General features: G+C 46.5%; 1 long non-coding RNA gene and 1 pseudogene across 1 annotated transcript; one reads left to right on the top strand and one right to left on the bottom strand.

Annotated features, from left to right (window-relative positions):
* Positions 1 to 9,242: 9,242 nt before the first annotated feature.
* Positions 9,243 to 14,660, top strand: LOC103690884 (uncharacterized; annotated as a pseudogene).
* A 22,658-nt stretch (positions 14,661 to 37,318) lies between these two features.
* LOC120095873 (uncharacterized) lies at positions 37,319 to 44,098 on the bottom strand. The gene is made up of 2 exons (XR_005491764.2): positions 39,080 to 44,098; positions 37,319 to 38,812 (listed from the first exon to the last, which is right to left on the bottom strand). It is a non-coding gene; the product is annotated as an uncharacterized LOC120095873 (long non-coding RNA).
* Positions 44,099 to 52,605: the final 8,507 nt, after the last annotated feature.

Here is a 52,605-nt window from a genome sequence, read left to right as displayed (position 1 = left end):
TCTGCTCACTTTCCGTTTCATAGACAAAGCTTGTGCTTATTTGTACAATGGCCTTTTCATTCCAAGAAAGGCCTCCTGGTTTAGCTGTGTGACTAAATGCTGTTTGCCCTCTTCAGTAGACCTCTATTCTCAAGATTCTCTTGTTTTCTCACCATCCCATTTGAGATGCTTGTTAGTAACTGTTACAGGTCTTCTTTACCACCGATGAAAGACGGAATCCTACTGGAGACCAGAAAAACATGTTCCAGACACGGATAGAAGGCCCTCACTTCTGCCTGCTCTCTTCAGATGCCTGAAGGTAGGGAGTGCTCCAGGTCTGCCGCCAGGCTCCAAGGGTGGGTCTCTGAGGGGCTGGAAAATGCCCCACCAATCTGGCTAAGATAAGGAAAGGGTATGAAGAGAAAGTTACAGAAATTTGAAGGGTTAAGCTAAGTTGCTGAGAGTTAGTATAAGTTACAGAGAAAGTAAGGTTAAAAGAGAAAGAGAAAAGAAGGTAAAAAGAGCAGAAAGCTAGGGAAGAAAAGAGACAAAAAGAAGAGGAAGCTAGAGAGCTAAAGAGAGATAAAAGACAAGAGAGGAACATGAAAAGCTCTCAGGGAGAACTTTCCCTCGGGATGGAGATCCTCCAACTCCAAAGACCAGACCGAGACACCACAGGATGCAATCAGCAAGAGGATTTGGTTTATTGTCGGGATACACAGGCACAGGCACCTGCGGGCGCTTCAGTCACTCGGGGGACTGGCGCGCCCCACGGAACCAAGGATGGGCTTTTATAGGATTTTGGGGAGCAGAAGCAAGCATACAGAAGCAGATGCATGGTTACAGGGATATAATTGGTGGATTCTAATATGGCAAGGGTTTAGCCCGGGGGCAAGTTTCCTAGCTACCTTCCTGAAACATAACGGCTGACTCGGCCCCCCAAGGGTTCAGCCCGGGGGCAAGTTTCTTAGCTACCTTTCTGGAACATAATGGCTGACTCGGCCCCCCACCAGGGTGTGGGACCTCTCCCGGGGCTTTTCTCATTGTCAGGTGCTCAACGGCAGTCCTCCTGTTGCCAGGCCTTCAACCAAACACATCTTGTTTGGCAGCCGCTGTGTACTCAGTGTTCTAACCTTTCCCTGAACCAGTCATCTTAAGTACAGCCTTGCAAAATGGCGTTACTGCTGCTAAGCTGGGGTCTTTCAAACATATACTGGCCACAGTAGTTAGGGAACCTAGGAAGACAGTACCTGGCAACAGAAGAGAATTCCTGGCTAAAGATCAGTGTGCCTAATGCAAAGAAAAAGGACACTGGGTCAGGGACTGCCCAAGAAAGAACAAGAGGGGCCACTGGAGAGCTTCTTGGTCCTAGAGTGCTGGCTATGTGCAGAGATAGGAGGGAAGCCTGCCCAGTTGTTTTATGGATACAGGGACCCAATGCTCTGTGCTCCTATGCTCCAGTGGGCCAGTATCCAAAGACCTTGGGTACAGGGGCCTACTGGCAAAAAACAATACTTATGGACTGCCCGAAGAACAGTGGACCTTGGCGTGGGCCGGGTAACCCACTAGTTCATAGTCATCCCTGACTGCCCCCATCCCTTGCTCATGAGAAAATTGCTCCCCAAAATGGCTTGCGTGGGCTGAAATGGCTGGGTGAGGCCATGTGTATGCATATCTACAGACTGTGTATGCAGAGCTTAAGACCTGTCTCAGTGCACCAGTACCTGATGCTGGGAGATGAATGGCTTAGCGCTGTTCTATTTGGAACATATCACTCCTGCCAGCCGGGCACTAACAATTATCACCCAATCCAGGACTTAAACTGTGATAGAGTGGCTGATGTTTGCCTTTGAATAGAGTGTCCCAAAAGATGGGACCAGCTGCCATGGACTAGATTCTCCACCTGTTGGGGGCAATCTGGTCACCTTGCTGCCCAATCCTGACCTGGAGCCACCACAGCACGAGTGTCAAGCACTGGCAGAAGCCCATGGGTGGAGGAAAGACCTCTGCGACTGGCTGATTGACCCCTGCTGAAAGCCGAGGCTACCTTGTCCACAGACGGGAACATTTCTCTTCATGAAGGTCAGAAACAAGTGGCTGCTGCCATGGTGGACAACACAATGTCATCTGTGATGGCTCAACCCCCCAGTACATCAGCGCTGCAGATGCCTTTGCCATCTCTTGGATGCCCTGATGAAGCCAACAACTGTGAGTACTATTCATTGCTCAGGATATCAGGAGGGAAGAGATTCAGTGACATGGGGCAATAACGAAGCAGCTCAAGTGGCTCGAAAAATGGCTATGCAGGAGCCCATCCTGGTTGCAGGCCTGCAAGAGACAGCCACTGAGAACTAGGATCGGACTAAGGGATGGCCTCACTTAGAAAAGGCCCAAATTGCTTAAAAGATAAAGGACAATGGCACACTTGAGGGGAAAGCTATACTCCCCAGAGAACAAAGAAAAGACTCACTTTGACAAATACAGAAATGGACTCATTTAGGAGATAAGAAGTTTGTCCAAGTAGTTAAGGTGTATGTAACAGACTTTAAGATTTTAGCCAGAGAGACAGTAGAAAGTATAAGGTATGTCAATAAGTGAATGCTTAGCAAGCAAACAGGGCAAAGAGACCTAGAGAGTTTAGTGAAAAGTCGAAGTGAACTTCACTGAGATAAAACCAGAAAAATATAATCACAAGTATCTCCTAGTGCTTGTAGATACTTTTTTAGGAATAGATAGAAGCTTTCCTCACCAAATGAGAGACGGCCTCTGCAATCAAGAAGATACTGGAAGAAATCTTCCCCCGATTTGGAATGCCCAAGGTAATCTGGTCAGACAAAGGCCCTACTTTCGTTGCCAAAGTAAGCCAAGGTGTGGCCAAGTATTTAGAGGTCAATTGGAAATTACATTGTATCTACAGACCTCAAAGTTCAGGACAGGTAGAGTAAATAAATAAAATTTTAAAAGAGACCCTGACCAAATTAAATTAACCATGGAGACTGGTGCAGACTGGGTGACACTCCTTCCCTCTTGCTCTCTTCAGAGCAAGAAATACCCCTTACAGATTCAGCCTTACCCCCTTTGAGATCTTATATGGGGCCTCAGCTCCCCTGACTGTATTAGATGATGTTACTGAACCAACATGTCATAGTGCCATAGTAATAATGATTTGTGTGCCAGGCTAAAAGACCTACAGGTGATACAGAAAGAAATCTGCTCACAGCTGAAAGCAGCCTATGCCCCGGAGACCCCTGAGACATCCCATCAGTTCCAGGTTGCAGCTACACTGAGCCCAGACACTCGAGCCTCGCTGGAAAGGACCGTACCTGGTGCTGCTGACCACCCTGACAGCTGTCAATTCTCAGCCCTCACCAGCCATGTACTAGCTGTTGGGGCTGAGAGCTGGGACCTAGAGGGAAATTCAGTCATGTTTGTCCTGGGTTCTATCAAGATAGGTGTGGGATAGGCTTGACATCCATTACAAATGATGTAACATTGCATATGTTAGTACTCTTAACACTTCTTGGGACTGTGCCTCAGGGATCACAGTCTGTATAAGCTTAGAAGTTCTAAAAGCTAGTCATGACCTTGGTGGATAGGCTTGGATAGTGTCCAGGTTAGAATCCTCATGTTAAGACAACAATACCAAGCTGTTATGCTAGATGAAGCTGAGTTCTCCATGAAGTTCTAGGATTAGAACTATTAACAAAAAAAAAGAAGTGGGGAATGTAGAACTAGAGTTTCATAAAGGTTACTCATTGTCAGAGCCCGAATGTGCAGAACTAGAGTTTCATAAAGGTTGCTCATTGTCAGAGTCCAGATGTGCAGGGCCGGACGTGCCTGAGGGAGAGCCAGAGATAGGACTTGCCAAACCAGCTATCAGCCCCAAGGACACTGACCATCCGTAGCTACCCCTTCCCCTTCCTTCACCCCCCTGAGTGAGATGAGCCACCCTACCTGCCTGCCGAGCTGCTGGAGAGCACGTACTCCTTGCTGATGTAATTTCGCGCCGAAAGTAACTGTGCACCATTTGAATTGACCAATCATGTGCAACCTCGTGAATGCCCCTTACCTCCTCTATATAAACCCCCGAGTCTGGAGGCTCGGGGTCGATTCCTCTGTCTCCTGTGTGAGATATGTGTCGACCCGGGATCCCGCTAAGACCTGGGATCTCGTTAATAAAGCTACCTCTTGCTGTTACATCAAGAATGGCTCCTTGTGATTCCTGGGGGGCACCCCACCCCGCAATCGGAGCGAAAGACGCGGCTCCTCATTTAGGGGTACGCTCTTTCAGGAACTATCTCTGACCCTTCTTGCCTTGTGCTTGGGACCTTTTTCTTCCTGCTGAGTTACCATGTCTGCCTTTGATATGAGGATTTGCAACTAGCCTTAATGTATCTTTTTAGGCCTTGTTCAATGGATAATCCCTGTGAGGCCAGTTTCTATTCCTCTTTTTGAAGGGAAACAAAGGAGGAAGAGGGGAGGAGGGAAAGGGGCTGGGAGGAAAGGAAGGAGAGGAAACTGCAGTTGGGATGTAATATATGAGAGAAAAATAAAAGAAAAGAAATTATAGATCACAGAAAAAGAAAGAAGGACAGAAGAAAGAAAGAAACGAAGGAAGGAAGGAAGGAAGACAGACTGAAGAGTTAAATTTCAAAAAGTTAGTCATAAAAAAGGTCCGGACTACCTGAGGGAGACTATAGGGCTTGCTGGACCATTTGGAGCCACCCCCTCCCCTTCCTTCACTCCCGAGAGGTGAGTCATCCCCCTGCTGAGTGTGATGGATCATCCCACCCCACATTGCTCAGTGGCTAGGTAGCAAGTACTCTTTGCTGATGTAACTCCGCGCCAAAAGTAACTGTCAGTCCTTTGAATTAGCCAATCCTGTGTAACCGCGCGAAATTCCCTGGCTTCCCATATATAAACCCCCACCTCCTTTAGAGGCTCGGGGGTCGTCAGCTCCTCCAACTCCTGCGTGGGATGCATGGCGTGTCGGCCCGAGACCTCGGTGTCGGCCTGAGATCTCGTTAATAAAGCTGCCTCTTGTTATTACACCATGAATGGCTTCTCGAGCTTCCTGGGGCATGCCGCCATCCCGAGACTGGAGCGAGAGTCCCAATTTGGGGTTCTTTCAAGACAGACAGACAGACAGACAGACAGAAAGAAAGAACAAAAGAAAGAAAGAAAGAAAGAAAGAAAGAAAGAAAGAAAGAAAGAAAGAAAGAAAGAAAGAAAGAGAAAGAATGAAAAAGAAAGTGGGATTCCTCACTGAAGCTTGAGCACACCAGTTACCAAGCCCCAGAGAGCCTCAGGTCTCCTCCCCTGCACTGGGTCCCAGCTTCCTTAAGCATTTTACCAGCCGAGCTATCTCCCAGCCAGGTTTCTGTTTTGTTTTGTTTTTGTTTGATTCCTTTTTATTTTCAAGAGTTTTTTTTTATTGGATAGTTATGTATTTACGATTCAAATGTTGCTGGAGAGATGGCTCAGTGGTTAAGCACACTGACTGTTCTTCCAGAGGTCTTGAGTTCAAATCCCAGCAACCACATGGTGGCTCACAACCATCTGTAATGAGATCTGATGTCCTGGTGTGTCTGAAGAGAGCTGCAGTGTACTTACATATAATAAATAAATAAATCTTTAAAAAGGTGTTATCACCTTTCCTGGTTTCCCCCTCACCTCTCCCCCTCCCCTTGCTTCTATTAGGATGCTCCTTCTCCCACCTCAACACCCTGGTATTCCCTATACTGGGGTAATGAGCCTTCGCAGGACCAAGGGTTTCTCCTGTTATTGATGCCAGACAATGCCATCCTCTGCTACATATGCGGCTGGAAACATGGGTCCCCCCATGTGTACTCTTTGCTTGGTGGTTTAGTCCCTGGGAGCTCTGTGTGTGGCAGGGGAGGGGGGGTCTGTTTGGTTGATATTGTTGTTCTTCCTATGGGGTTGCAAACCCCTTCAGCTTTTTCAGTCCTTTTTCTAACTCCTCCGTTGGGGTCCCCGTCCTCAGTCTGATGGTTAGCTGCAAGCATCTTAATGTGTATCAATAAGGCTCTGGCAGAGCCTCTCAGGAGACATCCATATCAGGATCCTGTCAGCAAGCACTTCTCGGCATCAGCAATAGTGACTGGGTTTGGTGACTGCATATGGGTTGGATCCTCAGGTGGGGCAGTCTCTGGATGGCCCTTCCTTCAGTCTCTGCTCCACTGTTTGTCCCTGTATTTCTTCCTGTGAGTATTTTGTTCTCCTTTCTAAGAAGGACTGAAGCATCCACACTTTGGTCTTCCTGCTTCTTGAACTTCATGTGGTCTGTGAATTGTTTCTTGGGTATTCTGAGCCTTTGGGATACTATCCACTTATCAATGAGTGCATACCGCGTGTGTTCTTTTGTGACTGGGATATCTCACTCAGGATGATATTTTCTAGTTCCATCCACTTACCTATGAATTTCATGAAGTCATTGTTTTTAATAGCTGAGTAGTATTCCATTGTGTAGATGTACCACATTTTCTGTATCCATTCCTCTGTTGAGGGACATCAGGGTTCTTCCCAGCTTCTGGCTATTATAAATAAGGCTGTTATGAACATAGTGGACCATGTGTACTTGTTATATGTTGAAGCATCTTTTGGATATATGCCAAAGAGTGGTATAGCTGGGTCCTCAGGTAGTTCAATATCCAATTTTCTCAGGAACCTCCAGACTGATTTTCAGAGTGGTTGTAACCAGCTGGCAATCCTACCAACAATGAAGGAGTGTTCCCCTTTCTCCACATCCTTGCCAGCATCTGCTGTCCCCTGAGATCTTAGCCATTCTGACTGCTGTGAGGTAGAATCTCAAGGTTGTTTGAATTTGCATTTCACTCATCACTAAGGATGTTGACCATCTCCTTAGGTACTGCTCAGCCATTTGATCTTCCTCAGCTGAGAATTCTGTGTTTAGGTCTGTACCCCATTTTGTTTGAGCCCTTATTAAGCTCCTTCCTCTTTACCTTGCCTGACTCAGCAGCAGCTCTAAACTTAGGTGACTCTGTGGGCTCAGTACTGTCTCCCTGCCGCCCTCCCTCTCCTTCATCGTTTGCCATGGATAGACCCTTGATAAGGTGATTATACTGCTAGAGGCTACATATCTAAATCTATTCACTTAGGGATCAGGAAGCATCTTTATTTTCCAAGTTCTAGGAGTCTCATTCTGTCTGAGTCTTGTGTGTACACCAGACAAGCACCGCTGAACTGCATCCCAGCCCCTGGGGTTTTGTTTTTAATACATTCTTAATATATAGCTCAGGCTGAATACCCACCACTGCTGCCTCTATTCCACGAGGAATTGTTTTAATCATTCTCCTTTGAAAGCTGAACTGCTTTTCCAGACATTTAAAAAACTGTGTCAAAAGAGCCTCTGCTCTTATTCTGCTGCAGGCAGCTGCAGATGTTGAAGAAAAAGAATTAAGGAATCCAAACACACCCCTTTACAAGTTCAAGTGCCACGGAGGGCATGTTTGATCTCCTTCTCTTTTCTGTTTTCATTGTGAGTTTAAAGGGATAGTTCAAGTTTCTCTCTGTGCTTAGAGGTGTGGACACTGTCGATGGAAGGAGTCCCATCCTGTGAATGTACCGTAACCTTCTCAGGCTTGAATCAGAGTGCGTGGGTGCTTCCTGCTCCAACATAGCATGTGTTTGGAGAGTTGTCTCACAGAAACCTGGTGCTCTGCAGTGGACTGGGGTAGAGAAGGGAAGTGGCTGGTGCCTGTGTTTATATAATTTTGAATTTTTGTCAGGCTTGCTCTATAATCCCTGAGCTTTTCCTTGAATAGTTAAATGGTTTGTCTTGGCACTTGTAAATATTTAATAATTGATTCTTCAAAGAAAAGAGTATTGATTTATAACATTTACTGCATTTTGTAGTACAGTCAGTTCTTAGTATCTATGAATTCCACTTTCCCATATTTTACCAATTACAGAAAAAATCTGAAGAAAATGACTGAACTGAAGGTGTACAGAGACATTTTATTGTCATTATCTGTTCCATGTATTCCTTGAGTGAATCATATGATATATTTTAATCACACACATCTCTTTTCCCAACTCCTTGTGAGGAATTAAAATTTCAAGAAGTTAGTCATAAACAAGGTCCGGACATGCCTGAGAGGGTGTTAGAGATAGGACCTGCCAGACCAGCCATCAGCCCCAAGGACATTGACCACCTGTAGCCACCCCCTTCCCTTCCTCCACTCCCCAGAAGTGTGTCATCCTCCTGAGTGAGATAAGCCACCCTACCCACACTGCCGAGCTGCTGGAGAGCACGTACTCCTTGCTGATGTCATTTCGCGCCGAAAGTAACCGTGCACCTTTTGAATTGACCAATCATGTGTAACCGCGCGAATGCCCCTTACCTCCCCTACATAAACCCCTGAGTTTGGGAGCTCGGGGTCGATTCCTCTGTCTCTTGTGTGGGATACGTATCGACCCGGGATCCCGCAAATAAAGCTACCTCTTGCTGTTACATCAAGATGGCTATTCGTGATTCCTGGGGACACCCCACCCCGCGATCGGAGCGAGAGACGCGGCTCCCCGTTTAGGGGTACGCTCTTTCATTTGGGGGCTCGTCCGGGATCGGAGCGTGACCCCCCCGGAACCCCGAAAGCCACTTGGAGGTACGTTAGTGTGAGTGCTGGAAAGCGGCCGCTGTGCGTGTGTGAGTGTGTGCGTAAGTCTTGTAGTTTGTATTTTTCGGAACCGGTTTAAGGTCTTGGTGCACTGTCTGGGCAGAAGAAGGTTTCCTGCTGCTGTGCATGGGTGGAAGAAGGTTCCCCACCCCGTAGAAAGCTAGCTTGAGAGTGCACTGTCTGGGCAGAAGGAGGATTCCTGCCCTGTGCATGAGTGGAAGAAGGTTCCCCACCCCGAATAGGCGCCTGTGAGTAGATGAAGGATTCCTACTCCGAATAGTCTTTTTCTTTCTTTTTTTTCCTTTTTAGAAAGCGCACCGGGGGACGCCCCAATCGCGCAGGCTCTGGGACGCGTGAGAGACGTTCCGTGAGCCAGCCCTTGTCGGGAGGACCCGGCAACTGGCAGTCGAAGAGATCCGACTGTGACTTTTCATAATCAAGGAGACGGAGAGCTTCTCCTACTCGGACAGTGGATTCAAGATCCAACGCTGTCCGAGATCGCATTTGGCTGGATATTCAAGTCCAAGCGCAGGCGCGTGTGCATACACGCACTGTTCTCCCTTTTTGTAATTTCGTTTTTGGTTTGGTTCTTTTTTCTTCTTTACCATGGGACAGCCCATGTCCACTCCATTGAGTCAAACGTTGAATCACTGGTCAGAGGTTAAGACAAGAGCCCAGAATTTGTCTTTGACAGTGAAGAAGGGACGGTGGCAAACTTACTGCTCCTCTGAGTGGCCGACATTCGGAGTGGGCTGGCCGCCAGAGGGCACCCTAGACCAGGAAATTATTTCATCTGTTAGAAGAATTGTTTTTCAGCCGGGGCCCAGATCTCATCCAGACCAGGTCTCTTATATCGTAATATGGGAGAATCTGGCCTCCAATCCTCCCTCGTGGCTGAGGTCCTGGTCCCGGCCACCCCCTTCTTCATCCTCCCACATACTGGTAGCACAGGAGTCCCGGACGGAGAAGAAGATGGTCCCTAGAATTTACCCTGACATCGAGAGTCCCCTTGAAGAGGATGAGCCCACACCGTCGGCGCCCAATGCACCACCCCCTTATCGACATGACATTGATAGATCGGAGGGCCCTGCCGCCGGAACCAGAAGCCGCCGAGGGGCCAGCTCAGAGGGACCCCCCCTTGTCCCCACCTTCCCGCTCCGAGCTTATGGCCCCCCTGTTGATCCCCCTGACCTACAACCCTTGCAGTATTGGCCTTTTTCTTCTGCAGATCTTTATAACTGGAAAACTAACCATGATTCCTTCTCTGAGAATCCTTCTAGTTTAACTAACCTCATAGAGTCTCTGATGTTCTCCCATCAGCCCACATGGGACGACTGTCAACAGAGTTTACAGGTTCTTTTCACCACTGAGGAGAAGGAGCGGATCCTCCTTGAAGCTCGGAAACATGTCCCAGGGCCAGATGGGACCCCTACCCAGATGCCCAACCTCATTGATGCTGCTTTTCCCCTCGACCGCCCCCCTTGGGACTACAACACAGCTGAAGGTAGGGAGCGGCTGTCCACATACCGCCGGGCTCTGGTGGCAGGTCTCAAGGGGGCAGCTCGTCGCCCCACCAATTTGGCCAAGGTAAGAGAGGTGCTCCAGGGACCCACGGAGGCCCCCTCTTTGTTTTTAGAGAGACTTCTAGAGGCGTACCGGAGATACACCCCCTTTGACCTACGTCAGAGGGACAACAGGCAGCAGTAGCTATGTCCTTTATAGGTCAGTCCTACCCAGACATCAAGCGTAAGTTGCAGAGATTGGAAGGCTTACAAGACTTTACAGTAAGAGACTTAGTTAAGGAGGCAGAGAAAGTGTACCATAAGAGAGAGACGGAGGAAGAGAGGAGAGAGAGAGAGAAGAAAGAAAGGGAAGAGAGAGAAGATGAGAGAGATAGACGTAGAGACCAGAACTTGACTCGTATACTGGCCGCAGTAGTACCTGAAGGGAACAGAAGTGTAGGAAGGAAGACAGGGAACCTGGGCAACCCACGCCATCGAAATGACTGGAGCACACCGGACTGGAAAAGAACGGGCAGAGACCAATGTCGCCTCTGCAGGAGGAAAGGACATTGGGCCAGGGACTGCCCAAACCAGAAGGAAAAGATGCGGGGTCCTAAGACCCTGGCCCTAAGGAATGAAGATGACTAGGGCAGTCGGGGCTCGTATTCCCTCCCCGAGCCTAGGGTAACTTTAGATGTGGAGGGAACCCCCGTGGATTTTCTGGTTGATACAGGGGCACAGTTCTCAGTTCTACAACATCCTATGGGGAAACTCACAAACAAGACTAGTATAGTAGTGGGGGCAACCGGCACGAAAATACACAAATGGACAACAGCCCGCCGCGTTAACCTAGGGGCCGGTCGAGTATCACATTCTTTTCTAGTAATTCCTGAATGCCCCACCCCCTTGCTCGGAAGAGATCTGTTGACCAAGATGAATGCCGAAATCCAGTTCTCTCCAAGCGGACCGCAAGTGAAGTGGCACCCCCCCAGGCCGGTATGGACTTTAACCTTTAAACTAGCTGACGAATATCGCATACATGAGAAAGGTAACAAAATGGACAACCCACAATGGTGGCTTTCAAGGTTCCCTGAAGCCTGGGCAGAGACAGGGGGGGTTGGGATGGCCTCCCAAGTACCTCCCATAGTAATCATAGTCAAGTCGGGTGCCACCCCTATCAGCGTACGCCAGTATCCTATGAGTAAGGAGGCAAGAGAGGGCATCCGGCCCCACATAAAGAAGTTTTTACAGCTGGGCATCTTAACCCCATGCCGGTCCCCCTGGAACACCCCACTACTCCCGGTAAAAAAGCCGGGAACACAAGATTACCGACCCGTCCAGGACCTGAGGGAAGTTAATAAACAGGTAGAAGATGTACACCCCATAGTGCCTAATCCTTACACCCTCCTCAGCAGTCTACCACCAGAAAGGATATGGTATACTGTCTTGGATCTCAAAGATGCTTTCTTTAGCCTGAGATTACATCCCAACAGCCAACACCTGTTTGCCTTCGAATGGAAGGATCCGGAGACGGGACATTCTGGACAACTGACCTGGACCAGACTGCCACAGGGATTCAAGAATTCACTTACCCTCTTCGATGAGGCCCTACATCGGGACCTGACGATATTCAGGACCAATAACCCACATCTGACTCTCCTTCAATACGTTGATGATCTACTTCTGAGTGCTGAAACCCAAGGTGAGTGCCAAAAAGGAACTGAACAATTACTAGCTGAATTAGGCCGTTTGGGATACCGGGCGTCAGCAAAGAAGGCACAGTTGTGTCGTACCGAAGTGACCTACCTGGGCTACATCCTCCGAGATGGAAAGCGGTGGCTCACCGAGGCCCGGAAGAAGACTGTGCTCCAGATACCAACACCTCAAACGCCTCGACAGGTGAGAGAATTCCTAGGCACTGCCGGGTTCTGCCGACTATGGATTCCTGGGTTCGCTGCACTGGCTGCCCCACTCCACTCTTTGACCAGGTCAGAGACTGAGTTCCAATGGAAGCCTGAGCACCAAGCGGCTTTTGATGCTATCAAACAGGCCTTATTGACCGCACCCGCTCTGGTCCTACCGGACTTAACCAAACCCTTTACGTTGTTTGTGGACGAGAAGGCGGGGGTGGCGAAGGGAGTGTTGACCCAGACCTTGGGCCCCTGGAAGCGGCCCGTGGCATACCTCTCTAAGAAACTGGACCCAGTGGCTAGTGGCTGGCCGTCCTGCCTTAAGATCATCGAGGCAGTAGCCACGTTGGTGAAAGACTCTGATAAACTAACATTAGGCCAGCCAGTGACGATCATAGCCCCACACGCCTTAGAGAGCGTCATCAGACAGCCCCCTGACAGGTGGATAACCAATGCCCGCCTGACTCACTACCAGAGCCTCCTATTAAATGATAGGGTCTTGTTTGGGGCCCCCGTCATTCTGAACCCAGCCACATTGCTTCCTGAGGCAACAGAGCAGAAACCAATACACGTGTGTGCTGACATCCTGGCTGAGGCCTCTGGTGTCAGGGAGGATTTGACTGATGTTCCCCTGCCAGGCTGCCCATCCTGGTACACAGATGGCAGCAGTTTTCTGGTGGAAGGAAAGAGAAGGGCCGGAGCAGCAGTGGTAGATGGGAAAAGGACTATTTGGTCCAGTGGACTACCGGAAGGCACCTCAGCCCAGAAGGCAGAGTTAATAGCCCTCACTCAGGCATTGAGACTGGCTGAAGGAAAAAATATTAACATCTATACTGACAGCCGCTACGCCTTTGCCACTGCTCATGTACACGGGGCCATCTACCGGCAGAGAGGACTCTTGACGTCCACAGGAAAAGAGGTCAAAAATAAAGGCGAGATCCTCAGCCTCCTAGAGGCTGTACACCTCCCAAGAAAGGTGGCCATCATTCACTGTCCCGGGCACCAGAGGGGACAGGATGCTGTGGCAAAGGGCAACCGTATGGCAGACGCCACTGCCAAACAGGCTGCACTCGGGGCTGTGATCCTGCCGGTAGTAGGTAAAGAGCTCCGCCCAAACCTGAGAGACTCCAGTTTTCAATATTCCCCAGAAGAATTAGAAGAGTTTCACCATTCAGACTGGATCCGAGGCTTCTCTCCCTATGGTGTGGCGGAGACAAGAGACGGTAAACAAGTTCTTCCAAACCAGCAAGGACGTGAGTTCATTGCTAATCTCCATCGTCTGACCCACTTAGGTACGAGAAAACTGATAGAACTCGTGAAGTCCTCTGAATACCACATCCAGAGACTGCCAGACATAATCCAAGAAGTTGTACAGAGTTGTCAAGCATGTGCCCTTGTCAACTCCAATAGACCCCCGTCTCTCCATGGCAAAAGGCTCAGGGGAGATAGACCGGGGGCTCATTGGGAAATTGACTTTACAGAAATAACTCCAGCCAGATATGGTAATAAATATCTATTAGTGTTCGTAGACACCTTCTCAGGCTGGGTGGAAGCATTCCCTACCCGCTCAGAAACAGCTCGAGTGGTAGCTAAGAAGATATTGGAAGAGATCTTTCCGCGGTTTGGACTCCCCAAGGTAATCGGGTCTGACAACGGACCTGCTTTTGTTGCCCAGGTAAGTCAGGGGCTGGCCAGTCAACTGGGGATTAATTGGAAATTACATTGTGCTTATAGACCCCAGAGCTCAGGACAGGTAGAAAGAATGAATAGGACCCTAAAAGAGACCTTAACTAAATTGGCCTTGGAGACCGGCGGGAAAGATTGGACAGCCCTCCTTCCCTTCGCCCTGTTCCGTGCTCGGAACACTCCTGGGGGGTTTAAGCTGACACCGTATGAGATCCTATGGGGCAGCTCGCCCCCTATAGGTGAAGTTGGGGGAGTACACGATCCTGACCCCCCTCTTTCTCAACCCCTCCTCACCCGCCTCAGGGCCCTTGAGATTGTCAGGCGGCAGGTGTGGGATTCGCTGAAGGAGACCTACCGGACGGAGAGCCCCGAGATCCCCCACGGATTCCAGGTTGGAGATCTGGTTCTGGTCAGACGTCATCGAGCCGGCAACCTTGAACCTCGCTGGAAAGGACCCTACTCGGTTCTACTCACCACCCCAACCGCTATAAAGGTTGACGGAATAGCCGCCTGGATCCACGCATCGCACGCCAAAAGAGCTCCCAAGACTCCTGAAGATGAATGGACTGTGGAAAGGACTCCTCACCCTCTTAAGCTTCGCCTTCGCCGCCGTCTCGTCCCGGGTGGGGACATCGAATAAGGATCCACATTCTCCCCAGCAGCTAACTTGGCAGGTTTTCTCTTCAACCGGAGACCTGGTGTGGTCCGTCACCGGTAAACATCCACTCTGGACCTGGTGGCCACCGCTGTACCCGTCCTGGTGTAAGCTGGCTGCGGGGGCACCTGGGTGGGGCTTAGAGCATCTGGCCCCTGACGAGGTAAATGACATGCTAGATTTCTCACCACACATGTACACCTCCCCACGGTACGGAGGACCCGGAGCCGCGCGCGCTCCACTCCCGAAACCTGATGCCAGCTGTCGGACTCCTGGGGCTAGGACAGAACTAACTAAGACTCCCTTCTATGCTTGCCCAAAGAACAGGCCTCTTAGATCTGATATGTGGAAGTGTGGAGACGAATCATATTTCTTCTGCTATTATTGGGGCTGTGAGACTACCGGGCAGACAGATTGGAATCCCACGTCTACTTGGGGTTCCTTAGATATCAAGTGGGCTAAGAACAGGGTCGCCACCCTTAACATTACCTTCACTGAAATAGGGAGGAAGTATACCATAGGTTGGCTCGAGGGCCGACGCTGGGGGCTGCGTCTCTACGTGGCTGGGCAAGACCCTGGAATCCTGCTAGATATTAGACTCAAGGTAGAGCCCGTTAGCCCCAAAGCTATGGGTCCTAACCCTGTCCTCAAGAACCAGGAACTTCTCGCTAGGGACAGACCTAAAGTCACTACTATGCTAAAACCTGAGACGTTTGCGCACACTGAGGCTTTTGCGCCCACTGGGGATATAACCACACAGGACTATCTGGCCTCCCGTTTACCCAGTGCCCAAGAACGCATGTTTAAGTTGATCCAGGGGACTTTCCAGGCTTTGAACCACTCCAACCCTAACTTGACTACAGAATGCTGGCTCTGCCTTTCGACGAGCCCCCCTTACTATGAAGGAATAGCAACCTACGCCAATTTTACAAAAGAAACAAACCCAGAAGCCTGCCTCCACACCAACAAGCCCAGGTTAACCTTGACTGAAGTATCAGGAGCAGGGACCTGCGTAGGTAAGGTACCTTCCACCCACAGCCATCTATGTCGCCATGTTTTCCCTATCAGCACCCCCTCTAGCACGACTTCCTATCTAATTCCTCCCCCAGGGTATTGGTGGGCCTGTAGTTCTGGCCTCACTCCCTGCCTGGCCGATTCAGTAATCAATAACATTTCAGATTACTGTGTAATGGTCCAGCTGGTCCCAAGAATCTATTATCATTCTCCAGGAGAATTTCTGTCTTTGTATGAACCTACCCCTAGAATCAAAAGAGAGCCTATCTCGCTGACTGTGGCTGTACTCCTAGGCTTGGGGGTGGCTGCTGGAGTAAGCACCGGGTCTGCTGCCTTAATCACCGGACCCCAACAACTACAGCAGGGCCTGACAGCTTTGAATTCTGCTATCTCCGAAGATATTGAAGCCCTAGAAAAATCCATTAGTCATTTAGAAGAATCCCTCACCTCCTTGTCAGAAGTAGTGCTTCAGAACAGAAGAGGGTTAGATTTATTGTTCCTGAAGGAAGGAGGACTGTGTGCTGCTCTGAGGGAGGAATGTTGCTTTTACATTGATCATTCAGGGACTATTAAAGACTCCATGGCTAAACTTAGAGAGAGGTTAGATAAGAGACGACGGGAACGAGAGGCCACTGATAACTGGTTTCAGAACTGGTTCAATAAGTCCCCATGGCTCACCACCCTGTTGTCAGCTTTAGCAGGTCCCTTGGTGATTCTGCTCCTCCTGTTCACTTTAGGGCCCTGCATCATCAATCGTCTCATAACCTTTGTCAAAGAACGGATTAGTGCCGTACATGTTCTTATGCTAAGACAACAATATCAGGCTTTACGAAGTGAGGAGCCCCTAAATACTGAGCCTATTGTGTAGTCCTAGGATTAGAACTACTCCCCAAAAGGAAGTGGGGAATGAGGAATTAAAATTTCAAGAAGTTAGTCATAAACAAGGTCCGGACATGCCTGAGAGGGTGTTAGAGATAGGACCTGCCAGACCAGCCATCAGCCCCAAGGACATTGACCACCTGTAGCCACCCCCTTCCCTTCCTCCACTCCCCAGAAGTGTGTCATCCTCCTGAGTGAGATAAGCCACCCTACCCACACTGCCGAGCTGCTGGAGAGCACGTACTCCTTGCTGATGTCATTTCGCGCCGAAAGTAACCGTGCACCTTTTGAATTGACCAATCATGTGTAACCGTGCGAATGCCCCTTACCTCCCCTACATAAACCCCTGAGTTTGGGAGCTCGGGGTCGATTCCTCTGTCTCCTGTGTGGGATATGTATCGACCCGGGATCCCACAAATAAAGCTACCTCTTGCTGTTACATCAAGACGGCTATTCGTGATTCCTGGGGACACCCCACCCCGCGATCGGAGCGAGAGACGCGGCTCCCCGTTTAGGGGTACGCTCTTTCACTTGCAGATCCTCTCCCGTCTCTCTAACCACCCAACACCATATTTTATCTCACTTAAAACATACACACACAAACACAAACACACATACACAAACACAACATCAAAATAACACCCAAATGAGAAAACACACACACGTACACAGGGAGAGAGAGAGAGAGAGAGAGAGAGAGAGAGAGAGAGAGAGAGAGAGAGAGAGAGAGTCTAGTTTGTACTGGCCAATTTTTCCAGAGCTTGGGGACTGCCCTGCAGTGTGGTTGATGCACCTAGTGTCAATCCATTGAGGAAAACAGACTGTCCCTCTCCCAGCATCCATCAACTATCAATAACTCAGTGACTAGGGGTGGGACTTTGTGGGAGCCTTATTGGATTTGGGCCTGGTTGCTTTGTCACAGTTTGGCCTTAGTCTTAGATTGTAGGATCAAAAGCCTCTCCCTGTAATTTACACACAAGAAGTTTGCATTCATGGAATGTTTTCAGCTGGAACAAGACCCTTCTAGGTCTCCAGCAAGGTTTGACCCCTGCTGAGCCCTGCCCTTGCAAGTGGAAGCCTTTTGTTCCCAACTGGCAGTCTGGCCAGGTACTTGTCACCTGAGTCAGATTTAGGCTGGCCTTCCTGGTTATTTCCCTAATTTATTCAGGCTATGTAGTCAGTCCTTTGTTACTGAAGTCTCAGCCAGGGTTCCCCACTGTGCTTGGCAGATACCTGCTAAGTGGTGTTCTTTGGATATATAGTTTGGTCAATAAAGAAACCAGAAGCTCTCTTCCTCTTCTGGCTTGACACAAATAACCTGTGTGTGTGTGTTTCTTTCATCCCACAGGCTTTCGCCCGATTCTCGGTACCATGTCGGTGCGGGCGCCAACAGGACTTTATGCCAACCTCCACTCCTCCATACTTGTTATTTTGTCTAGGTTGAGCCTTTGCAGATCTTGTGTGTGCTGCTGTCACAGTCTCTGAGTTCTTATGTGTGTCCTGTTGCATCTAGAAAACATGGCCTCCATGAGGTCATCTACCACCTCTGGCTCTTATAAGCTTTCTGTCTCCCTCTTCCACACAGATCCCTGAGCCTTGAAGGGGGGAATATGATCCAGAGGTTACCCGTTAAGGGATGAGAATTCCAAAGTCTCTTGCTCTGACCAGGGGTGAGTCTCAGTGTTACTTACCATTTATTTATTGTGAAAAGCTTCTTTAAGGAGGAGGGGCAATGGCCCATCAATGTACATTGGGAGTCATTTTATTAATGTATCCTTGAAGCAGAATAACAGTGGTAGGTTCTTCCCCAGGGCCCATGACACTGTCAGTATCTTAGTTAGGGTTTTACTTGTGCTGTGAACAGACACCATGACCAAGGCAACTCCTGTAAAGACAACATTAGCTGGGCTGACTTACACAGGTTCAGTTTCAGTCCATTATCATTAAGGTAAGAGCATGGTAGCATCCAGGCAGACATGGTGCAGGAGGAGCTGAGAGTTCTACATCTTCATCTGAGGGATGCTAGCAGAATACTGACTTCCAGGAAGCTAGATGAGGGTTATAAAGCCCAAACCCACAGTGATGCACCTACTCCAACAAGGCCACACCTACTCCAAGGCCACACCTACTCCAACAAAGCCACACCTACTCCAACAAAGCCACACCTACTCCAACAAAGCCACACCTACTCCAACAAAGCCACACCTACTCCAACAAGGCCACACCCACTAATGGTACCACTCCCTGGGCCGAGCAGATACAAACCATCACAGTCAGTGTGGTGGAGAATCTGGTACAATATAGAGATAATTTGAAGTATGACAGGAGATATGTGTAAGTTACATGCAAACACTACACCATTTTTGGTAGTGTGTGTGTGTGTGTGTGTGTGTGTGTGTGTGTTTGCACACATGCTCAGGAATCAATAGCCCATGAGGACTGAAGGGCAGTCGTTGCAGGATATTTGATCACACTGTGAACCCTGAGATTGAGATTCACTGGAAAAACCTCTTTTTAGTTGTGATGTGCCTTGGTCTCAGCACACTTAATCCAAGAGCTTCTGCTTGAATACTGCAGCAGGATTAAATAGAGTCAACCAAAGGTCTAGAGCAAGCAACTGCTGACAGGAAGTGAGCACAGGATTATCAAGAAAAACCCACAGAGAGTAAGAAGGAATCAGGAAGCAGGAGAGAGAGACACACAGAATGTAAAAGGGAGGTTGGCTGTGAGAGGGGGGCCTTCCTGGTGACATCAGGAAGGTGGGGAAGGTCACCTCTGTGCTTTCTCTGCCTCCCTGAGTCAGCAGGCTTTCACCCCAGCATCTGGCTTCCCAGTCTTCACGGATAAAGTTGAATAGTTGAGATGCAATGGACTAAACTCTTCTATGGCTAACTTTGAGCCACCACCCTGGGGTGACTACATGGAGACCTCCTAAGCCCTACACTGTGGAGACTCCTCAAGTTTGTTCTTGTTTGTGTGCTTTACAATGCGATCTCTTCCTGGGCCAGGGGCAATTAATTATATAAGTAACTCTCTAGATAGCAATAGTGGGTCCCAGTCAGATGGACAGTCACAAACGGAGCAGTGCACCACAGCTGAACTGTTGTCTTCTGTAGGGTAGGTGTGAGGAAAGCATTTCCAACCAACTGTGGGCTGACCAGAACAATCCCACCCAACGTCCTGGAGATCTGATTGTGTTCCTTCTGCTATGAAAGGCCCAGCCAGAGGGCTGACTGGATCCCAGCTCCCCTGCTCAGCCCTGTAGGACGAGCTTTCTGTGGAGAGGTTCAGCCCCTCTCTCTGCTGCTGTGTTAATTTTCTTTGTTCAGACCAAGAGCTGAGTCGTCCTGGGCTCTGTACACATGCTCAGTGGTCTGCTGTATTTACACCTGCTCCACAGTGTTGTGTTTCTTCCTATACTTTGTGTTCTACTGTATTTCTTTACCCTTTCTCTTTGTACTTGTTAATTTCAGAGTTGGAGTCACCTCTTACCAAAACACAGAGGACAGCTCACATGGTAAAAGCACTTGCTTTTTCACTGAAACTCCTTTGAAGCTCAAAAGTAACAATGTATTTCACAGTTTTATTTTTGTTACAGAGATTCAACACGCTCTTTATGGTACACTAGTACATATAACCTAAAAAGGAGAAAAAACATAAACCACAATATTTAGCCATAATCCAAACACACAGACACACACAGACCCAGTATAGACATGCAGACACACAATACACAGACACACACATGCGTAGACAAGCAGACACACACAGACACACACAGACACACACACCCACACAGACACACCCACACAGACACACCCACACAGACACACACACACAGACACACACACACAGACACACACACACAGACACACACATACAGACACGCACACAGACATGCATACAGACACACACACAGACACACATACAGACACACATACAGATACACACACAGACACACACGCACACAGACATACATACAGACACACACACAGACACACCACAGACACGCACACAGACAATACACACACATGCCCACAAATGCACACACAGGCATAGACACACACACACACACACACACACACACACACACACACACACACACTTTCTGGCACTGTATAGTTCGTGCTTGTTTCTCCTTGAGAACTTCACTCTCTGTACTGCTGAGATCCCCCAGGGCTCATGCTGTGGGACAGCCTTTGCCCAGGTGTGACCCAGCTTGCTCTTCAAGCTTTCTCATTTGGAAGGTTGCCCTGAAATTATTCAACTGTCTCTATGCAAACTACTTCCCAGACTGGAGGGAAAACCTTACCAAATTCACCTGAGATCCAGCCATCTGAGGCTTATATAAATCCAAACTCAAAAAGGCAAAGAGGGGCATCTTCCTTTGATATTGAGTGTGGATCATAGACCCATTTCCTCCATCGTTGTCATCATCATCATCATTATCATCATCATCAACAACAACAAATGTTCTTTTGAATGTGAGTTTCTTTTTTTGTTTTTGTTATTTCTTTTGCTTGCTTGCTTTTGTTTCTTTTTTTTTTTTAAGATTTATTCATTTATTATATATAAGTACACTGTAGCTATCTTCAGATACACCAGAAGAGGGCATCAGATCTCTTTACAGATGGTTGTGAGCCACCATGTGGTTGCTGGGAATTGAACTCAGGACCTCTGGAAGAGTAGTCGGGTGCTCTTAACCGCTGAGCCATCTCTCCAGCCCTTGCTTTTGTTTCTTTTTCTTTCTTTCTTTTTTTTTTTTTTGTGTGTGTTCTGTTCTGTTTTGTTTGTGTGTTTTACTGAGACAGGGTTTCTCTGTGTGATAGTGTTAGCTGCCCTGGAACTCTGTTTATAGACCATGGTGGCCTTGAGTGTACAGACATCCAATTGTCTCTGCCTTTCGAGTGCTGGGAATAAAGGTGTGTGCCACCACCACCTGGCTTGGTGAACTGGAAAGAAGATACCAGCTGTGCAAAAGTAAATTATTTCTTCTCCCTAACCAAGCATACACATCTTCTTCTAGCCTTACTTACAGAAAATGTGAGAAATACTATGATTCCCAATAGACATCGAAGGCCTGTTTCTGAGATGCCTGGGGTGACACAGCCAGAACTTGTACTTATTTCAGAGTCACCCCTTAGTCTCTGAAGGGGATTGGTTCTCCTCTTTCTGTGGATGCTCAAGTTCCTTAAATCAAATGGCATGTGGTTTGCACGTAACCCACCCACACCCTCTTGCCCACCTTAAGTCCTCTTCAGATTACTGGTATCCAATACAGTGTATGTGCTATCTAAATGGTTGTTACGTGTCTGGGGATCTAGCTCAGTGGTATGCTATCTAGCACGAATAAGTTTGATCCACAGCATTTTTTGTAAAACATGAATCCCTTTTTATTAAGAGAAAAAATTGAGGTCACAGTGACACTTCAAATATAAACATGAATTCTTGGGACATCTACTCAATTACTTTGATTTTTCACATGTATTGAATTGTCTCCCTATTACTAATATGGATGTTTTAAGCATCTTTTATCTCTGAAACAACAGCCAGGTATCAGCAAATACTTAGAGAAGCCCGAAGAATAAAAACAGAAACAAAAGAACGAAGGAAAACATTACTATATATATATATAAAATCACTATAATTGATACCCCTGAATTCTTAAGCGATAATATTATCCGTATAGGACTCCTGCAAAGAAATCTTACCTTAATTCTAGTTTGGTTTCTGTGTTGTGATGAAGGATCAAAAGCGACTAGGGGTTGGGGGGTGGGAATGGTTCGTTTTGTTTTACAGCTTACAGTTTGTCATGCTGCAAAGCAGGGCAGCAGCTGAAGACAGGAGCTGAAGCTGAGGCCGTGATGGAGTCCTGCTTATTGGCTTGCTCCTCACAGCTCTTTCAGCTCGCTTTCTTATACAATCTAGAGTCACCTGCCAAGGGATGTCACCATCTACAATGGGGCTGGTGCTCCCCATAGCAACCATCAATCAAAAGAAAAATAATATTCCACAGAGTCTCCTACAGGGTAATCTTAAAGAGAAATGTTCTCAATTGAGGTCCCTTCTTCCCAGATGACCCTAATTTGTGTCAAGTTGACAAAAACAAAACAAACAAAACAAAACAAAACAAAACAAAACCTAACCAACATTCCTATGTTCATTGGAAGAAACTTACTTTCATTGGAAGTAGCATGGATTCTGGGATTTTAAAACCACAACTGTGTGATATACTCAAATTAGTAAATACTTACGAACTACCAGCAAAGAGGCAAACCAAGCTTTTACACGTTAGGAGACAAAGTCCTCATTTCTCATTTTTAAATGTATATGTGTTCCTCAACTCTGTTTATTCTGAAAACAAAACAAAAACCCATAAACAACAACTTGGGAACAAAGAATGTGTCCTGACCAGAGTCTATGGTCTCTAAGTCCTTGTCTCAATTAAAAGGAATAAGGGTTCTTTGCAAAAACACCACAAGAATGCAATAAGCCAGTCTGAAATTCGGGAAATTCCGTAGGACCCATGACTGGATCCTCTCCTCAAGTAAAGAGCATGGTAAAAGGCCGGGAACTGATATCTATGTATGGACCTTGCATGGGTCTCAAACAACCCACTTCTAAGGGGTGCATGTTAGACAAGCAGAGGAAGTGGAGTGTAGTGAGCCATATTGGATTTGGGCCTGGCTGATTTGTAACTGCATGGCCACAGTTAAGAAGTCATGGGATTGTTGGACAGAGGCCTCTCCCATGTATTTACAGCACAGGAAGAAAAGACCAAGTAATAAACACCCGGTGTCTCCACTGCATGACCTCTGCTGAGCCCGGCTGATGCATGTGGAACAGACACACCTGGACCACACCTGGGTGGTGGTCAATTTACTTCTGCCTTTTGCTTCCTCAGCCTTTATCCTAGAGATTTAGGCTCTGGATTTCTCCCTAATTAATTCAGGTCTCCTAGTTGGTCTTTTGTTACCGAAGTCGTGAGCCAGGTAGTTTCCCCACTGTGCTTCCCAGTTATTTTCTACCTGGAGACTTGGGTATATAAGTGGTGAATAAAGCTACAGGAGACTGTCTCTTCCTTCTGCTCTTCCACTCTTCCCCTCTCTCTCTCTCTCTCTCTCACTCTTCCTCTCTCACTCTTCCTTCTGCTCTTCCTCTCTCTCTCTCTCTTTCTCTCTCTCTCTCTCTCTCTCTCTCTCTCTCTCTCTCTCTCTCTTCCTCTCTTCCTCTCCTGGTTTGACACGATAACCTGTGTGTGTGTGTGTGTGTGTGTGTGTGTGTGTGTGTGTGTGTGTGTGTGTGTTTCTTTCATCCCATAGGCTTTCGCCCGATTCTCGGTACCATGTCGGTGCTGGCGCCGACAGTGGAGATTCAGGAGGGAAGGTTCAGTAGAAGCCTGACATTCTGGACTTCATCCCCATGACCCCATGACCCCATGACCTCATGACCCCATGATCCCATGACCCCATGATCCCATGACCCAATAAACTAAAGTTTAAAAGAGAGTGGGATGCTGGTTATGTTATGATACAAAAAGAAAATCATTCTTGTTACAGATGTAGCAGTATTGTCATGTTGAAAAAAAAACTTTATGTGCTATAAGTGAGTTTCAAATCACTCACAGATGACCTTTGTATATTTGGGACCCACTTAGTACCTAGAGAAAAAGTGGACAGGGGCAGAACAAATTTAGCAGAACACTTGTAGAAATGAGTTAGGTCATGCCAGTTCATTATGGTATCTCCTTATGTCTCCTTACTAATCTTACAACCTTAAACTGTCAAAAAATTATGAGGTCTACTAAAAAAAAAAAAAAAAAAGAAGACTTATTTATAAATACTAAAGAAGATCCAAGCAGAATGAAGAGCTTTTAGCATAAGGACGATTTAAAAATAATAAAGCAAATTAATTAAAGATGTACGGTACATCAAAAGAGATTCAGTTCAAATCCCATGATAGTCTAGGGTTCAGGAGCTAGCAAAGAGTGCTTAAAACCTCCCCAGGCCATAGGTGCGTTCTTCAGTGAGCAGCAGCTCCTGCTGAGGTCAGAGGTCAGTGTTCCCAGGCTGCTGCTTGAAGGTGCAGGCACCAGCTGCATGGGCAGCCCCTTCATTCACAAAGCCGATTTGGACAAGGACGGAACAGTGGAAACATTCTCCACACATTTAAGCAGATGCTGCTGCTCGTGGTAGACACGGGGACTGGGGCAGCTGCTGGTGGACTGTCACTAAGGATCCTAGGTAGCTCCTGCCAGAACCTCATGTGGCTTTGGATTTGTTCCTTTGCTGCATTCCTGGAGCGTCTCTTCCTTTAGCCTGTCTCCACTACAGCTCCTAAGTCATTTGCCCCACCCAAGCACAGGATTCCCCTCTATTTAGAGAACTCCTGGTGTTTCCTGGTGGCTGGTGATTCATTTTTCTCCCCTGAATCTTCTCTGTGGCTTGATCTTTGTTTCCCATACCCCACCCCCAACCCCCAGAGGACAAAAGGTTTTTTGGTTGGAGCCTGAGCTAGACCATTGTGCGCTCGTGCCCAAACACACACACACACACACACACACACACACACACACACACACACACACACCACAACACACAGGCCAAGACCCCAGGCTCCTCCAACTTGCTTAGGTTTCCCTAAGTATTCTGAGATTAAGGGCTATGGGTAGGATACTTTGTTTTCTGGCTGAAGTGATGTTTTGTGGGATTCTTCTGTTGTCTGAGATTTCTGGTAATAGTCATGAAATCTGATCTTTGCCCCGATACAAACCCTTGTGTTTATAAGATAGAACCTAAGTCACCTGCTCGATTTCAGAACTGGAACCATGCCTTCTCATGTCTATGAACCCAGTAAGATGAATATTGCTTGTACATTATGTTTGAAAAGCTGCTATCACACAGGTCAGTTCCAAAGAAGATGGGTCAGAATTCAAGGTCTAAGTCAGGAATTCTATCTTCTCAGTCCTGCTAGAAAACCACAGCTAGGTCAGAGGACCTTTGGTTATATCTTATTTCACCAAACAGAATCCCATCATTTTGGGAATCTGAAGGGTGAGAAGGTGAGTTTAGCCACCCAGAGTTATGCTCACCAAGCATAAGGCCTTCCTTCGGAGTCACAGAATCACAAGGGAATCACACGGAATCACAGAATCACCCAGCACTGTCGGGAATGATGCCCTTGAAGCCCTCCATTGTTGATGTTATTATTATGGTTAGAATTAAGTATAACTGGGTTCATGGAAAATCCCCAGCCAGCTATAGAAGACTAATACAAATCTGGTGGTCAAAATGAATAATAATATGATACGTCAAGACACCCAATGTGATGACCTGTAACCTTTCTGAAAAACCAACATCCTGCTGACTAATATATATGACAAACGTGTGACCTTTCTGACATCCTGTCAACATCAGTCAATCCCCTGACGAATATTACTTATTATTGAAATCCGTGTGAAGGCACACAAATATTGTGTCCTTGGCCTGTGTTGATGTTTCTTACTTCCCCCTCCTCCCTCTGTTATCCCTGTTATGGTATAAATTCAGCCTTGGGAAAATATAAAATTGTCACTTTGATCAGACTCTTGGGCATCCTTCTTCGTGTCCCTTGTCCCCCATTCTCTTCTAGGTACCCCCAACACCCTTCGTTTACATAGCACCAGGTGATAAAACTGAAGTCCAAGGAGTCAGTTGTCACAGCAAACTTAGTGAACCCATTCCCCGAACAGCTTACTAACTCTGTCAGCCTATGGGGCAGGGTGGCTTTCCTACTGTTGCACATAACACTCTTCTCACCTCATCCCTGAAAGCTGCCTTGCCCTGGCTTCTGCTGTAGCATGGCTCTGACCCAGGTGCAGGTCTCCAAGGTCTTCAGGGACTCACTCCACAGTCCGAAGTCACTCTGCACAGTCCAAAGATAAAGGGGCCCACCTGAGTCTTTTCGCACATGACTTTCATTGTCTGGAAGACATACAGACAAGGTCCTCCTGCCTTGTTGATACCCCTTCTTCTGCAGCTGTCATCCATCCTCCCTAAGTGAAATCGGCCCTCGTGTGTGGACTTCCATTTGCCCGACGTGGTACTGTAGCTAATTATGAACATTTTGCTTCTCCCCCACTTGACTGTAAATTCCTTTAAGCTGGAGACTGGATTTGTAGCCAGGAACTTATTTATAGATCTAGCAGTTACTCATTGAGACAATGTTAAAAGCAAACAAATAGTTCTGTTGGGCTGAACTTTACTATTTTTGGAAACCCAACAGCATTTACACAGACAATTCTAAAGAGGTGAAATTTGGCATTTTCTGTTTCTCCTCTGATAATTTTAGGTACACTCAAGGGTATTTTTATCTCTACACTATACCATAGATGAAAACAGGGAAGGTCCTCTCTTCCTGCTTCCTTACATTATACTCCATGTAAAGCTCAAACAAACGAGTTTCCGAAGTAGCTTGTGTGGAGGAAATACTTTACTCGGTTGCTGAAGAGCAGAGACTGATGAAACCAGGGAGGGAAGCTATGACATAACTGTAGTGGGATATGTTCAACAGTTATCGACTCAAGCCAGTCCCTTCCCTGTTAAGTGTCAAGCATCTTCCAAGTAACAGTTGAAAAGCACCCCTGGCTGCTATTTAAGAAAATTCTCAAAGACAGCTTCAGGAGCAGACAACCTGGGCCTGCTCTGGACGGTACCGCGTTCTGTCAATGTGCCCCTGGAACCCAGTATTTACACCTGTTCATTTATCTTCCTCAGCAGTGAAACAGACTGGCTATTGAGGTGAGTTTCTCCACAGGTGGGGACGCCACCCATGCAGTTACAGGGTGTGGATCAAATTAGGAAACATGTGGTAAGTGTTAAAGCCGGTCTCAGTCTCTGGACTGGTAGCATGGGGGCGTGGCGGTTGAGAAGGCTCATTCTCAGGACCCACCCCAAAGCAGCTAACTCAGAACCTGGCTCCTGGTCCTCTTCATACACAAAGTGGAGCTGGTCCTGGGTTAGCTGAGTGGGGGAATCTCTCCCCACCCTACCATCTCAGTGTCCCAAATAAGACAGCCCTGCTGGCCAAAGACAATGCGGGCCTCTGAGCCTTCTCTGCAGTCTTCGCAGAAGCCCGAGGCTCCTAGGACACAATACTTGGGAAAATCTGTTGGAAATCACAAGGGTTCTATGGGTGCCGTGGAAGAGATGTGCCAAACGGAAAACACAGGATGAAAGGCAGAGACTCTGCTGACAGATCTTATAAACTACTCGTACACCCTAGAGAGTCTTGAGCTGCATACATGTCTTTCTCTGTTATTTTGTTCTGTCTGTCTACTCCTACCTGAAACCAAGATGCAACCATCTGAAGGTAGCAATGTGAGCCAGATCTGCAGAAGGCGGCTCTGTGGTGGCCTGCATGGCCCCTGACTGGCAGAAGGCCTCTGGCGCCCTCTAGGGGAGAAACTGGAATAATTAGGGTACCAGCAATTTTCAGACCTTTCCTTTAATGTGTTTGTTGTTTTTGTTGTTGTTGTTGTTGTTAGCGTGTGTGTGTGTGTGTGTGTGTGTGTGTGTGTGTGTGTGTGTGTGTGAGAGAGAGAGAGAGAGAGAGAGAGAGAGAGAGAGAGAGAGAGAGAGAGAGAAATATCAAAGACCAAGACCCCAAGACTGAAAATAGTTTACTATTGGGAGCTCAGGGAAAGGCTCAAGGGCCTCTGGAATCTAACTACATTTTGAAGACATACTTCTAGACAACCTTCCTCCTCAGTGGCCACACAGTAATAATCTCTAAAACTTCTGAGAGATGTACAGTCAATATAGATCGTTAAGAGTTGGAACCAGCAAACTCCATGGGAGAGAGAGCTCATCACCCAGATATGTGGGCACTCCTAAGGCTGCAGGGCAGCAGAGACCGCCAGTACTGCCCACTCTTGCCCACATCTCTGGGCCAAGAGGCAACTGTATAGAGCCTCTGGGTACAGGAAGATAGGGGCACTTAAGCTGCAGTTCCCCTGTGGTCCAGACACCACCCAGATCTGACGGACCCAGTCAAAAACTTGCTTTTCTACAAGACGGCAAAGGTAATGCAAACGAACACTCGTCTTCTGTGGTATAACCGATGCCTATTAAAGCAACCTCTGTGTAAAAAGCAGCCATGATCCTGAAAACGATTCCATCGGGATCTTTCCTGGCACAGAGAGATCCAGGGTTTTCAGAAACGGCAGCCTAGCACCTTAAGTAAGGTACTTCATAAAAGCCTGGTTTAGATACCGTGTCCATGAAATTGTAACTCATTTACAATTCCCTTTTCAAGCACACAGGCTGCCAGCTTTTGACCATCTGACAGGTTTTCAGTGGACAGCTTCATTCTGCCTGCTCCTTTTGCAACTCAATGAAACAAAGAAACAAACACATCCCTAGAAAAGAGAGAGGGGAGAGAGAGAGAGAGAGAGAGAGAGAGAGAGAGAGAGAGAGAATATGAATGAAAGAAAAGACAACCCAAAGGAAGGGAAAGGAAGGGAACGAATGTACGACGTTCAGAATAAAAATTTGTTTTCCTGTGAAGAAAAGCATTGCACTTCTGCCAATCTTAAAGTGTCTCTTGAAGGGATGGCGCCATTCTGTGTGCTCAGCTGTGGTAAGGGAACCATAGTCCTGTCTCCAGTATTGGGTGCCTTTGCTTGGTCAACAGTAGCCACACATCAGGATGGGTAGAGTCTGTCTCAGGAGGTCCTAGGCTGCCTCGGTTTGGAGAGTATTGTCACATTGGAAGTTGAGTCATCTTCTTTAGAAAATGTCCTACAGGAAACTAGAGGGGAATGCTCTGTCCAAGCTTTGTGAAGCCTGAGAAGACACTGATGACGTCGTTCCAGCATGGCAGCAGTGCAAGCTTAGAAAACGTGGGGGACTCGAGGTTCCTGTCTGTCCCAGTGTTTGGTGCGGGAAATAAATATTCAGGAGTGTCTGGACCTCGTCCTCAGAGCTGTGTCCAAAGATCTCCCTGGGCCACAGGCTTCTGTGGAAAGAAAGCACAGCCAAGATTAGAGGCAGGCATTTGGGGGGTTTCGGTCTTTGTTAGCATACAAATGTGTGCAGTGCTCACAGTGGCCAGAAGGGGGCACTGGATTGCCAGGAAACTGAATCAGAGATCCCTGTAAGCTGCCCTGTGGGTGTTGGGACCTGAACGGGGATCCTATTGAAGACAGGGGTCGGTACCCACCAATCGTTCAGAATTCAGTTTGTCCTTTCTACAGGCGCCCTTGGGAGGAAGAGTGGAGTCACCTGCACTCCTTGATCTGTCACAGTGCTGCTTTGCAAAGGTCATGTTCACTCAGCATGGACTGCATGGCTGCCTCTGTGGATGTGAAGGGTGGTTCTGACCACGCCTCCTCGATGTGCAGTGGGTCCGTGGAGATGCCTGCAGTGGCCTCTGTCAGGTTCCTCTGATGGTCACTCAGTTCTCTGGACGTGTTCCGAAGGTGTTTAAAAGAAACGTAATGTATTCAGGGGGAGACGTCTCATCCCCAGAGTCTATTTATTCAGTCAGTGAGGTTCTATACGTTAAGGGAGCTGGGCATGGTGGTTCATGTCCGGAATCAAAGCATTTGGTAAAATGAGGCAGGAGGATCAATAGGAATTTGAGACCAGCCTAGGCTACCCAGTAGGTAAGTAGGGCTACCCAGTGAGACCTTGGCAGGAACAAACAAAACAACATCAGAAGCCCCCTGGCCTGTGTGGCAAACACAAACCACTGTGTTATGTAAACAAAGAATCATTGTGGGTAGCTCGGATGCTGTCATAGACAGAGACGTCCCTTACAGTCTTGCCTGCTTGGGCTGTTCATGCAGCTCAGTGTCAGTGCTCGTCTCCCATGGACAAGGTCCTGGGGTCAATCTCAGTCCTTCTACAAGTGCCTCTGCTCAACTGGAAAGGACACAAATGGTAGGGTGCATTGTGAGAGGACTTGGTGGGGCACCTTCTGCTCCTAAGGCCGAGTGTAGTCAGACACCTGGACAGTTCTGTCTTCTCTATAGTCAGGGTCCTGCTATATATGTGGCCCTGGACTTCTCAGAACTCACTATGCAGACCATGTGCCCTCGGACTCACAGAGATCTGCCTGCCTCTGCCTTGTCGGTTGTGTGCTGGGTTGGAAAGTGTGTTGGGCCCTGCCCTCCTGGTCTTTCCTTTATGAACTCAGCTCTGAGGAAATTTCATGAATTGTCAACAGGTGTGGTGGCAAAGACCACATGGTGGCTTGTGGATGTCTGGGAGTCCTAGGCTAGCCTGGTCTACCAGTGAAGTTCCAGGCTAATCAGGGAATACATTGTCAAAGAAATCAAATAAATAAACAAATAAACCCCTCCAAACTAAAAGTGGAGTAACAGTGTGAATATGTCAACATGACCCTTATTCATGTCCCTTTAATATTTTTGAGCAGGAGTTCACTGTGGCTGTGTACAAAGTCTGTCCCACGGAAGAGCTGCAAGGACACAATCCACAATCTTTTTATTGCTTACACGTATTCTTTGTCTTCCTGTGGATGAATGTGTGTGTGTGTGTGTGTGTGTGTGTGTGTGTGTGTGTGTGTGTGTGACAGTAGATATGTGGATGTTAGAGGACAGCTTTTGGGGCTCGCTCCTCTCTTTCCTCTGTGTGGGACCAGGGGATTGAACTCTGGTTGTCAGACTTGGAAGCAGCGGTTACTGCTGAGCAACACTGTGTCCACAAACACTCAGTCATGTGATTACTTTTTAATTGTTCACTTATGTTGTTTTGTTTTTTTGAGATAGTTTCTCTGAGTAGCCATGGCTGTCCTGGAACTCACTCCTGCTAGCCTTAAACTCACAGAGATCTGCCTGGCTCTTGCTTATGATCTCTGGGATTAAAGGCACTTGGGACAACTGCTTTGCTTGTGTTGAATTTTTTTTTTTTCACTTTTTTCCATCTTTATTAAATTGGGTATTTCTTTTTTTTTTCTTTTTTCTTTTTTTTTTATTAACTTGAGTATTTCTTATATACATTTCGAGTGTTATTCCCTTTCCCGGTTTCCGGGCAAACATCCCCCTCCCCCCTCCCCTTCCTTATGGGTGTTCCCCTCCCAACCCTCCCCCCATTGCCGCCCTCCCCCCATAGACTAGTGCTTGTGTTGAATTTTTAAAGACAGTGTCTCTCTGCCTGGGTGCTTAAAGGTGTGTGAAACCACACCCTCAAAGACACCCCCAGTTCATTTTTAATGGATTAAGAGGGTGGATGTGTCTCTTTGAAGAGGGACAGCCTTTGGATAATGAATTTAGAGTAAGCAATTATGGTAGGGTGGGACCTCTCTAATCCTGGTGCCTTTATAAGACAGACCCACAGGCAGAACCCTTGCACATCCTGTCTTGGATATCCAGCCTTCAAAACCAGCAGGGTGAAGTAGACCTCCTTTTTCTCTGTGAAGTAAAATCACTTTGTGGCAGACCTCTCCATTCTCGTTACGAGGCAAAGGTCAGGAGAGAATGGAGCAGCAGGCAACGGGAAGATCAGACTGCTATACAGCCCAGGGTCTGGGTGAGGGCCCAGAGACCCGGAAGGCTGCTGGGAATGCGGACTTTGAAGGTCATGCAGATGAGGGTTCTAATGGAATGGAGAACCATGCTGGGGACTGGAATAGAGACCATCCCTGTTTCCTTGTGGCTGAGAGTTTGGCTTCCTTGTGTCCTTGTCCAGAGTCTTATTGGAAGACCGAACTTCCAAGGGCTCGACCAGTGCTCCTAGCAGAGGAGATCGAGAACCACCAAAGCGTCCAGGTTGCAGCGTGTCTGCTCTCAATGGCTAATAGTCGAATGAGAGAGCAAAGGGATCCTTTGAAGGTGAAGCTGGCTAAAAAGAAAGTCGAGCAGAAAAGCCAGAGGAGCAGCCACCAGGATCTAAAGAAAAAAGGCCTTCCAGAAGAAGCCCTGTCTGAGGAGACCAAAGCTGAGAAACATAGGTTGCCTGGGGGGCATCCTGGCAATGAGGAGGATTCCTCGAGTGGATCCCAGAGGAGAATCCCACAGCTCTCTGGGAAGTCGAGTTTGCTGGCAGAAGGATTCTCAGAGTCAGCGGAGATCCGGAGGGGCCAGGATGCAGCCTCTACAAGTGGTGGACCTTGTGAGCATCCGTGCTGTACAGGGAATTGTAAAGACCTAAAGAAAATAGCTATGGAGGTCTGGCGACTCCCACCACTGTCGAGGAGGAAACCCAGTGTGAGCAGGAAGATAGCCTCCAAGTTGGAGTCTCTGTGGATAGAATGTGAGGAGGTGATGTCTCCTGGTCTTGTGGTAATGGAGCCACAGCGGGAACACGAGAAGACCCCAGTCCATGAAGACTGAAGCAGGGGCGGAGCCCAGCATAGCCCACGGAGAGACGGTGAGTTCAAGGGCTGGGATTCGGTGTTTGCTGCACTGACTTGGGTGAGCTTCCCACTTTGGTTCTGTAACCACCACTCGCCCTCATGTTTGCCCGCCTGTGCCTCAGTCTTAGAGTGTAACTTGGTTTGAAACGCCAGGGTCACCTCTCCAAGAGGTTGACAACGATCCGAGAGGAGTCTTGTGATCTATGCTGGGATAAGTTAAGTCCTGGGATTATTCAATGGGGTTTTTGTTTGTGAGAAGGATGTGAGTTCTCAGGAGCCAGTAAGAGCTGCGAATTGAATGCTGGGAGTTGTTCCTGAGTTTAATGGAGGTGGTTCTTTCTGGAAGTCTTCGCTATTGGAGGTAACAAGTTCAAAACTTAATCCTGCTGTTGTTTCTAGAAAGGGAACTTTGTAGTGATTTTGATTTTTAAAGATGGTTAGAGGCCTAAGGACTGAATGCTAGTCTTACTAGGGGAGGGGGGAGAGACCCTGGACAAAGCCCTGTGAGGCTTCCCACCAAGGTGTGGCTGTGCCTAAACCAGTGACATTTGGATCCTGGGTTCTCACACCGGGAGTTAAATACGCTTAGTCTCTTTAAAGGACCTGGCTTCAACTATGTAGTTATATAAGTTTTAGTGACCTAGTGTGTATAAGCATTCAAATGTAATTGTTAACGTAAGTCCTGTTTTTTGTTGTGTTGAGTCAGGGCCTCAACAAAGCCCTGATTATCCTGGAACTCAGTGTGTGGACTAGGCTGCCCTTGCCCTAACATTGAGGTCCTCTTCTCAGTTTTTCTGGGTGCTGAGATTAACTGTGTGCACGAATACCCGCATGTTATGGGCCCTGTTCGAACAGTAAAGGATTTCCCCACTATTTTTTTTATGCCACAGAAAAGTCTCAAGATGTAACTTTGTCTTTTTTATTGACACAGGGTTTCTCTGTGTAGCCCTGGCTTTCCTGGGATGCTGTGTGGACCAAGCTGACCTTGAACTCAGAGATCTTCCTGCTGCCTCCAGACTACTGAGTTAAAAGACTTGTACCCTTACTGCCCAGCTTTCTTTTTACTTTGGGTTGCCATTCATTCATAGCAAGGACTGAGCCTGGGTGTGATAATGTAAGCCTTTAATCCCTGCATTCGAGGTAGAGGCAGGAGGATCTCTGAGTTGGAAACCAGCCCGGTCTACATAGGCAGTGGCAGAACAGCCACTGCTATGCAGAGATCCTTTGTCAAGATAATAACCCAGCCAAAGCAGCCTGGGCTGGCCATGAACCCACTGAATAGTTAAGGTTGTGGGGGAACTTCTGACTCTCCCTCCAACTTTTTTTTGTAAAGATTTAGTTATTTATTATATATAAGTATACTGTGATGTCTTCAGATATACCAGAAGAGGGCATCAGGTGTTATATCAGACGGTTAGGAGCCACCCTGGGGTTGCTGGGATTTTTTACTCAGGACCTATGGAAGAGCAGCAAGTGCTCTTAACCACTGAGCCTTCTCTCCAGCCACCTTCCCTCCAACTTCTTAGAAATGGAATTTCAGGCATAGAACAGTCTTAAGCAGTGCTGTGGATCAGGTCTAGAAGGCTAGGCATCCTGCCAATGGGGCCACACCCGCTCCTCCCCAGAAGATACAAGGTTAGGAAGGAGGGGATGTGGATTTGCCTCAGTGGTAGAGCCCTGGCCTAGCAAGCAGGAAGCCCTGGGTTTCCTCATCACCTCAGGGTGTGGGGTGGGTAGGGAATTCGAAGGGTGAAAAGAAGGAAAAAAAAACCTGTAAACAATTTGGAATCAAGGCTCAAGAAAGGCTCTGCCCAGTACCCAGAGTCTCCTCAGTCTGAGTGACCCTTGACCTTCATGTCATTTCCAGGGAGCAGGGACCCACTTCTGTAATGTGGGTACATGAGGCTTCATCTGAACGCCACGTTCCTAACTGGATCTGTGCGGCTCTGTTCACTTAGCTGTGATCCCTTCCAGCTGTACAGTGCTGTTTTCCCATTAAGGGTCACCTGCAGCTGAATTTAAATTTCAGGTTGGCTCAGACCATCCTCTCTAGCTGTGTGTCCTTCCCAAGGCGCCATCTATTCCACAGAGAAAGCCCCTCTCTGTAGGGAAGCTGTGTCCATCAAAGGCTAAGGACTCTTGGGAGAAGCCTGCATGTGAGACTTGGTTGGATGTGTGATTTTTTTTTTTATTTCTTGTCGTGCATGGTATAATTGCAGTTTTCTGAGGGTCATCACTGCCTGAAGTGGCCTAAAGATGTCTTTTGTAATTTATTTCCTTGTTTAGCATCAAGAGGACCTGATGCCCCCAGAAGCCTGGATTGCTGGATACGCATGTTTCTGTGATCTACACATACAAAATACTGGTGTATGTTGTGCCCTTGGTTTTATTCTCTGTGTATTGGAATTTATAATAAAATACTTTTCACTGTGTACATGTGTGTGTATCTGTGTGGCCTGTGCACATGAGTGCAGACCCGGATGGAGTCTAGAGGAGCAGTGAAGGCCGCTTCCCCAGCACAGCTGCAGCCATTTTGTTCCCTGCCTTCCAATCATTTTATATCGTTGCTCACCCTGAAAAAACTGGCTTGATTCAACCCAGGGTCAAGCTGCCCACATCCGCTGTTATGTTCCGGGTGCTGTGAGGTTTCTTAATCTTAGGAACTTCCATAACCATAAGCTCCACTTAGGACCCTTCAAATCAAAGGTCAGTTCGGCTGTCATGTCTAAAGTGTCAAATTAATTTGAGTCCACAACAATTACCTTAGCCCAACAGCCATTTAGAGACAAGGCCTTGTGTTGCTCCAGCTGCCTCCATCTGACTACATGGGTGAGGGTGTCCTGGCACCCCCAGCTCTCTAGGCTTCAGTGAGGGCTGCGGGGACTCCAGTCTGCGCTAGCACATCTGGCTCAGAGCAGCCATATTAAGTAGGAAATGTTGTGACCTTTTCCTCAGTGAGAGGGTGGAGCAGAGGGGTCATGGGACAGAGGGAAGAGGAAGTTAGGGTGAAAGGTCACGTTTCCTCAGACCAAGTACTGTTTCCCTTTTCCCTCACACTAGGATGGCAATGCATGAAGTAGGAAGTGTAGGACCAAGGGAGAGACACCCATGAGAGTCACTAGGGAGAGATCAGATGGAGAGCGGCAGTGGGATGGTGCCCTGGTGCCCAGAGACAGACCTGCATGGTGATGGGTCACAGAGAGCGGCAGTGGGATGGAGCTCGGAACCAGGGCTGGAGTCAGGACAGGGAATGGAGTTGTATTTTCTCTACAGTTTAGTCTTTTAGAAAAGAGAAAATTCTGATGGCTTTAAGGGGAATTTTGGATGGCAAGGAAACACCACGCTCAGTGAATTCCCTCATCTGTGTGGTCTGTGTGTTGCAATTACAGGAGGGCCCTACCATGGCCAGGACTGTTTTTTTTTTTTTTTTTTTTTTTGGTACTCAAGAAGAGAGGATTGAACGTTACAGTCTTGGGCTGGAGACATGGCTCATCAGTGAAGACTGTTCCACCAGAGGTCCTGAGTTCAATTCCAGCACTGACATGGTCACTCTCAATCATCCGTAATGGGATCTGATGCTCTCTTCTGGTGTGTCTGTAGACAGAGCCAGTGTACCCCATTCATAATAAATAAAAATATCTTTAAAAAATAAAGTTACAGGCCTGGATTTGGAGAGATCTCTCGGTGGTCAGAGCTCATAGTGATCTTGTAGAGGCCCTGAGTTAAAGTCATGGCGCCTGGGTCAAGCAGCCCCTTCAAGGCTGAAGTCCATCTCCTAGAGGACCACACTCCTGGACCCCACAGGTACACGCACTCTAGTGCACTTGCCATGCACAGACATGGACACAGAAGGGGCAGTAACAAAGGGGCGTGGGCCTGAGTACGGCTCAGCAGTTAGGGGCACTCCTGCTCTTCCAGAGGACCTGGGCTTGAATCCTGGCATCCACATGTTCCAAACACTGTGTTAGCCAGGGTTTCTACTCCTGCCACACATCATGACCAAGAGCAAGCTGGGGAGGAAAGGGTTTATTCAGCTCACACGTCCACATTGCTGTTCATCACCAAAGAAGTCAGAACAGGAACTCAAGCAGGTCGGGAAGCAGGCGCTGGTGCAGAGGCCATGGAGGGATGTTACTCACTGGCTTGCCTCCCCTGGCTTGGTCAGCTTGCTCTCTTATAGAACCCAGAACTTCCAGCCCAGGGACAGCACCGCCCACAATGGGCGGGGCCTCCCACTTGATCACTAATTGAGAAAATGCCTTACAGCTGGGTCTCATGGAGGCATTTCCTCCACTGAGGCCCCTTTCTGTGTGGGAACTGCAGCTTGTGTCAAGTTAACACACAAAACTAGTCAGCACAACCTGTAACTCCCATGTTGTCTTCAGGCATCCACAGACAGCAGCATGAAACGGCACACATGCACACATGCAGGTGTACACACATGGAACATGGCCAATCTGTGTCTCTGTAAAGAAAAGCACATTCTTATTGGGGTGCCTCACGCCGCGGACACTGTACTCTCTGGATTCAGGGGCAAACACTGCACAGCTCCGGTGTGCCTCATTCACAGACTACAAGTACGTAGGCTGCCCAAGGTTGTCACGGTGGCAGCCACATGTAAAAATACAAACATCAAAGGCAAATGTTTTAATTTTAATATAAGGAAAATCTGTGATCAACATGTAATCTAAAAGCATTTCTGAACAGAATTATCAACAAAGATCATCACATCCCAAAAACCTTAAATGTATTTACACAGTGAATAAGTTACATAGACCAAGTCTGAATATGTTTTGTGTGAGCAACAGATCACATGCCCACATCTAACATTCGACAGTGCTGGGTTTCAGGAAGGACCTTTTAAGAAAGACACTTCAGTGGGCTGGGGAGATGGCTCAGTGGTTAAGAGCACTGACTGTTCTTCTGGAGTTCCTGAGTTCATAATCCCAGCCCCCACATGGTGGCTCACAACCATGTGTATTGGGATCTGATGCCCTCTTCTGCTGTGTCTGAAGACAGCACCAGTTTACTTATGTCTAAAAAATGAATAATCTTTTTTTAAAAAATGCAAAAGACCCATTAGGAATAAAACAGGTCATCATCCTTAAAGCGGCAACTCATGTTTTCCCTGTGTGACTCTACTTGTGGCTCTCCACAGGGCCACTAAAGACTCACGCACACAGATGACACGACTTGGGGTTTTTGTGAATAACTTGCTTTTCTACAAGACGGCAAAGGTAATGCAAACGAACACTCGTCTTCTGTGGTATAACCGATGCCTATTAAAGCAACCTGTGTGTAAAAAGCAGCCATGATCCTGAAAACGATTCCATCGGGATCTTTCCTGGCACAGAGAGATCCAGGGTTTTCAGAAACAGCAGCCTAGCAACTTAAGTAAGGTACTTCATAAAAGCCTGGTTTAGATACCGTGTCCATGAAACTGTAACTCATTTACAATTACTTTTTCAAGCACACAGGCTGCCAGCTTTTGACCATCTTACATGTTTCCATGGCCAGCTTCTTTCTATCTGTTTCCTTTTGCAATTCAATGACACAAAGTAAAAAACACATAGCAAGAAGAGAGAGACAGGGAGAGAGAGAGAGAGAGAGAGAGAATAGGAATGAAAGAAAAGACAACCCAAAGGAAGGGAAAGGAAGGGAACGAATGTACGACGTTCAGAATAAAAATTGGTTTTCGTCTGAATAAAAGCATTGTACTTTTGCCAATCTAAAGTGTCTCTAGAAGGATGAAGTCCTTCAGTGTGGTCAGTTTGGGTACCACAACAGAAGTCCTGTCTCCAGTATTGGGTGCCTTTGTTTGGTGAACAGTAGCCACACATCAGGATGGGTAGAGTCTGTCTCAGGAGGTCCTAGGCTTTCTCGGTTTGGAGAATATTGTACACATTGGAAGTTGAGTCATCTTCTTTAGAAAAAGTTCTACAGGGAACAAGAGGGGAATACTCTGTCCAAACTTTGCGGATCCCCGCGGATCACGTCTCGGATCTCCATGTTCAGCTCCATCAGCTTGGTGCAGATTTCAGTCAGGCTATGGTTAGACCCTACTAGGGCGTAAATACCGGTCTGTCCCAGGGTTTGGTGAGGAAATAAATATTCAGGAGTGTCTGGACCTCGTCCTCAGAGCTGCGTCCAAAGATGTCCTTGGGCCACAGGCTTCTGTGGAAAGAAAGCACAGCCAAGATTAGAGGCAGGCAGTAGGGAGGTTTGGGTCTTGGTTAGCATACAAATGTGTGCAGTGCTCACAGCGGCCAGAAGGGGGCACTGGATTCCCTTGAACCGGAATCACAGATTCAGGTAAGTACCCATGTGGGTGCTGGGACCTGAACTGGGATCCTATGGCATAGCAGGGGTCCCTAACCACCAAAAGTGCAGGAAATAGTTTGTGTGTCCTATAATCGCCCCTGGGAGGAACAGTGGAGTCACCTGCACTCCTTGATCTGTCACAGTGCTGCTCTGCCAAGGTCATTGTTCTTCAGGCACTCAGCATAGACTGGATGGCAGCCTCTGTGGATGTGAGGGTTGGTTTTGACCACAGTCTGTGGATGTACAGTGGGTCCTTGCTGATGGCTGCTGTGACCTCCTTCAGGTGCCTCTTCAGATCACTCTGTTCTCTGGACTCTTCCAGCAGCTTTTTAAAACAAAAGTAATGTCTCTCCAGACAGACGTTTAATCATGTAGGTCTGTTTAAGCAAACATTCAGGATCTCTCAAAATATGGGATCTGGGGTACGGTGGTTCATGCCACTTGAAATAGTGGGCCAGGAGGATCCAGAGGAATTATAGGCCAGCCTAGGCTACCCAGGGTGGCCAGCCTGGGCTGTCCAGTCAGACCTTGGCTGGAACAGACAGAACAACATCAGAAGCCCCCTGGCCTGTGTGGCAAACACAAACCACTGTGTTATGTAAACAGTGAATCACTGTGTGTAGCTCGGATGCTCTCATAGACAGAGACGTCCCTTACAGTCTTGCCTGCTTGGGCTGTGCATGCAGCTCAGTGTCAGTGCTCGTCTCCCATGGACAAGGTCCTGGGGTCAATCTCAGTCCTTCTACAAGTGCCTCTGCTCAACTGGAAAGGACACAAATGGTGGGGTGCACAGTGACAGGACTTGGTGGGGCACCTTCTGCTCCTAAGGCCGAGTGTAGTCAGACACATGGACAGCTCTGTCTTCTCTATAGTCAGGGTCCTGCTATACATGTGGCCCTGACTTCTCAGAACTCACTATGCAGACCATGTGTCCTCGGACTCACAGAGATCTGCCTGCCTCTGCCTTGTCGGTTGTGTGCTGGGATGGAAAGTGTGTTGGGCCCTGCCCTCCTGGTCTTTCCTTTATGAACTCAGCTCTGAGGAAATGTAATGAATTGTCAGCAGGTGTGGTGGCAAAGACCACATGGTGGCTTGTGGATGTCTGGGAGTCCTAGGCTAGCCTGGTCTACCAGTGAAGTTCCAGGCTAATCAGGGAATACATTGTCAAAGAAATCAAACAAATAAATTAAAAAACAAATAGAACCTCCCCTAACTAAATATAGAGTAACAGTGTGAATATGTCCACATGACACTTATTCATGTCCATTTAATATATTTGAGCAGGAGTTCACTGTGGCTAACTATGGACAATGTCTGCCCCACTGAAGATCTGCAGGACACAATCCTGAATCTTTTTATTGCTTACATGTATTATTTGTCTTCCTCTGTATTAATGGGTGTGTGTGTCACAGTAGATATGTGGAAGATAGAGGACAGCTATTGGGGGCTGGCTCCTCTCTTTCCTCTTTGTGGGACCAGGGGATTGAACTCTGGTTGTCAGACTTGACAGCAGCCCGTTACTGCTGAGCAACACTGTGGCCACAAACCCTCAGTCATGTGATTACTTTTTAATTGTTCACTTTATGTTGTTTTGTTTTTTGAGACAGTTTCTCTGAGTAGCCCTGGCTGTCCTGCAACTCACTCATGCTGGCCTTAAACTCACAGCGATCTGCCTGCCTCTGCTTACAGATCTCTGGGATTAAAGGCCCTTAGGACAACTTCCTAGAATCCCTTTGAATTTTTAAAGACAGGTTGTGTCGGCCTGGGGCTTAAAGGTGCGTGAAACCACACCCTCACACACCCCAGTTTATTTAAATAGATTGAGTGGGTGGATTCATCAGTCTTTCTAGGGACATACTTTGGATAATGAGACAAGATTAAACAATTTGGGTAGGGCGTGGCCTCTGAATTCATGGTGGCTTTATAAGACAGACACAGAGAGAGAGCCACTGGCAGCTCCTTCCTTATCCTCTCTTGGACATCCAGCCTTCAAGAAGGTCAGAGTTAAGTAGACCTCTTCCTGCTCTCTAGAGTAAAATGTTGCTGGGGCAAACCTTTCGGTTCTCGTTAGGAGGGAATGACACAGAGACAATGGAGCAGCAGGCTACGGGAAGATCAGACTGCAGCACAGCCCAGGGTCTCAGGGAGGGCCCAGAGAACCGGAAGGCTGCTGGGAATGTGGACTCTGAAGGTCATGCAGATGAGGTTATAAGTTATGGATCACATCTCTTAGAGTTTCATTCTGATTCTACTTAATTTTTGCTAGTGCTTTCAAAGAGGCATGGTCCATAAAGACCAAATCGGGTCTCGATGTTCCTGTTAGTAAAAAAAGAAACAAAAGAGTCAGTATGTAACTCCAGATCGTACCCATTCCAATCAGCTAGGCAGAAAGTTGAGCAGGAAGTGGCCAAGTGTCTCCAGGAGACCAAGTTCCGAGGAACACATATCTCTGGCCTGCTGACCATGATTGTTTCATGTCAGGCAGGCTCCACTGGAGCTGGCGCAGCCAACTAAAGCTTATGTACTAAAATATTTGTAGTTAATGCTGTTTTATATGGGAATATTTCTACAATGAGATAAGCCCTATAAAACATGGAACACAAGTCTTGGCACACAGAGTTTAGTAAAGGGTAATAATTTTTAATGTTAATTAAGTGTATTATGTAAGTGCCTGCCTTAGGAATCAGAGTAAAGAGTATAATTACTCCTCTTGGTGGCCCAAGGTCCTCATAGTAAATATTAATTACTTAATGAGGCTCTGAGCACAAGGACATCTTGGAAGTGGCCAGGAATTCTGGGGTTGTTGGCTCCTGCACAGCTCCAGTGCGAGGTCTGGCTAATGGTGGGACTGGCAGTCAGCTAATTACCACTCACTCTATCAAGCTGTCGGTTCTCATGGCTGTCAATGTGCCTGCACTGGCTATTTCTCACCTCACAATTTCCTACCTCCGAGCATCTCTGAACCGAGACACTGAGCCAATTCAATATTGGAAAAACATACAAACAAGGACTGGACTGTTTAACCTACCTCAACCCATTTCCCAATTGTTCAGAAAACCTGAGGTTTCCAGAGTGAAGTCTGTGAGGCTTTCTAGGTGCGATGCTGCATAGCTATAAGAACAGCAATCAAGAGACTGAGGCAGGAGGATTGCAACCTTGAGGCCAGCCTGAGCTACATAGTGATACTCTGTCTCAAAAAATAAAATAAAGGAGCAGGTAAGAGGCCACCTGCCTCAGAACTTTCCCACACCCTCAGACTGGATCCCAGGAAAACCTAAGAAGGTCCGCAAAATCAAATGGGTGGTGTCTTAGTTGGGGTTTCTCCTCTCGTGAAGAGACACCATGGACATAGCAACTCTTATAAAGGAAGATACTTACTTAGGGCTGGCTTACAGTGTCGTCCATTATCACCACGGGAAGCACAGTGGCACGCAGGCAGAGTTGGTGCTGGAGAGGTAGCCGGGATTTCTACATCTGGATTGACAGGGATCAAGAAGAGAAACGGAACAACTAGGCCTGGCTTGAGCATCTGAATTCTCAAAGCCCACCGCACAGCGACAAACTTCCTCCAAAAAGGCCACACCTCCTAACGGTGCCACTGCTTATGGGCCTACGGGAGTCATTTTCACTCGGGTCGTCACAGGTAGGAAGAACATATGTGTGTGATTGTCAGCCGCTGTCCAGGTAGTGTGGTGGAGGGAGGAGTGGCGTGGACAATGTGCAGACTGAGTGTTTCGGGGCAGGTATGACTTCAAGACTAGAAATACTCTCTAAAGTAAATAGTTTGCTCAAATGCCCACACGCCACTTCCTTTGTCCCTGTCCTTTAGAATGCAGAACTGACATTTAATCAGGATTCTAGGGGAATTAAAGCCCCCACACTGCCGAGCTGAACTTCTGGTAGATGCTTGCCTGGCCAATCCTTTCCTCTTATTCTTTTAGCCACATTCTTTAATCGCATCTTCTGAGAAAAGACGGATGCGTTTGGTTCTGACATCACACAGGCGCAGGCAGGGAGGAGGAAGGGCCCTGGTGGCTGCCAGTTGAGACCAGGATATTATTTTAAAGAAAACTCTTCCTCATGACTGATGGAGATTTTCACACGTAGGACAGACCAGCAGGGGGTGCATCAGTGACCTGTCATGGCGTCGCTCTGCACATAGGTACACGGGAGTTCACAGACTGTGGATGTGGAGAAGGGACTGTCGGGGTAGTAGGTGTGAGAATCAGTCTCTTGTTTCCACCGGGATCTCTACTTCTCTTTTTCTTCCACAGAAGTGAATGACTCATCCCCACTTGTCTCATTGCCTCTTTGTTGAAGTTTATCCTTTTCCTGTTCAACTTGCATTCCTAGAGAAGTCTATTTTCTAGTATCACCTTGTGTCCAGCGCACCTTACGTAGGACACAGTGCTGAGGGCACCCCGTGGTGGCTTCTACTGAATGGACTTCAGTAGAATATAATGAGATGATGAAAGGTGCTGTACTGTGTACAGTAAATTTTCTTTACACAAATGTTCATGTGATGCTTATTTTATTAGAAAAATGTCATAATAGTTTTATAGATAAATTTAATAATTGCATTATATATTATATGTTAATAAAATTTAAAAATAAAGATTTAGAATAAAATTAAATTTTAAACAAGTTTTCACGGTCTTTAATTTTAAAAGAAAAATCATTTCTGGGTGAGTGAGTCTTTGAAGCACACTTCAGTAGCCTATTCCCAATGTGATTCCCAAAGGACTCTAGCTGGAGGACAGGATGTGCAAACTTGCTCAACTACATGTATTTTACACGACTGTCCTCCCACACCAAAGGGAATCTTCTTATCTGTAGTTTAGGTGCTAAGCATCTGGGTAACAAACCATCTTCTTCAAATAGCCATAGAGCCTTTTGCTATCTCAAATAAATCTCACCCACCTTCTTAGGGAAGAGGCAAGAATTCTCCCTTTTTTTGGCAAGGGTTTTGCATTTTTATTTTTATTTTTATTTTTTATTTTTTTTATTAACTTGAGTATTTCTTATATACATTTCAAGTGTTATTCCCTTTCCCGGTTTCCGGGCAAACATCCCCCTCCCCCCTCCCCTTCCTTATGGGTGTTCCCCTCCCAACCCTCCCCCCATTGCCGCCCTCCCCCCATAGTCTAGTTCACTGGGGGTTCAGTCTTAGCAGGACCCAGGGCTTCCCCTTCCACTGGTGCTCTTACTAGGATATTCATTGCTACCTATGGGGTCAGAGTCCAGGGTCAGTCCATGTATAGTCTTTAGGTAGTGGCTTACTCCCTGGAAGCTCTGGTTGCTTGACATTGTTGTACTTTTGGGGTCTCGAGCCCCTTCAAGCTCTTCCAGTTCTTTCTCTGATTCCTTCAACGGGGGACCTATTCTCAGTTCAGTGGTTTGCTGCTGGCATTCGCCTCTGTATTTGCTGTATTCTGGCTGTGTCTCTCAGGAGCGATCTACATCCGGCTCCTGTCGGTCTGCACTTCTTTGCTTCATCCATCTTGTCTAATTGGGTGGCTGTATATGTATGGGCCACATGTGGGGCAGGCTCCGAATGGGTGTTCCTTCAGTCTCTGTTTTAATCTTTGCCTCTCCCTTCCCTGCCAAGGGTATTCTTTTTCCTCATTTAAAGAAGGGGTGAAGCATTTACATTTTGATCATCTGTCTTGAGTTTCGTTTGTTCTAGGGATCTAGGGTAATTCAAGCATTTGGGCTAAAAGCCACTTATCAATGAGTGCATACCATGTATGTCTTTCTGTGATTGGGTTAGCTCACTCAGGATGATATTTTCCAGTTCCAACCATTTGCCTACGAATTTCATAAACTCATTGTTTTTGATAGCTGAGTAATATTCCATTGTGTAGATGTACCACATTTTCTGTATCCATTCCTCTGTTGAAGGGCATCTGGGTTCTTTCCAGTTTCTGGCTATTATAAATAAGGCTGCGATGAACATAGTGGAGCACGTGTCTCTTTTATATATTGAGGCATCTTTTGGGTATATGCCCAAGAGAGGTATAGCTGGATCCTCAGGCAGTTCAATGTCCAATTTTCTGAGGAACCTCCAGACTGATTTCCAGAATGGTTTTACCAGTCTGCAATCCCACCAACAATGGAGGAGTGTTCCTCTTTCTCCACATCCTCGCCAGCATCTGCTGTCACCTGAGTTTTTGATCTTAGCCATTCTCACTGGTGTGAGGTGAAATCTCAGGGTTGTTTTGATTTGCATTTCCCTTATGACTAAAGATGTTGAACATTTCTTTAGGTGTTTCTCAGCCATTCGGCATTACTCAGCTGTGAATTCTTTGTTTAGCTCTGAACCCCATTTTTTAATAGGGTTATTTGTTTCCCTGCGGTCTAACTTCTTGAGTTCGTTGTATATTTTGGATATAAGGCCTCTATCTGTTGTAAGATTGGTAAAGATCTTTTCCCAATCTGTTGGTTGCCGTTTTGTCCTAACCACAGTGTCCTCTGCCTTACAGAAGCTTTGCAGTTTTATGAGATCCCATTTGTCGATTCTTGATCTTAGAGCATAAGCCATTGGTGTTTTGTTCAGGAAATTTTTTCCAGTGCCCATGTGTTCCAGATGCTTCCCTAGTTTTTCTTCTATTAGTTTGAGTGTGTCTGGTTTGATGTGGAGGTCCTTGATCCACTTGGACTTAAGCTTTGTACAGGGTGATAAGCATGGATCGATCTGCATTCTTCTACATGTTGCCCTCCAGTTGAACCAGCACCATTTGCTGAAAATGCTATCTTTTTTCCATTGGATGGTTTTGGCTCCTTTGTCAAAAATCAAGTGACCATAGGTGTGTGGGTTCATTTCTGGGTCTTCAATTCTATTCCATTGGTCTATCTGTCTGTCTCTGTACCAATACCATGCAGTTTTTATCACTATTGCTCTGTAATACTGCTTGAGTTCAGGGATAGTGATTCCCCCTGAAGTCCTTTTATTGTTGAGGATAGCTTTAGCTATCCTGGGTTTTTTGTTATTCCAGATGAATTTGCAAATTGTTCTGTCTAACTCTTTGAAGAATTGGATTGGTATTTTGATGGGGATTGCATTGAATCTGTAGATTGCTTTTGGTAAAATGGCCATTTTTACTATATTAATCCTGCCAATCCATGAGCATGGGAGATCTTTCCATCTTCTGAGGTCTTCTTCAATTTCTTTCCTCAGTGTCTTGAAGTTCTTATTGTACAGATCTTTTACTTGCTTGGTTAAAGTCACACTGAGGTACTTTATATTATTTGGGTCTATTATGAAGGGTGTCGTTTCCCTAATTTCTTTCTCGGCTTGTTTCTCTTTTGTATAGAGGAAGGCAACTGATTTATTCGAGTTAATTTTATACCCAGCCACTTTGCTGAAGTTGTTTATCAGCTTTAGTAGTTCTCTGGTGGAACTTTTGGGATCACTTAAATATACTATCATGTCATCTGCATATAGTGATATTTTGACTTCTTCTTTTCCGATCTGTATCCCCTTGATCTCCTTTTGTTGTCTGATTGCTCTGGCTAGAACTTCAAGAAGTATATTGAATAAGTAGGGAGAGAGTGGGCAGCCTTGTCTAGTCCCTGATTTTAGTGGGATTGCTTCAAGTTTCTCTCCATTTAGTTTAATATTAGCAACTGGTTTGCTGTATATGGCTTTTACTATGTTTAGGTATGGGCCTTGAATTCCTATTCTTTCCAGGACTTTTATCATGAAGGGGTGTTGAATTTTGTCAAATGCTTTCTCAGCATCTAATGAAATGATCATGTGGTTCTGTTCTTTCAGTTTGTTTATATAATGGATCACGTTGATGGTTTTCCTTATATTAAACCATCCCTGCATGCCTGGGATGAAGCCTACTTGATCATGGTGGATGATTGTTTTGATGTGCTCTTGGATTCGGTTTGCCAGAATTTTATTGAGTATTTTTGTGTCAATATTCATAAGGGAAATTGGTCTGAAGTTCTCTTTCTTTGTTGTGTCTTTGTGTGGTTTAGGTATAAGAGTAATTGTGGCTTCGTAGAAGGAATTCGGTAGTGCTCCATCTGTTTCAATTTTGTGGAATAGTTTGGATAATATTGGTATGAGGTCTTCTATGAAGGTTTGATAGAATTCTGCACTAAACCCGTCTGGACCTGGGCTCTTTTTGGTTGGGAGACCTTTAATGACCGCTTCTATTTCCTTAGGAGTTATGGGGTTGTTTAACTGGTTTATCTGTTCCTGATTTAACTTCGATACCTGGTATCGGTCTAGGAAATTGTCCATTTCCTGAAGATTTTCAAGTTTTGTTGAATATAGGTTTTTATAGTAAGATCTGATGATTTTTTGAATTTCCTCTGAATCTGTAGTTATGTCTCCCTTTTCATTTCTGATTTTGTTAATTTGGACGCACTCTCTGTGTCCTCTCGTTAGTCTGGCTAAGGGTTTATCTATCTTGTTGATTTTCTCAAAGAACGAACTTTTGGTTCTGTTGATTCTTTCTATGGTCCTTTTTGTTTCTACTTGGTTGATTTCAGCTCTGAGTTTGATTATTTCCTGCCTTCTACGCCTCCTGGGTGTATTTGCTTCTTTTTGTTCTAGAGCTTTTAGGTGTGCTGTCAAGCTGCTGACATATGCTCTTTCCTGTTTCTTTAAACATTTATTTATTTATTATGTATACATCATACAGCTTTCCGCCTGCATGTATGCAACTACAGGCCAGAAGAGGGCATCAGATCTCATTACAGATGGTTGTGAGCCACGATGTGGTTGCTGGGATTTGAACTCAGGACCTCTGGAAGAGCAGTCAGTGCTCTTAACCACTGAGCCATCTCTCCAGCCCTCTTTCCTGTTTCTTTCTGCAGGCACTCAGCGCTATGAGTTTTCCTCTTAGCACAGCTTTCATTGTGTCCCATAAGTTTGGGTATGTTGTATCTTCATTTTCATTAAATTCTAAAAAGTTTTTAATTTCTTTATTTCTTCCTTGACCAGGTTATCATTGAGTAGAGCATTGTTCAATTTCCACGTATATGTGGGCATTCTTCCCTTATTGTTATTGAAGACCAGTTTTAGGCCGTGGTGGTCCGATAGCACACATGGGATTATTTCTATCTTTCTGTACCTGTTGAGGCCCGTTTTTTGACCAATTATATGGTCAATTTTGGAGAAAGTACCATGAGGAGCTGAGAAGAAGGTATATCCTTTTGCTTTAGGATAGAATGTTCTATAAATATCCGTTAAGTCCATTTGGCTCATGACTTCTCTTAGTCTGTCGACATCACTGTTTAATTTCTGTTTCCATGATCTGTCCATTGATGAGAGTGGGGTGTTGAAATCTCCCACTATTATTGTGTGAGGTGCAATGTGTGTTTTCAGCTTTAGTAAGGTTTCTTTTACGTATGTAGGTGCCCTTGTATTTGGGGCATAGATATTTAGGATTGAGAGTTCATCTTGGTGGATTTTTCCTTTGATGAATATGAAGTGTCCTTCCTTATCTTTTTTGATGACTTTTAGTTGGAAATTGATTTTATTTGATATTAGAATGGCTACTCCAGCTTGCTTCTTCTGACCATTTGCTTGGAAAGTTGTTTTCCAGCCTTTCACACTGAGGTAGTGTCTGTCTTTGTCTCTGAGGTGTGTTTCCTGTAGGCAGCAGAATGCAGGGTCCTCGTTGCGTATCCAGTTTGTTAATCTATGTCTTTTTATTGGGGAGTTGAGGCCATTGATATTGAGAGATATTAAGGAATAGTGATTATTGCTTCCCGTTATATTCATATTTGGATGTGAGGTTATGTTTGTGTGCTTTCATTCTCTTTGTTTTGTTGCCAAGACGATTAGTTTCTTGCTTCTTCTAGGGTATAGCTTGCCTCCTTATGTTGGGCTTTACCATTTATTATCCTTTGTAGTGCTGGATTTGTAGAAAGATATTGTGTAAATTTGGTTTTGTCATGGAATATCTTGGTTTCTCCATCAATGTTAATTGAGAGTTTTGCTGGATACAGTAACCTGGGCTGGCATTTGTGTTCTCTTAGGGTCTGTATGACATCAGTCCAGGATCTTCTGGCCTTCATAGTTTCTGGCGAGAAGTCTGGTGTGATTCTGATAGGTCTGCCTTTATATGTTACTTGACCTTTTTCCCTTACTGCTTTTAATATTCTTTCTTTATTTTGTGCGTTTGGTGTTTTGACAATTATGTGACGGGAGGTGTTTCTTTTCTGGTCCAATCTATTTGGAGTTCTGTAGGCTTCTTGTATGTCTATGGGTATCTCTTTTTTTAGGTTAGGGAAGTTTTCTTCTATGATTTTGTTGAAGATATTTACTGGTCCTTTGAGCTGGGAGTCTTCACTCTCTTCTATACCTATTATCCTTAGGGTTGATCTTCTCATTGAGTCCTGGATTTCCTGTATGTTTTGGACCAGTAGCCTTTTCCGCTTTACATTATCTTTGACAGTTGAGTCAATGATTTCTATGGAATCTTCTGCTCCTGAGATTCTCTCTTCCATCTCTTGTATTCTGTTGGTGAAGCTTGTATCTACAGCTCCTTGTCTCTTCTTTTGGTTTTCTATATCCAGGGTTGTTTCCATGTGTTCTTTCTTGATTGCTTCTATTTCCATTTTTAATTCCTTCAACTGTTTGATTGTGTTTTCCTGGAATTCTTTCAGGGATTTTTGTGTCTCCTCTCTATGGGCTTCTACTTGTTTAGTTATGTTTTCCTGGAATTCTTTCAGGGATTTTTGCGATTCTTTCAGGCATTTTTGCGATTCCTCTCTGTAGGCTTCTACTTGTTCTCTAAGGGATTTCTTCACGTCTTTCTTGAAGTCCTCCAGCATCATGATCAAATATGATTTTGAAACTAGATCTTGCTTTTCTGGTGTGTTTGGATATTCCATGTTTGTTTTGATGGGAGAATTGGGCTCCGATGGTGCCATGTAGTCTTGGTTTCTGTTGCTTGGGTTCCTGCGCTTGCCTCTCGCCATCAGATTATCTCTAGTGTTACTTTGTTCTGCTATTTCTGACAGTGGCTAGACTGTCCTATAAGCCTGTGTGTCAGGAGTGCTGTAGACCTGTTTTCCTCTCTTTCAGTCAGTTATGGGGACAGAGTTTTCTGCTTTCCGGCGTGTAGTTTTTCCTCTCTACAGGTCTTCAGCTGTTCCTGTGGGCCTGTGTCTTGAGTTCACCAGGCAGCTTTTTTGCAGCAGAAAAGTTGGTCTTACCTGTGGTCCCAAGGCTCAAGTTCGCTCGTGGGGTGCTGCTCACGGGCTCTCTGCAGCGGCAGCAACCAGGAAGACCTGTGCCGCCCCTTCCGGGAGCTTCAGTGCACCAGGGTTCCAGATGGTCTTTGGCTTTTTCCTCTGGCGTCTGAGATGTGTGTGCAGAGAGCAGTCTGTTCTGGTTTCCCAGGCTTGTCTGCCTCTCTGAAGGTTCAGCTCTCCCTCCCACGGGATTTGGGTGCAGGGAACTGTTTATCCGGTCTGTTTCCTTCAGGTTCTGGTGGTGTCTCAGGCAGGGGTCCTGCCACTCCTGGGCCCTCCCCCACGGGAGCCCAGAGGCCTTATACAGTTTCCTCTTGGGCCAGGGATGTGGGCAGGGGTGAGCAGTGTTGGTGGTCTCTTCCGCTCTGCAGCCTCAGGAGTGCCCACCTGACCAGGCGGTTGGGTCTCTCTCTCACAGTGTCTGGGGGCAGAGAGCTGCTGCCGGCCGGGATCCGCAGGTGTGGGACTTCCGGTAAACACAGAACGTGCCCGGTCCTAGAGGAATTCTGCTTCCGTGTGTCCGAAGCTCACCAGGCAGCTTTCTTGCAGCAGAAAAGTTGGTCTTACCTGTGGTCCCGGGGCTCAAGTTCGCTCGTGGGGTGCTGCCCACGGGCTCTCTGCAGCAGCAGCAACCAGGAAGCCATTTTTTTTTTTTTAGATTTATTTATGTATTATGTTCAGTGTTCTGACTAGCATTGTTAAATGGAGCTGACAAAACAGGACACATTGGGAGTACACCTACTACTCTTGAACTTGAACTTGTACCCAGAAGGCTGGGATACGAGAATCAAGAATTCAAATACAGCCTTGACTAATTATTGGCATCCAAGTCAGGCTTGATGACAAACATCACCTCCAAGGAATTTGTGAAAATATAAAAAACACAGTGATGAACAACCAACCACCACCCTTTCACAGACAACACAGTGTCTAATACTAAACAACGAACCACTCAGCTAATAGGGATCCCATTTCATACATGGCCCCAGACAAATACTATCACCAAGTGACAGTGCAGTAGAAGACGAACAGAAGCCACAGACGAACTACAATAGCCTAACATACTTCTGTAAGTGGATTTGGCACACATACACCAAAGTTCAATAGCCACTCCAAGAGTTGCAAAGTACAAGCCACACCCACAGTTGGTGGTCTCCACCATTACACATGAGTGAACGTGGAAAACAATTTGCTTTTGTTACGGCTATGATGAAAAAGAAATGAAGCAAGATTTTTTTTCCCCTTGAAACTGAAGACGATGATGTCTAAAGTCTTTACAAGATTGCTCACATAGATACGGCATTTCTCCTGTACGAATTCTTCATTTCCTACCATCAAAGTGAAATACAGTCTTTAAAACATTTACAGGATAAAGATATGGCCAAGCAGTTAAGACAAGTTGATTCCTGGGATCAAGGTCAGGTTATTGACAAATCCCTGTATTCCTGCTACAGGATCCAAGGAATACAGACACACACACACACACACACACACACACACACACAGAGAGAGAGAGAGAGAGAGAGAGAGAGAGAGAGAGAGAGAGACTGCACAATTAAAAAGAAAATTTCAAACAAATAATTTTTACTCATGAATGTTTTTCTTATGTAAGCATCTGAAAGACCCTTGCTCTAGTCTCAGGATGGCACGCCCCAGGAAACATGAGAGACCGGTCTTGATGTAAAAGCAAGAGGCCGTTTAATACTAATGAAGCTCCGGGCCAACACGTGTCTCACGCAGGAGACAGAGGAGTCGACCCTGAAACTCAAAAGTCAGAGGTTTATATAGAGAAAGCTAGGGGGTTTTGGCGCGGTTACACACAATTGGCTCATTCAAACATAGCAGTGAGAACAAAGCAGAAAGAGCACCTGCTAGAAGTCAGGGGCTTATTAGGGTCTGGAGGACACCTAGTTGAGATATGGCCCTGAGTGAGCTGGGGGGAGATGTCTTCTTGCCAGATGTCCCATGAATCAGTCCCATTAATTCGGGCTGGTTCCTGCATTCCTTTTCCTTATCTTTATGGCTTGCTAGTTCTGCCTGGACAGTGTTTCCTGTGTTCCTTTATCTTTATGGCCTGCTAGTCCTGCAGGGCTCAGCCCTGAGTCTGTGGGCTTTTGGGGTTTACTCTTTTAATTTTGTATTTTTAAACCTTAAATTCGTATAATTTTCCTTTCATTCCCTTCTTCTTCTACTAAATAATTCTAATCTTAGAATTTAAACCCCAGTGTCCCTCAGGTCTGTCTCAAATTGAACTATAGGTTGGTTTTGTCTCTGTACGATCATGAGTTTTACCGCGTCTATCCGGTTTTGGATAAATGCTATGCCTTTGTTAATTATACAGGGACCAAAAATTAGAGCTAGGCAGACAAAAAGCACAGGTACAGCCAGGGCTGAGAACAATGTGGTCATCCATGGTGACTGGGAAT

This window comes from Rattus norvegicus, chromosome 12 (genome assembly GCF_036323735.1).
Source record: "Rattus norvegicus strain BN/NHsdMcwi chromosome 12, GRCr8, whole genome shotgun sequence".
NCBI lineage: Eukaryota > Metazoa > Chordata > Mammalia > Rodentia > Muridae > Rattus > Rattus norvegicus.
The sequence above is the reverse complement of the archived record's forward strand: the minus strand, read 5'-3'. Positions and strand labels throughout refer to the sequence as shown.